At 45.6% G+C, this 51,044-nt stretch overlaps 2 protein-coding genes across 3 annotated transcripts in view; one reads left to right on the top strand and one right to left on the bottom strand.

Moving 5' to 3' along the window:
* Positions 1-8,391: 8,391 nt before the first annotated feature.
* Positions 8,392-32,442, top strand: cfap298 (cilia and flagella associated protein 298). The gene is made up of 8 exons (XM_042311461.1): positions 8,392-8,509; positions 8,905-9,046; positions 12,015-12,182; positions 17,873-17,940; positions 18,665-18,823; positions 25,231-25,362; positions 30,141-30,236; positions 32,229-32,442. Exons 2-8 carry the CDS (start codon positions 8,908-8,910, stop codon positions 32,337-32,339), a joined length of 873 nt encoding a protein of 290 aa, XP_042167395.1. The 5' UTR covers positions 8,392-8,509; positions 8,905-8,907; the 3' UTR covers positions 32,340-32,442.
* A 5,642-nt stretch (positions 32,443-38,084) lies between these two features.
* eva1c (eva-1 homolog C (C. elegans)) overlaps positions 38,085-51,044 on the bottom strand; it is a 19,241-nt gene continuing 6,281 nt past the window's right edge. Inside the window, exons 3-9 of one of the 2 annotated variants that reach the window (XM_042311375.1) lie at positions 48,982-49,105; positions 47,917-48,063; positions 46,960-47,103; positions 39,442-39,507; positions 38,814-38,963; positions 38,244-38,616; positions 38,085-38,195 (exon numbers count right to left, since the gene is read on the bottom strand). In XM_042311375.1, the coding sequence (XP_042167309.1) occupies positions 38,177-38,195; positions 38,244-38,616; positions 38,814-38,963; positions 39,442-39,507; positions 46,960-47,103; positions 47,917-48,063; positions 48,982-49,105 (1,023 nt within the window). In that variant the 3' untranslated portion in view covers positions 38,085-38,176. Of the gene's footprint in view, positions 38,617-38,813; positions 38,964-39,441; positions 39,508-46,959; positions 47,104-47,916; positions 48,064-48,981; positions 49,106-51,044 lie in introns of both variants that reach the window. The other variant, XM_042311374.1, reaches the window with a different exon arrangement.

Below are 51,044 nucleotides of genomic sequence, written 5' to 3'. Positions count from 1 at the left end.
CTGCTCTAGTGTTTTACACCAGTGTCTCCAACAATGGCTCTGACATGTAAATGGTTTGTTGGTGAGAGGAACATATTGTGATTAGCTAGAAGAGGAGAGGTTTTTCCCCTCTCAAGAAAACTGTTGGATGATGATGTTATTTTCCCCCAAAACTCTGTTTGAAATGGTTGTGCTCCACCACCAGTGTAAAGTGTCCAGTCTAGTGGAGAGGGTATGGGGGTTAGCGTTGCAAAGTCTGGTAGCTTTCCTGAAGTCTCCAGCTTTTCCAGAAATCCTGGTTGAAAGACTCAGGAGTGAGTTAACAGGAAATCCGGAATCCTCCGACCCGGGATTTCGGGAAAATCTTGGAATTTGGGAAAAGTTGCAGGAATTTTGCAACCCTACTTAGGGTGTGTACCCAGAGGTTCAGAGTCTAGGGTCTAAGGTCCAGTTTCCAAGACACAGACAAACCCTTGTTCTGGATTTAAATTTTTTTTTTTTTTTTTAAATCTACTCGATGGTGAAGTAGTTTCTAAATCCTAAAAGACTTAATCTTTTGTCCAGGAAACCAGCTAACTGATGCTTCTCTGTTGTTGCTTTTATCCACACCATGGAAACAAATAACTGTGTTCTTCATTCGCAATCCCAAAATCTCTGGATTTGAAACGTCACTCCTAAAAAAAACACACCGAGGCAGTAAAGTAGCATTATCAACACTTCTACCACGTCCCTGTCATTGGTCGCCGGAGGAAGGCGATAGAACCACCTTAAATGCATTTCTTGTTATGCTTTTATCAGTGGTGTGCAGTATAGCCAATGGCATTAATAATTCTAGGAGGCTAGCTAACGCTTAACGTCATGTTCTGTTCAAGATGATATTTTATAGGAAACAAAAGTGACTTTTTTTTTTTTGTGTGTGTGTGGGTTGGTGTCCCTTTTATAACCCATAGTCAGGAGTCATCTGTGTTGTTGATCATAATTCTATATAAAGAAAAATGAAAACTGCAATTCATATATTAGTAGCTAAGGTTCCATCATTTAAGTGCACAGCTAAAACTGCACATTTATGTATAAAGCAATGTGTGTTGTGTGTATAATAAATGTCTATTGTCCTGAATGCTGTTGACTGTACTGAACTCGTGTTGGCGACAACTTGTTTGTGTGTCATATTTACACGGCTATGTAACTACTCATCTTTGTCACAATACACATTCTTCTTCTGGTCTAGACTTGAACATGACTCTCAGTTCCATTACATTGGGGCTCCCGAGTGGCTCAGCCGGGTCTAAGGCACTGCATCTCAGTGCAAGAGGCGTCACTACAGTCCCTGGTTTGAATCCAGGCTGTATCACATCCGGCCGTGATTGGGAGTCCCATAGGGCGGCGCACAATTTTTTATTAATTTTTTATTTCACCTTTATTTAACCAGGTAGGCTAGTTGAGAACAAGTTCTCATTTGCAACTGCGACCTGGCCAAGATAAAGCATAGCAGTGTGAACAGACAACACAGAGTTACACATGGAGTAAACAATTAACAAGTCAATAACACAGTTGAAAAAAAGGGGAGTCTATAAACATTGTGTGCAAAAGGCATGAGGAGGTAGGCGAATAATTACAATTTTGCAGATTAACACTGGAGTGATAAATGATCAGATGGTCATGTACAGGTAGAGATATTGGTGTGCAAAAGAGCAGAAAAGTAAATAAATAAAAACCGTATGGGGATGAGGTAGTTAAAAATGGGTGGGCTATTTACCAATAGACTATGTACAGCTGCAGCGATCGGTTAGCTGCTCAGATAGCAGATGTTTGAAGTTGGTGAGGGAGATGAAAGTCTCCAACTTCAGCGATTTTTGCAATTCGTTCCAGTCACAGGCAGCAGAGAACTGGAACGAAAGGCGGCCAAATGAGGTGTTGGCTTTAGGGATGATCAGTGAGATACATTGGCCCAGCGTCGTCCGGGTTTGGGTTTGGCCGGGCTAGGCCGTGATTGGGAGACCCATGGGGCAGCACACAATTGGCCCAGCGTCGTCCGGGTTTGGGTTTGGCCGGGCTAGGCCGTGATTGGGAGACCCATGGGGCAGCACACAATTGGCCCAGCGTCGTCCGGGTTTGGGTTTGGCCGGGCTAGGCCGTGATTGGGAGACCCATGGGGCAGCACACGATTGACCCAGCGTCGTCCGGGTTTGGGTTTGGCCGGGCTAGGCCGTGATTGGGAGACCCATGGGGCAGCACACAATTGGCCCAGCGTCGTCCGGGTTTGGGTTTGGCCGGGCTAGGCCGTGATTGGGAGACCCATGGGGCAGCACACGATTGACCCAGCGTCGTCCGGGTTTGGGTTTGGCCGGGCTAGGCTGTGATTGGGAGACCCATGGGGCAGCACACGATTGACCCAGCGTCGTCCGGGTTTGGCCGTCCATTGTAAATAAGAATTTGTTTTTAACTGTCTTGTCTAGTTAAATAAAGGTCCAATACATCAAATACAAATTAATTAAGAGCCCAGACATTCGGTCTGAACATCAACATGCATCGCTTGCGGTACGGTTTGGGTGCGTATCATTCATATCTTTTTCAGAAAACAAAAAGGTGAAATTACTACACACCTTTTATAGGGTTAGTGTTCCCACACGGGCCACAACTCCATGTCACAGCGCATTGTTTATGGAAAACAGGCGGAAGACGGAGAGGACAATCTGTGCTAATTAGCTATCTGAGTCTCCGAACACCTGTCTATAAACGGAAGACAGAGTGGACAATCTGTGCTAATTAGCTATCTGAGTCTCCGAACACCTGTCTATAAACGGAAGACAGAGTGGACAATCTGTGCTAATTAGCTATCTGAGTCTCCGAACACCTGTCTATAAACGGAAGACAGAGTGGACAATCTGTGCTAATTAGCTATCTGAGTCTCCGAACACCTGTCTATAAACGGAAGACAGAGTGGACAATCTGTGCTAATTAGCTGAGTCTCCGAACACCTGTCTATAAACGGAAGACAGAGTGGACAATCTGTGCTAATTAGCTATCTGCGTCTCCGAACACCTGTCTATAAACGGAAGAAGGATGCAGCAAACATGTTTTTACTGAAAAATACTTTGTTACCTGTTAAAACACTGCACATAAGTGTGTATTTTGCATTTATGAAATTATTTTAATGTGATTATGAAAGTTGAGTGATTTATTTTTCGAGAACCGTACCACAATTGACAATCGATTGACGTTTAGGATGGAGCATTTGGCTTCTAGAGCCAATTCACCTTTAAAAACAGAACATGTTCAAGGACCTTTTGGACTAGAAGGAGTAACCAATGATGTATATAAACATTATCATACTCCTCCTTCTGTACACACAACAGATTGGCTAGTGAAACGCAACCTTAGACTAGAAGGAGTAACGTTAGGCTTCTTTATTCTGCTTCTGGACCAAATGCATTTCTGTCAATTGTTATAATTAAAAAAACAGCACCATCCTTGCCAACGTCTGGGTCAAAGGTTAATTGGAGGTTGGGCTGTTTTGAAGAGCGAATGGTGAGTCTGCACTCATGTGTTAGCAATTTTATGATTCATTTGGTAATGTAATGCGCAGTTTTAAAACCTGTCACTGGTGTTATACAGTTTATAGTATAGGGAAAGGAAATAATATTGATATAATTGATCAAATCACATTATTAAGCGAATTATTTACCATTTTAATTAAAGAAGTGTGGTTTGAGCTACTGTGGCCACCATTTATAGATGTGCCATTTATATGCCATCTTGTCATCAGATTTGTTACTGTTCCTGCTGTTAACACCATTGACGATCAGTAACACTGCTAACTTTTTTTATATCAACGTTAAGGTTTTATACTGTTTGAATATTGTAATTTGTAACATAATATGGCTTTCTTTTAGATATGGCGACAACAAAAATAAATGTAATTAAGTGCTGCTGAAGAGCAAAGACTCTCCGGACAGCGCAGGGATGCTGACCCGGTGAAGAGCAAAGACTCTCCGGACAGCGCAGGGATGCTGACCCGGTGAAGAGCAAAGACTCTCCCCGGACAGCGCAGGGATGCTGACTCGGTGAAGAGCAAAGACTCTCCAGACAGCGCAGGGATGCTGACCCGGTGAAGAGCAAAGACTCTCCGGACAGCGCAGGGATGCTGACCCGGTGAAGAGCAAAGACTCTCCGGACAGCGCAGGGATGCTGACCCGGTGAAGAGCAAAGACTCTCCGGACAGCGCAGGGATGCTGACCCGGTGAAGAGCAAAGACTCTCCATACAGCGCAGGGATGCTGACCCGGTGAAGAGCAAAGACTCTCCGGACAGCGCAGGGATGCTGACCCGGTGAAGAGCAAAGACTCTCCAGACAGCGCAGGGATGCTGACCCGGTAAAGAGCAAAGACTCTCCAGACAGCGCAGGGATGCTGACCCGGTAGAGCAAAGACTCTCCAGACAGCGCAGGGATGCTGACCCGGACTGCAGAGCGGCCCACCTTGAAAAAGAACACCAGACTTACTTAAAGGATTTTAGATTGTAAAAAAAAAAAAAAAAGACTGTATGATCTCAAAAAAGAGGAAACAGACAGGAGTGAAAGCAATGGAGGTCATACAGGACAAAAAAACAGAGAGTAAGAGAGAGTGTTGACCCCCCCCCATCACTACCCATCTTCTCCAGACAGTCGACCCAGAAGACATGGGTACTTATTTACAGAGTTACTTAAATGAATAGTTCAGAATACAAAAAATGGTTTATTGGTTTCTTTATCATGTACGCAGTCTATGGACAAGGTATAACAGTAGTACATGCTTTGGTTTAGTTTATCTGGCCACTGTTTTAAGTGCTAACTTTTTAGCATTCGTGACACAAGTCAATGAAGTTACATATCAATTTTTTTAAACTTTTGAATTTTTTTTTTACCACCTTTATTTAACTAGGTAAGTCAGTTAAGAACAAATTCTTATTTTCAATGATGGCCTAGGAACAGTGGGTTATAACTGCCTGTTCAGGGGCAGAATGACAGATTTGTACCTTGTCAGCTCGGGGGTTTGAACTTGAAACCTACCGGTTACTAGTCCAACGCTCTAACCACTAGGCTAAGCTACGCTAAGTTAAGCTTACAAAATGTGTGTCACAATCATTTATGTTTTAACAAACTAGATAGTTATGTTGTTAGGCATGACAGAAATAGAGTAGGATCTCCTGTTTGTAACATCTTTTGAAAGATACATCTTTTATGTTTTACGCAGTACAGAAAGCCTGAAGAAAACAGCAAAAGTTACAAGAAAACTTAAACGAGCACAAAAAGACTCCACTACAAATACAAGATACATTGTCAACGTTCGCAGGGTATAAATAAAGACCCTGAACGTCCGAAGAACGGAAGGCGGGAAGCACAGCTACATGACCCACCCTGCCTCTTCACTAATTAAAAAAACTATAAACTTCCACTCAGAGCAACGTACACAACCCTAATAAACATACCGAGGATAATTACACAACCCTAAAACATACTGAGAGGATAATTACACATCACTAAAACAGTCAGCTGACCTCTTGGTCCAACACTTCAAAGACACAACAGATGCAATGTCTTTCTATCAGGAGGTAAAGGACTCTGGCACTCAAATACAGTTGTATTATGTCAGTGAGGAAGAGGTGGAAAGTAAAGCACAGAAGGTTTCTGGGGAACCTCTGGTAACCAAGTAAAGCACAGAAGGTTTCTGGGGTACCTCTGGTAACCAAGTAAAGCACAGAAGGTTTCTGGGGTACCTCTGGTAACCAAGTAAAGCACAGAAGGTTTCTGGGGTACCTCTGGTAACCAAGTAAAGCACAGAAGGTTTCTGGGGAACCTCTGGTAACCAAGTAAAGCACAGAGGGTTTCTGGGGAACCTCTGGTAACCAAGTAAAGCACAGAGGGTTTCTGGGGTACCTCTGGTAACCAAGTAAAGCACAGAGGGTTTCTGGGGTACCTCTGGTAACCAAGTAAAGCACAGAATGTTTCTGGGATACCTCTGGTAACCATAAAAGGAACCATGCGAATGAACCAGGAATGCACCAGAAAAGAAATCACTCTCCCGACGGTGCCGGCTAAATGGCCACGGTCTCTCACCTCCACATCAAACAGATGTCAGCAACCCGGATACCTCAGCTCCACCTCGCCCAGATGTCACTGAGGCTCACCACGGTGGTGCATTGTGAACCATGATGAACCACTGTGCCGTTATACTGGAGGTTGAAGAAGAACATAACGTCACAGTAAAGTGCATCAACAGGAATGGAGTCGACGAGTTCTACTGGCCAAGCCCCAAGAGATGATATCAACTGGTATGGGGAGGACCAGATTGGCTGTCGGATGACAAAGCTGCTGACAGTGAACGAAATATCAGATCCGATTGACAACCGTATCTGGAAGTACTTGGAGGATATGCTCCGTTGCTTTCTAACCACTGACGGCTTCTTCTTCTCTGGCAGCCAGTTCACATCTTTCACACGTTCAGGTTTCGCAGAGAAGAAGAAGCCGTCAGTGGTTAGAAAGCATTGGAGGCTGGCTCGGTGATAACATATGACACAGTAACATTGGGGCGGCAGCGTAGCCTAGTGGTTAGAGCGTTGGACTATTAACCGAAAGGTTCAAACCCCCGAGCTGACAAGGTACAAATCTGTCGTTCTACCCCTGAACAAGGCAGTTAACCCACTGTTCCTAGGCCGTCTATAACACCAGGCTCAAAGTAGACAGGATATGCTCAGGTGAGTAACGTTAGTGGGTGTAAGAAGATGTAGCTATAAACCCTGCCTCTGTCTTGTGCCAATTAGTGGTCTTCACGGGCTTAACTGACTTGCCTAGTTAAATAAAGGTAAAATTAAAATAAATTTAAAAAACATGGCTAGGACATCTACTAACTTTTCAAACATCACAAGTAAAAGTTAATTTAGTACTCAAACTGTTAGTACTGGAAATAGGCCTATTCCATGAACATATTCCACTGCACACAATATGTTTATCAGTGCTTTTGGGAAAACGTAGTCTTAGTTTTACATTCAATGTACATTCAAGTTTTATGTTTGCACGACAACGTTAGGAAATGTTTATAGCTCTAGTGTTGTTGAATGAAGCAAAAGAAAAACAAATATTTCCTACTGATGAGTCAACAAGATTAATACGAATGTTCTGAGGGTCAGCTCTTGACACGTTCCTGAATAATCAAGCAAACGACACCTGCGGGAATGGCATCGAAAACAATTGCAACATCTTTAGGTGTTACTGGGATCTTGTAAAGTAATAAAGAATTCCTTCTAATTAAGTAAAAGACCCTCTGCATTTACAAGTTGGCTCACTAATAGGATATTATTTAGGAAGCAACACTCTAAAAACTAAGAAGCATGTTTATACAATATGTCTGGATTATTCCATATATAATATATGTGTGGAGAAAAATTATGCTTATTCATTAAAGGACAATGATAAGAAAACCACACAATCTTTGACAGCCATGAGACAGCCATGAGTTCACATGAGTTCACATGTTAAAACATAGACCAGACACTTTGGGAAAGGATTCTATCACATTTGGTCGATATGGGAATCTGACTAGCTTCTTTCAGAAAAAGTGTAGTATCGCCAGCCAGCTGGCTAATAATTATTTCTTTACCAGCTATGGAAATACTTTGTACAGGACTATTATTTAAAGAATTTGTAAGAAGTTGGGTGATTAATAAAAACAGACACAGTGAGATAGGACAACCTTGCCTAATTCCTCTCTTTAACTCACTTCTAGGTGAGGTGCCATGTTTCAGTTTGATAGAGCTGTTACCATTCATATAGAGAGTCTTAATAGCCTTACAGAAAAATGTGTCTGTTGTGCCTTCAGATTTCGAGAAAAATTAACAACTAATGAAGAATTTTTCACTTCTCAAACCCCAACCTCAGGCTGGTCAGAAATATTTTGGGAGAAAGGAGGAGATATGAATCCCTTTGACAAATGATTAGAAATAAACGTGCAACGCTCCATCACCAGGCTGTCGACCAATCGTGTTTACGGTGTCATGCTACGTCACGCCGTTGCTAAGCTAATCGTCACGCAATCCCTTCTCAAAGTCGGTGTGAGTCGAGAAATGTGCCTATTTTCCTCGAAAGTACGTAATGTCACGATTCCAAAGCTATACAATATCACAGATAGAAAGTTGATTGTCTTACATCTTGGAAAATATTTGTAATGTTGTACTTATTGTTGAAGAAGTTCATGCTTATATTGGATTTTTGAGTTAGCGTCCAATTAACTCACATTCACACCTTGAAGGAGAGCTTTCCTTGTCCCAGAATCGCCCAGAATGAACAGCGTGGCTCTTCAACGTAACAAGGGCAACGTACACAATGGGCGGTAATACTATTTCAATAGAGTTTCCCCATCTCTTCAAAATTATCTCTGTGGTGTTTCACCAGGGTTCCCGGATGTCTCGCGATACTGCGTTTACAAACGATTGAACACTGCGACACCTCTGGTACGCTGCTATTTTGTGTCCTTCCCGACGCTACCTTTTCCACAGCGGTAGGTTTTTTTTGTCTATTGTTATAAAGTTAACTCTTATCCATGTCACAATATTCATTTGCCTGTAAAATGTTAGTAATTTTGTATGTAGCTAAAAAATAAAAGTTGACGCTCGTGTTGTTTCACAGCTAACGCTAGTTAGTTATCAACAAAGGGAAGTTGGTGTTTAGTTGCTATGGTAACTTAATTTCTGATGGAGCTTTCTAGCTTAGTAGCTATAACTTTTAGACTAGTCCGCCAGCTGACATAGTTAACGTTACCTACCGGCTCTATAAAATCTGTCTAGTTAGCTAGCAACTTAAGGGAAGGGGGTATAGCTAACCTAATATAATAGTTTAGGATTCACAATTGGCTGGCTAGCTAGTTAGCTAGCTAATACTTTGACATCATTGCAGAGAATGGTGCAGCTGCACGTGAAACGTGGTGACGAAAGCCAGTTCCTGTTCAGCACGTCAGTCGACGTCCCGTTGGAAACCCTGACCCAGCAGGTCACAGCCATCTATAACACCAGGCTCAAAGTAGACAGGATATGCTCAGGTGAGTAACGTTAGTGGGTGTAAGAAGATGTAGCTATAAACTCTGCCTTGTGCCAATTAGTGGTCTTCACGGGCCCAGAATTCTAAATAACCTGTCTGGGTCGGATCTGATATGATTGTAACGGGTATGGGTTGTGTAATTTTAACTGGCTTGTCCGGAAGGGCCCCACACAGATCCAGAGAGAGAGACATTGTATCAATCAAATCAAATGTATTTATAAAGTCCTTCGTACATCAGCTGATGTCACAAAGTGCTGTACAGAAACCCAGCCTAAAACCCCAAATAGCAAGCAATGCAGGTGTAGAAGCACGGTGGCTAGGAAAAACTGGACTGGGGACAGCAAGGACTCATCAGGCCAGGTAGTCCTGAGGCATGGTCCTAGGGCTCAGGTCCTCAGAGAAAGAAGGAGAGAATTAGAGAGAGCATCCTTACATTCACACAGGACAACGGATAAGACGGGAGAAATACTCCAGATATAACAGACTGACCCTAGCCCCCCGACACAAACTACTGCAGCATAAATACTGGAGGCTGAGACAGGAGGGGTCGGGAGACACTGTGGCTCCATCCGACGATACCCTGCGGACAGGGCCGAACAGTATACTTTCCGCTGATGCTCTTGCTTTGCACAGGAGTGGCACATGTAGGTTGTTGTAGGCCAATCGTAAGTCATCAAAGCGGCAATTAAGATACAGTCACAAGATATCTAATCAATGGACGATGTAATTAAAGATCCGCTATGCAGAAATCTCTCCGCCATTTCCTGGTTGCTAAAATTCAAATAGTTTGCCTAATTTCAGTTTGTGACAAAACAACCAAGTGTAGTGTCGAGAATCACTGTACCATCTAAACCTCTGTTAAATATATTTTCCATAACCTAAAATATTGTATTTTCAGGTGTTTGAAGCTGGTGTACAGGTTAGCCTAGTGGTTAGAGCGGAAGGTTGCAAGTTCAAACCCCCGAGCTGACAAGGTACAAATCTGTCGTTCTGCCCCTGAACAGGGGCACTGTTCCTAGGCCGTCATTGAAAATAAGAATTTGTTCTTAACTGACTTGCCTAAAGGTAAAAAAAGTATTTAAAAAATGTTGAAATGAGAAGTATAGGCTTCAACGACCAAGAGCCAACAGGTAGGCTGCTACTTAATATTCTGAATGGAGCTGTTATTTGTAACTGTAGGATCAGAAATTGCTGCCTCAATTAGCCTTTCTATCTAACGTTAGCTAGCTTTACTATCTTCTCCCGGTTCGATTCAGTCAAGACAGGTACTACGTCATCATAGTTGATTATAAATGACCTAGGCAGCTATCAGTCTACTATGGGGCGGCAGGGTAGCCTAGTGGTTAGAGTGTTGGACTAGTAACTGAAAGGTTGCAGGTTCAAATCCCCAAGCTGACAGGGTACAAATCTGTCGTTCTGCCCCTGAACAGGCAGTTAACCCACTGTTCCTAGGCCGTCATTGAAAATAAGAATTTGTTCTTAACTGACTTGCCTAGTAAATAAAGGTTATAGTGAGAAGGGTTCAATAGCGGCCTGCAATTCAGGGCGTTCCTCCATGTTGGTATTCCTGCATCTGCAGGAACCCCTCTATTTTCTATTGGTCCATGCCAGCCGCCGATATACCCCACAGAAGGGGCAACGGTTGCTAGCTAACCGTACACCGGTATACAGTGTTCTTTGTCTCTGCCTATCGGTCACTGTTTTTCGGCAGTTGTTCGTCAGTTGTTCGTCAGGCGTGAGCGAAGGACACTGTGTGCTAGCTTGGTCAGCTAGTCCGATACACAGCAGGCGGGAGGCTGGGCCGACATGTGCCATCTAACTAGCAAGCTAGCACATGGTGTCGCTAAATAGCAAGCTAGCTAGCTAGCACACGGTGTCCCCCCCACCTGCTGTGCTAGCGGTAGGCGGGGGCATCACAGGTAGACAGTAGGCGGGGTGACACCGTGTGGTAGATAACTAGCAAGATGGCACACGGTGTCACTAACGATGTCGCCCCAGCCTCGCACCTGTTGTGCTAACGGGGGCGACCGGTAGTCGGTGTCCTTCGCCCCGGCCTGTCAGTTCTGTTCTGGAACGAGTCTCTATATTTCTTTTATGAACTTTAGCAGAAGCTTCCATACATAGCTGCATTAGTACACCATTGACCAGTATAGGCATTACATGGCTACATGTACAGTACCAGTTTGGACACCGTTTGTGCAAAGCTGTTATCAAGGCAAAGGGTGGATTCTTTGAAGAATCTCAAATATAAAATATATATGTTTAACACTTTTTTGGTTAATACATTATTTTATTTTTTTAAATTTTATTTCATAGTTTGTCTTCACTATTATTCTACAATGTAGAAAATAGTAAAAATAAAGAAAACCCTGGAATGAGTAGGTGTGTCAAACTTTTGACTGGTACTGTACATTGTATACAATACAGCTAATTAGCTAGCTCTACACTATGTTCTACACAACTCAGCTAATTAACTAGCTCTACACAACACAGCTAATTAGCTAGCTCTACACTATGTTGTATACAATAGTTAATTAGCTAGCTCTACACTGTTGTATACAATAGTTAATTAGCTAGCTCTACACTATGTTGTATACAATAGTTAATTAGCTAGCTCTACACTGTTGTATACAATAGTTAATTAGCTAGCTCTACACTGTTCTACACAACTCAGCTAATTAGCTAGCTCTACACTATGTTCTACACAACTCAGCTAATTAACTAGCTCTACACTATGTTGTATACAATAGTTAATTAGCTAGCTCTACACTATGTGGTACACAATAGAGCTAACTAGCTAGCTCTACACTATGTGTTATACACAATACAGCTAGCCCTACACTACATAATACACAATACAGCTAACTAACTAGCTCTACACTTTTCACAAGACACACAGCTTCCTTTGGCCAAAAAAATGGTATGGGTGTTAACGTGTCTGTGTTCCATTCTCCTGTCTCCTCCCTCAGAGTTCCCAGAGCTGGCGGACCACGGGGTGACGCTGCCCCCCAACATGCAGGGTCTGACGGATGAACAGATTGTTGACCTGAAGCTAAAAGACGAGTGGGAGGAGAGGTGTGTCCCCAGCGGAGGACCTGAATTCAACAAAGATGAGATCGGAAGGAGGAACGGACACGGTGAGTCCAGAGGTGTATTCTTAGTCGGAATAGGTTACCCCAGAACGTAAAAATGTATAAAAAATAAAATCACACTAAATTGTCCATTCCTCCCCGTTTTGTTCCATTTGCTTCTGTTTGGTTCCGTATGGTTCTGTTTGGTTCCGTATGGTTCTGTTTGGTCCTCTTTGGTTCTGTTTAGTTCTATTTGGTCCTGTTTGGTTCAGTTTGGTTCTATTTGGTCCTCCTTGGTTCTGTTTGGTTCTGTATGGTTCTATTTGGTTCCGTATGGTTCTGTTTGGTTTAGGGATGCAAATTCTGGTCAAGTTTGCTTCCGACTAACTAACACTCATTAATTCGTCAACAAACGGTAAAAATAAAATCCAAAACAGGAAAATGACGTGAACGACAGAACATACTATGCATGCATACAAGGAGCTAGTGTAAGAACACTCAACTCCATTGCCGAGTTGAGTGATAACTGGTCCCGCGATTTGATAGCAACAAAATTGAGTCCCCATCAGCCGATACTTGTTAAATATGTACATTCTGAAAACGCTGACTTGTACAACTGTGGTCCTTCCACGGGATGCTGAAATGTATGCTTTTTAATAAAAACCGTATTGAAAAAAAAACATATTGAATTCATCCACCGACTTTTTAACAAATTTGTGTAGCTCAACTGGAGACAGACTCCTTGACATACGACGTAAGCTGAAATTTAAATTGACCCAGGCGGTTTCGCCCTAAATTGAGCAACAAAAATGAGGGGGAAAAAGGTCTATGGTTTTATTCAATAAAAGTTTATTAAAAGTAGTAATGACAGGACCACGCGGAAGGACCGCAGTTGTACAGGACAAACATAGGTACAGGTAAGCATGTATTGATCGGTGACTCCATTTTGTTTTTTCATCGTGAATAGCGTAATCAGTTATCAATATTGAACTCCACCTCGTAATAAGAGAACGAACTTGAGCATTCCTCGGCTAAACAAGCGAACAGATATTTTTAATTAAGAGCTTAATGTAAACATGGCCACAACGACAAACGCCTATCGTCCTTACAGTCAAAAGGCTATAGTCTTATTATCGAACACGCAACTCCTTTTAACGAAGAAACGAATAAAACGTCATTTTCAAACATTTGCCAAAAAATCTAATTGGCTGGAAAACACTGTTCTAAACAGCACACGTGTATTGTGAGCGGTTCTACATGTGACAGAAAATAGAATTTCCATTCGAAAGAGGGGGAATCTAATTGCAACAACTAGGATGTGTTGCTAATATCACTAGAATTGTGACTTTTGTCTTCTGGGCAAATGAAAGAAAGTTGATATAGAAACCAATAGAACAGGAGAGAAATGCTGGTTAATGGCTTGAAGTCTTTATGAAAGAATTGCCTCCACGTTTCTATGTTCTGATTTTTCGCTAAGCTGCTTTGAGGCAAGGTAAGACATTTTTAATTGTGGTCATCAAAACTGTTTTGTTTTTTTGAAATAGGAGATGGCGTTTAGAATTGTTATTTGTTGCGCAATGAGTTTACGAAAGCATGTTTCATTCTCTTACCAGATTTTTGAGGAGTTGCTATCACGCTGTCTGACAGGTGGTAGATTTCCTCTCCTCAAACTAGGCTGTGGAGCTCCTCTGGTCCTGTCTGACAGGTGGTAGATTTCCTCTCCTCAAACTAGGCTGTGGAGCTCCTCTGGTCCTGTCTGACAGGTGGTAGACTATTCCTCTCCTCAAACTAGGCTGTGGAGCTCCTCTGGTCCTGTCTGACAGGTGGTAGATTTCCTCTCCTCAAACTAGGCTGTGGAGCTCCTCTGGTCCTGTCTGACAGGTGGTAGACTATTCCTCTCCTCAAACTAGGCTGTGGAGCTCCTCTGGTCCTGTCTGACAGGTGGTAGACTATTCCTCTCCTCAAACTAGGCTGTGGAGCTCCTCTGGTCCTGTCTGACAGGTGGTAGACTATTCCTCTCCTCAAACTAGGCTGTGGAGCTCCTCTGGTCCTGTCTGACAGGTGGTAGACTATTCCTCTCCTCAAACTAGGCTGTGGAGCTCCTCTGGTCCTGTCTGACAGGTGGTAGACTATTCATCTCCTCAAACTAGGCTGTGGAGCTCCTCTGGTCCTGTCTATCAGGTGGTAGACTATTCATCTCCTCAAACTAGGCTGTGGAGCTCCTCTGGTCCTGTCTGACAGGTGCTAGACTATTCCTCTCCTCAAACTAGGCTGTGGAGCTCCTCTGGTCCTGTCTGACAGGTGGTAGACTATTCCTCTCCTCAAACTAGGCTGTGGAGCTCCTCTGGTCCTGTCTGACAGGTGGTAGACTATTCCTCTCCTTAAACTAGGCTGTGGAGCTCCTCTGGTCCTGTCTGACAGGTGGTAGACTATTCATCTCCTCAAACTAGGCTGTGGAGCTCCTCTGGTCCTGTCTGACAGGTGGTAGACTATTCATCTCCTCAAACTAGGCTGTGGAGCTCCTCTGGTCCTGTCTGACAGGTGGTAGACTATTCATCTCCTCAAACTAGGCTGTGGAGCTCCTCTGGTCCTGTCTGACAGGTGGTAGACTATTCATCTCCTCAAACTAGGCTGTGGAGCTCCTCTGGTCCTGTCTGACAGGTGGTAGACTATTCATCTCCTCAAACTAGGCTGTGGAGCTCCTCTGGTCCTGTCTGACAGGTGCTAGACTATTCATCTCCTCAAACTAGGCTGTGGAGCTCCTCTGGTCCTGTCTGACAGGTGGTAGACTATTCATCTCCTCAAACTAGGCTGTGGAGCTCCTCTGGTCCTGTCTGACAGGTGGTAGACTATTCCTCTCCTCAAACTAGGCTGTGGAGCTCCTCTGGTCCTGTCTGACAGGTGGTAGATTTCCTCTCCTCAAACTAGGCTGTGGAGCTCCTCTGGTCCTGTCTGACAGGTGGTAGACTATTCCTCTCCTTAAACTAGGCTGTGGAGCTCCTCTGGTCCTGTCTGACAGGTGGTAGACTATTCATCTCCTCAAACTAGGCTGTGGAGCTCCTCTGGTCCTGTCTGACAGGTGGTAGATTTCCTCTCCTCAAACTAGGCTGTGGAGCTCCTCTGGTCCTGTCTGACAGGTGGTAGACTATTCCTCTCCTCAAACTAGGCTGTGGAGCTCCTCTGGTCCTGTCTGACAGGTGGTAGACTATTCCTCTCCTCAAACTAGGCTGTGGAGCTCCTCTGGTCCTGTCTGACAGGTGGTAGATTTCCTCTCCTCAAACTAGGCTGTGGAGCTCCTCTGGTCCTGTCTGACAGGTGGTAGACTATTCCTCTCCTCAAACTAGGCTGTGGAGCTCCTCTGGTCCTGTCTGACAGGTGGTAGACTATTCCTCTCCTCAAACTAGGCTGTGGAGCTCCTCTGGTCCTGTCTGACAGGTGGTAGACTATTCCTCTCCTCAAACTAGGCTGTGGAGCTCCTCTGGTCCTGTCTGACAGGTGGTAGACTATTCCTCTCCTCAAACTAGGCTGTGGAGCTCCTCTGGTCCTGTCTGACAGGTGGTAGACTATTCATCTCCTCAAACTAGGCTGTGGAGCTCCTCTGGTCCTGTCTATCAGGTGGTAGACTATTCATCTCCTCAAACTAGGCTGTGGAGCTCCTCTGGTCCTGTCTGACAGGTGCTAGACTATTCCTCTCCTCAAACTAGGCTGTGGAGCTCCTCTGGTCCTGTCTGACAGGTGGTAGACTATTCCTCTCCTCAAACTAGGCTGTGGAGTTCCTCTGGTCCTGTCTGACAGGTGGTAGACTATTCCTCTCCTTAAACTAGGCTGTGGAGCTCCTCTGGTCCTGTCTGACAGGTGGTAGACTATTCATCTCCTCAAACTAGGCTGTGGAGCTCCTCTGGTCCTGTCTGACAGGTGGTAGACTATTCATCTCCTCAAACTAGGCTGTGGAGCTCCTCTGGTCCTGTCTGACAGGTGGTAGACTATTCATCTCCTCAAACTAGGCTGTGGAGCTCCTCTGGTCCTGTCTGACAGGTGGTAGACTATTCATCTCCTCAAACTAGGCTGTGGAGCTCCTCTGGTCCTGTCTGACAGGTGGTAGACTATTCATCTCCTCAAACTAGGCTGTGGAGCTCCTCTGGTCCTGTCTGACAGGTGGTAGACTATTCCTCTCCTCAAACTAGGCTGTGGAGCTCCTCTGGTCCTGTCTGACAGGTGGTAGATTTCCTCTCCTCAAACTAGGCTGTGGAGCTCCTCTGGTCCTGTCTGACAGGTGGTAGACTATTCCTCTCCTTAAACTAGGCTGTGGAGCTCCTCTGGTCCTGTCGGACAGGTGGTAGACTATTCCTCTCCTCAAACTAGGCTGTGGAGCTCCTCTGGTCCTGTCTATCAGGTGGTAGACTATTCCTCTCCTCAAACTAGGCTGTGGAGCTCCTCTGGTCCTGTCTGACAGGTGGTAGACTATTCATCTCCTCAAACTAGGCTGTGGAGCTCCTCTGGTCCTGTCTGACAGGTGGTAGACTATTCCTCTCCTCAAACTAGGCTGTGGAGCTCCTCTGGTCCTGTCTGACAGGTGGTAGACTATTCCTCTCCTCAAACTAGTCTGTGTATGCTGTGGCATGTAATAAATTGGATACATGATGACTAACGCAAATACACACATTCGCCAATTGAATTCCACTAAATTATGCAAATGAACCTATAGACTGATAAGCATGACTGGTCAAATGTATTTTCGTCAGCTAACCAATTAAAGCAGCTAACCAATTAAAGCAGCTAACCAATTAAAGCAGCTAACCAATTAAAGCAGCTAACCAATTAAAGCAGCTAACCAATTAAAGCAGCTAACCAATTAAAGCAGCTAACCAATTAAAGCAGCTAACCAATTAAAGCAGCTAACCAATTAAAGCAGCTAACCAATTAAAGCAGCTAACCAATTAAAGCAGCTAACCAATTAAAGCAGCTAACCAATTAAAGCAGCTAACCAATTAAAGCAGCTAACCAATTAAAGGTTAACCGTTAACATCCCTAGTTTGGTTCCGTTTTCTTCCATACACACTGTATGTGACTGATTTGATTTGATGGCCACCATAATTTGGTCTGGGCCTGGATCCTGCTCTTTGTGGCCAGTGTCTTGGTCAATGTGGGCTCCCTTGTGGCCCAGCGGTCTAAGGCACTGCATCTCAGTGCTAGAGGCGTCACTACAGACCCTGGTTAGATTCCAGGCTGTATCACAACAGTCTAAGGCACTGCATCTCAGTGCTAGAGGCGTCACTACAGACGCCCTGGTTAGATTCCAGGCTGTATCACATTCGGCCGTGATTGGGAGTCCCATAGGGCGCCGCACAATTGGCCCAGCGTCGTTCGGGTTTGGCCGGTGTAGGCCATCGTAGTAAATAAGAATTTGTTCTTAACTGACTTGCCTAGTTAAATTAAAGGTTAAAAAAATCTTGGCTTTAGTAAAAAGGACAATTGACACTTGTTCTAGCTGACATACAGTAGTTCTGTGTGCTCCTACCTCCACCAGCCTGCTCTCTCTGCCCAGGGGCTTGGCTCTTGTATAGAGACTGGCAAGAGTCCTCCTGGCTATATTGTTGTGAACCTGAGAGAGTTGGGATCAATTCAGAAAGTACCACTGAAATTCCAATTTTCTCAATACTTTTCAATTTGGAAAATTTGTAATTTGGTTTACTTTCTGTAAATGGAATTAACCCCAACCCTGAACCTGAGTGTGCTCCTTCTTCCTCCTCTTCCAGCTCCTAACCAGAAGATGAAGGAGGTGCTGAGGAACACTATGGAGGAGGCCAAGGCAGTCATCTCTAAGGTAACTACGATATTGAAATATCCAAAACACAGACAGTCATCTATATCCAAAACACAGACAGTCATCTCTAAGGTAATATTTAAATATCCAACACAGACAGTCATCTCTAAGGTAACAATGGTATTTAAATACCTAACACACAGAGAGTCATCTCTAAGGTAATATTTAAATATCCAACACAGACAGTCATCTCTAAGGTAACTACGGTATTTAAATATCCAACACACAGACAGTCATCTATATCCAACACACAGTCATCTCTAAGGTAATATTTAAATATCCAACACAGACAGTCATCTATATCCAACACACAGACAGTCATCTCTAAGGTAACAATGGTATTTAAATACCTAACACACAGAGAGTCATCTCTAAGGTAATATTTAAATATCCAACACAGACAGTCATCTCTAAGGTAACTACGGTATTTAAATATCCAACACACAGACAGTCATCTCTAAGGTAACTACGGTATTTAAATATCCAACACACAGACAGTCACGTCATCTCACATTCTAGGCCTACACCAGATATGAAAAACTACATCTAATGGATCACACCACACACGTTATACTGAGTCCCAAACGGCACCCCTATTCCCTCTATGGTGCTTTACTTTGGACCTGGGCCCTATAGGGGAAGTAGTGCACTATGTAGGGTTTAGGGTGTCATTTGGTGACGCAGGCCCCTTTTTTCTTATTTCTCCTCCTTTTGTGCTCTTCAGAAACAGGCGGTTGCTGGTGTGTGTGTTACCATGGAGACGGTGAAGGAGGCGCTGGACCAGCTGAGGGGCGCGGTGATGATTGTCTACCCCATGGGCTTGCCGCCACACGACCCAATCAGGATGGAGCTGGAGGACCAGGAGGACCTGTCAGGGACACAGGTAGGTAAACAGCGGGCCCCTTCCTGGGTCGTCACATCACCACCGATTGGCTTCCCCATAGAGATCATCTGTCCTTCTATTTATTAATACATTTATTAAATATTTATCTCAGTTGTTGTTCATTCTGTGGACTGGGTCTGTACATGGCGTCACCTCCCTAACGTTATACATGGTATCACCTCCCTGACGTTACAGTGTATGGCAGGCATCACCTCCCTGACGTTATACATGGTATCACCTCCCTGACGTTACAGTGTATGGCAGGCATCACCTCCCTGACGTTATACATGGTATCACCTCCCTGACGTTACAGTGTTTGGCAGGCATCGCCTCCCTGACGTTACAGTGTTTGAAAGGCATCGCCGACCTGACGTTAGTGTTTGGCAGGCATCGCCTCCCTGACGTTACAGTGTATGGCAGGCATCACCTCCCTGACGTTACAGTGTATGGCAGGCATCATCGCCTCCCTGACGTTACAGTGTTTGGCAGGCATCATCGCCTCCCTGACGTTACAGTGTGTGGCAGGCATCATCGCCTCCCTGACGTTACAGTGTATGGCAGGCATCATCGCCTCCCTGACGTTACAGTGTATGGCAGGCATCATCGCCTCCCTGACGTTACAGTGTATGGCAGGCATCATCGCCTCCCTGACGTTACAGTGTATGGCAGGCATCATCGCCTCCCTGACGTTACAGTGTATGGCAGGCATCATCGCCTCCCTGACGTTACAGTGTATGGCAGGCATCATCGCCTCCCTGACGTTACAGTGTATGGCAGGCATCATCGCCTCCCTGACGTTACAGTGTATGGCAGGCATCATCGCCTCCCTGACGTTACAGTGTATGGCAGGCATCATCGCCTCCCTGACGTTACAGTGTATGGCAGGCATCATCGCCTCCCTGACGTTAGTGTATGGCAAGCATCATCGCCTCCCTGACGTTACAGTGTATGGCAGGCATCATCGCCTCCCTGACGTTAGTGTATGGCAAGCATCACCTCCCTGACGTTACAGTGTATGGCAGGCATCATCGCCTCCCTGACGTTAGTGTATGGCAAGCATCACCCCCTGACGTTACAGTGTATGGCAGGCATCACCTCCCTGACGTTACAGTGTATGGCAGGCATCACCTCCCTGACGTTACAGTGTATGGCAGGCATCACCGCCTCCCTGACGTTACAGTGTGTGGCAGGCATCACCGCCTCCCTGACGTTAGTGTATGGCAAGCATCACCTCCCTGACGTTACAGTGTATGGCAGGCATCACCTCCCTGACGTTACAGTGTATGGCAGGCATCACCTCCCTGACGTTACAGTGTATGGCAGGCATCACCTCCCTGACGTTAGTGTATGGCAGGCATCACCTCCCTGACGTTAGTGTATGGCAGGCATCACCTCCCTGACGTTAGTGTATGGCAGGCATCACCTCCCTGACGTTACAGTGTATGGCAGGCATCGCCTCCCTGACGTTACAGTGTATGGCAGGCATCGCCTCCCTGACGTTACAGTGTATGGCAGGCATCGCCTCCCTGACGTTACAGTGTATGGCAGGCATCGCCTCCCTGACGTTACAGTGTATGGCAGGCATCGCCTCCCTGACGTTACAGTGTATGGCAGGCATCGCCTCCCTGACGTTACAGTGTATGGCAGGCATCGCCTCCCTGACGTTACAGTGTATGGCAGGCATCGCCTCCCTGACGTTACAGTGTATGGCAGGCATCGCCTCCCTGACGTTACAGTGTATGGCAGGCATCGCCTCCCTGACGTTACAGTGTATGGCAGGCATCGCCTCCCTGACGTTACAGTGTATGGCAGGCATCGCCTCCCTGACGTTACAGTGTATGGCAGGCATCGCCTCCCTGACGTTACAGTGTATGGCAGGCATCGCCTCCCTGACGTTACAGTGTATGGCAGGCATCGCCTCCCTGACGTTACAGTGTATGGCAGGCATCGCCTCCCTGACGTTACAGTGTATGGCAGGCATCGCCTCCCTGACGTTACAGTGTATGGCAGGCATCGCCTCCCTGACGTTACAGTGTATGGCAGGCATCATCGCCTCCCTGACGTTACAGTGTATGGCAGGCATCATCGCCTCCCTGACGTTACAGTGTATGGCAGGCATCATCGCCTCCCTGACGTTACAGTGTATGGCAGGCATCATCGCCTCCCTGACGTTACAGTGTATGGCAGGCATCATCGCCTCCCTGACGTTACAGTGTATGGCAGGCATCATCGCCTCCCTGACGTTACAGTGTATGGCAGGCATCATCGCCTCCCTGACGTTACAGTGTATGGCAGGCATCATCGCCTCCCTGACGTTACAGTGTATGGCAGGCATCATCGCCTCCCTGACGTTACAGTGTATGGCAGGCATCATCGCCTCCCTGACGTTACAGTGTATGGCAGGCATCATCGCCTCCCTGACGTTACAGTGTATGGCAGGCATCATCGCCTCCCTGACGTTACAGTGTATGGCAGGCATCATCGCCTCCCTGACGTTACAGTGTATGGCAGGCATCATCGCCTCCCTGACGTTACAGTGTATGGCAGGCATCATCGCCTCCCTGACGTTACAGTGTATGGCAGGCATCATCGCCTCCCTGACGTTACAGTGTATGGCAGGCATCATCGCCTCCCTGACGTTACAGTGTATGGCAGGCATCATCGCCTCCTGACGTTAGTGTATGGCAAGCATCACCTCCCTGACGTTACAGTGTATGGCAGGCATCATCGCCTCCCTGACGTTACAGTGTATGGCAGGCATCATCGCCTCCCTGACGTTACAGTGTATGGCAGGCATCATCGCCTCCCTGACGTTACAGTGTATGGCAGGCATCATCGCCTCCCTGACGTTACAGTGTATGGCAGGCATCATCGCCTCCCTGACGTTACAGTGTATGGCAGGCATCACCTCCCTGACGTTACAGTGTATGGCAGGCATCACCTCCCTGACGTTACAGTGTATGGCAGGCATCACCTCCCTGACGTTACAGTGTATGGCAGGCATCACCTCCCTGACGTTACAGTGTATGGCAGGCATCACCTCCCTGACGTTACAGTGAATGGCAGGCATCACCTCCCTGACGTTACAGTGTATGGCAGGCATCATCGCCTCCCTGACGTTACAGTGTATGGCAGGCATCATCGCCTCCCTGACGTTACAGTGTATGGCAGGCATCATCGCCTCCCTGACGTTACAGTGTATGGCAGGCATCATCGCCTCCCTGACGTTACAGTGTATGGCGGGCATCATCGCCTCCCTGACGTTACAGTGTGCGGCAGGCATCGCCTCCCTGACATAACAGGGTGCGGCAGGCATCGCCTCCCTGACGTTACAGTGTGCGGCAGGCATCGCCTCCCTGACGTTACAGTGTGCGGCAGGCATCATCAACTACATTTAACCGCGGGAAGATGGTCGGGGGCCTGGAACATAATTACTAATAATTTGTTGACTTCAAATTGACCTCAATAAGCCCTAACGTATACTGTACAGTGCATTCGGAAAGTATTCAGACCGCTAGAAATGTTCCACATTTTGTTACATTACAGCCTTTCAGCCTTCAGACTCTTTACTCAGTACTTTGATGAAGCACGTTTTGCAGCGATTACAGCCTCCAGTCTTCTTGGGTATGACGCTACAATCTTGGCACAACTGTATTTGGGGAGTTTCTCCCATTCTTCTCTGTAGATCCTCTCAAGCTCTGTCAAGTTGGATGGGGAGTGTTGCTGCACAGCTATTTTCAGGTCTCTCCAGAGATGTTTGATCGGGGTCAAGTCCGGACTCTGGCTGGGCCACTCAAGGACACTGAGGCTTGTCCCGAAGCCACTCCTGCATTGTCTTGGCTGTCTGTTTAGGGTCATTGTCCTGTTGGAAAGTGAACCTTCACCCCAGTCTGAGGTCCTGAGTGCCTTGGAGCAGGTTTTCATCAAGGATCTCTCTGTACTTTGCTCCGTTCATCTTTCCCTCGATCCTGCCTAATCTCCCAGTCCCTGCCGCTGAAAAACATCCCCACAGCATGATGCTGCCACCACCATGCTTCACCATAGGGATGGTGCCAGGTTTCCTCCAGACGTGACGCTTGGCATTCAGGGCAAAGAGTTCAATCTTGGTTTCATTAGACCAGAGATTCTTGTTTCTCATGGTCTGAGTCCTTTAGGTGCCTTTTGGCAAACTCCAAGTGGGCTGTCATGTGTATTTTACTGAGGAGTGGCTTCTGTCTGGCCACTCTAAAATAAAGGCCTGAATGGTAGAGTGCTGCAGAGATGGTTGTCCTTCTGGAAGGTTCTCCCATCTCCACAGAGGAACTCTGGAGCTCTGTCAGAGTGACCATCAGGTTCTTGGTCACCTCCCTGACCAAGGCCCTTCTCCCGATTGCTCAGTTTGACCAGGCGGCCAGATCTAGGAGAGTCTTGGTGGTTCCAAACATCTTCCATTTAAGAATGATGGAGGTCACTGTGTTCTTGGGGACCTTCAATGCTGCAGAATATTTTTGGTACCCTTCCCCAGATCTGTGCCTCGACACAATCCTGTCTCAGAGCTTTACAGACAGTTCCTTCGACCTCATGGCTTGCTTTTTGCTCTGACATGCACTGTCAACTGTGGGATCTTATATAGACCGGTGTGTGCCTTTCCAAATCATGTCCAATCAATTGAATTTACCACAGGTGGACTCCCATCAAGTTGCAGAAACATCTCAAGGATGATCAATGGAAACAGGATGCACCTGAGCTTAATTTTGAGTCTCATTGCAAAGGGTCTGAATACTTATGTAAATAAGGTATTTCTGTTTTTTATTTTTAATACATTTGCAAAAATGTCTAAAAACCTGTGTTCACTTTGTAGATAATGACAAATAATTTAATCCATTTTAGAATAAGGTTGTAACGTAACAAAATGTGGAAAAAGAGAAGGAGTCTGAATACTTTCTGAATGCACCGTATAATGTTGGACTAAAACATAATAATTTCCAACCTTGCTTACATTTGTATAAGATCACATGTCTCTCTACTATGTGTGAGAATACTTGGGAACAGATTTCTGAAATTAAAATCATTTGGAGCTGATTTACTTCTGTTTTTTACAGTCTTATGTCCAACAATTAATTTAACAAAAATATATTTGTATTGTTCAGAATCCTGGTGTGTGTGTTGTCCAGATGTACAAAACCCCTGATTATCAGTTGAGATATCAGTGATCACCGAACCCTCTCCCTCTCTCTGTCTAATTGTCTCTCTGTCTATCTCCCCCTCTATTTGTCTCTCTCTCCCCCTGCCTCTCTCCCTCCCTCCCTCCCTCTCCCCCCTCCCTCTCTCCCCCTCCGTCTCTCCCCCTCCCTCCCTCCTCTCTCTCTCCCCTCCCCCTCTCTTCCTCCTCCCTCCTCTCTCTCTCCTCCTCTCTGCCTCCTCCCTCCTCTCTCCTCCTCCCCCTCTCCCTCCCTCCCCTCCCTCCTCTCTCTCTGCCTCCTCCTGTATCTCTCTCTCCCTCCTCCCCTCCCTCGTCTCTCCTCTCTCTCTCCCCCTCCCTCCTCTCTGCCTCCTCCCCTCCTCTCTCTCTCCCTCCTCCCCTCCCTCGTCTCTCCTCTCTCTCCTCCTCCCTCCTCTCTCTCTGCCTCCTCCCGTATCTCTCTCTCCCTCCTCCCCTCCCTCCTCTCTCCTCTCTCTCTCCCCCTCCCTCCTCTCTGCCTCCTCCCTCCTCTCTCTCTCTCTCTCTCCCTCCTCCCCTCCCTCGTCTCTCCTCTCTCTCTCCCCTCCTCCCCTCCCTCGTCTCTCCTCTCTCTCTCTCCCTCCTCCCCTCCCTCGTCTCTCCTCTCTCTCTCCCCTCCTCCCCTCCCTCGTCTCTCCTCTCTCTCTCCCCTCCTCCCCTCCCTCGTCTCTCCTCCTCTCTCCCTCCTCCCCTCCCTCCTCTCCTCTCTCTCTCCCTCCTCCCCTCCCTCGTCTCTCCTCTCTCTCTCTCCCTCCTCCCCTCCCTCGTCTCTCCTCTCTCTCTCTCCCTCCTCCCCTCCCTCGTCTCTCCTCTCTCTCTCTCCCTCCTCCCTCCCTCGTCTCTCCTCTCTCTCTCTCCCTCCTCCCCTCCCTCCTCTCCTCTCTCTCTCTCCCTCCTCCCCTCCCTCGTCTCTCCTCTCTCTCTCTCCCTCCTCCCCTCCCTCGTCTCTCCTCTCTCTCTCTCCCTCCCTCCCCTCCCTCGTCTCTCCTCTCTCTCTCTCCCTCCTCCCCTCCCTCGTCTCTCTCTCTCTCTCCCTCCTCCCCTCCCTCCTCTCTCTCCCCCCTCCCTCCTCTCTGCCTCCTCCCGTATCTCTCTTCTCTCATCTCTCCTCTCTCTCTCTCTCCCCTCCCGTATCTCTCTCTCGTCTCCCCTCCCCTCCCTCCTCTCTGCCTCCTCCCGTATCTCTCTCTCCCTCCTCCCCTCCCAGGCATCTCTCCAGGTGATTCCAGTGGAGGAGGCTCAGCTGTGGTGGGCTGCTAAGGAGTTGCATAGAGGGAAGAAACTGCAGGATTACATCGGCAAGAACGACAAAACCAAGATCGTAGTCAAAATACAGAAGGTGGGTGGAGCTACACAACTTGTCAGTAGGGACAGGTGGGTGGAGCTATACTACAACTAGTCAGTAGGGACAGGTGGGTGGAGCTATACTACAACTAGTTAGTAGGGACAGGTGCGTGGAGCTATACTACAACTAGCCAGTAGGGACAGGTGGGTGGAGCTATACTACAACTAGCCAGTAGGGACAGGCGGGTGGAGCTACACTACAACTAGCCGGTAGGGTCAGGTGGGTGGAGCTATACTACAACTAGCCGGTAGGGACAGGTGGGTGGAGCTACACTACAACTAGCCGGTAGGGACAGGTGGGTGGAGCTACACTACAACTAGGGGACAGGTGGGTGGAGCTACACTACAACTAGCCGGTAGGGACAGGTGGGTGGAGCTACACTACAACTAGCCGGTAGGGACAGGTGGGTGGAGCTACACTACAACTAGCCGGTAGGGACAGGTGGGTGGAGCTACACTACAACTAGTCAGTAGGGACAGTTTTTTTGTCTTCTAGTTTTCAGGCAAAATAACCCAATCAAATGGAAAGCTCCTTGAAAGAGGGAATATACCAGACATATTGGCCAAAATCAATGGTGTTCTTTTGTACAGATAATAGAACAAAAATGAAGGAACCTTTTAAGAGTTCAGAGTTTTAATTATTTATAAAACTTTCTACAATGACATACTAACCTAGCTACCCTGCTCGTTCCTTTCTGTTAGCATGTACTGTAGTAAGTACATCATACTGCTTTCAGGATACGTGTCTGTTCAGATTCCACAATGATTCTTTAGTTGTGGACATTACGCGCTCCCTCTCTTCCTCTTGGTCCTCCTCTTTTCTAAGTCACCTTGATTTACCACCTATGTGTTTTATCAGCGTCTTTATGAAAATATTTAGTCAACTCCACGACAGTAGATAAAACAAGGGGATAAAGCAGCACACAAGTAGACTGCAAATGCATGCTGGGTAGGCACGCTCTGAGCTCGTGAAGTGAGCGATATTGGAGCGGGCGAGAAGGCCGACACTCCAGCCTTTGGGGAAACTCGCTTTTCTTGCTTCGCTCTGCTCACATACTCTGGTGTTATTTAGAGTACTTGCCTGTAATTTAGAGTACTTGCCTGTAATTTAGAGTACTTGCCTGTAATTTAGAGTACTTGCCTGTAATTTAGAGTACTTGCCTGTAATTTAGAGTACTTGCCTGTAATTTAGACTACTTGCCTGTTATTTAGAGTACTTGCCTGTAATTTAGAGTACTTGCCTGTAATTTAGAGTACTTGCATGTTATTTAGAGTACTTGCCTGTAATTTAGAGTACTTGCATGTTAGTGTTGTTAGTGTGAAACAGTGCTAAATGCCATCTGTTGTTGCTATGCCATCGGTTGTCCCAAACATGGGTTGTTTTGGTACAAAAGCTATTACTGACTGGAGGAGATGTACACTGGTGCGTTACTGACTGGAGGAGATGCACACTGGTGCGTTACTGACTGGAGGAGATGCACACTGGCGCGTTACTGACTGGAGGAGATGCACACTGGCGCGTACTGACTGGAGGAGATGCACACTGGTGTGTTACTGACTGGAGGAGATGTACACTGGTGTGTTACTGACTGGAGGAGATGCACACTGGTGCGTTACTGACTGGAGGAGATGCACACTGGTGCGTTACTGACTGGAGGAGATGTACACTGGTGTGTTACTGACTGGAGGAGATGTACACTGGTGTGTTACTGACTGGAGGAGATGTACACTGGCGCGTTACTGACTGGAGGAGATGCACACTGGTGTGTTACTGACTGGAGGAGATGCACACTGGTGTGTTACTGACTGGAGGAGATGCACACTGGTGTGTTACTGACTGGAGGAGATGCACACTGGTGCTTACTGACTGGAGGAGATGCACACTGGTGCGTTACTGACTGGAGGAGATGTACACTGGTGTGTGTACTGACTGGAGGAGATGCACACTGGCGCGTTACTGACTGGAGGAGATGCACACTGGCGCGTTACTGACTGGAGGAGATGTACACTGGCGCGTTACTGACTGGAGGAGATGCACACTGGTGCGTTACTGACTGGAGGAGATGCACACTGGTGCGTTACTGACTGGAGGAGATGCACACTGGTGTGTTACTGACTGGAGGAGATGCACACTGGTGTGTTACTGACTGGAGGAGATGCACACTGGTGTGTTACTGACTGGAGGAGATGCACACTGGCGTGTTACTGACTGGAGGAGATGCACACTGGGCGTTACTGACTGGAGGAGATGCACACTGGCGCGTTACTGACTGGAGGAGATGCACACTGGCGCGTTACTGACTGGAGGAGATGCACACTGGCGTTACTGACTGGAGGAGATGCACACTGGCGCGTTACTGACTGGAGGAGATGCACACTGGCGCGTTACTGACTGGAGGAGATGCACACTGGCGCGTTACTGACTGGAGGAGATGCACACTGGCGCGTTACTGACTGGAGGAGATGCACACTGGCGCGTTACTGACTGGAGGAGATGCACACTGGTGCGTTACTGACTGGAGGAGATGCACACTGGTGCGTTACTGACTGGAGGAGATGCACACTGGTGCGTTACTGACTGGAGGAGATGCACACTGGTGCGTTACTGACTGGAGGAGATGCACACTGGCGTGTTACTGACTGGAGGAGATGCACACTGGCGCGTTACTGACTGGAGGAGATGCACACTGGTGCGTTACTGACTGGAGGAGATGCACACTGGTGCGTTACTGACTGGAGGAGATGCACACTGGTGCGTTACTGACTGGAGGAGATGCACACTGGTGCGTTACTGACTGGAGGAGATGCACACTGGTGCGTTACTGACTGGAGGAGATGCACACTGGTGCGTTACTGACTGGAGGAGATGCACACTGGTGTGTTACTGACTGGAGGAGATGTACACTGGCGCGTTACTGACTGGAGGAGATGCACACTGGCGCGTTACTGACTGGAGGAGATGCACACTGGCGCGTTACTGACTGGAGGAGATGCACACTGGCGCGTTACTGACTGGAGGAGATGCACACTGGCGCGTTACTGACTGGAGGAGATGCACACTGGCGCGTTACTGACTGGAGGAGATGCACACTGGCGCGTTACTGACTGGAGGAGATGCACACTGGCGCGTTACTGACTGGAGGAGATGCACACTGGTGCGTTACTGACTGGAGGAGATGTACACTGGTGCGTTACTGACTGGAGGAGATGCACACTGGTGCGTTACTGACTGGAGGAGATGCACACTGGTGTGTTACTGACTGGAGGAGATGCACACTGGTGCGTTACTGACTGGAGGAGATGCACACTGGTGCGTTACTGACTGGAGGAGATGTACACTGGTGCGTTACTGACTGGAGGAGATGCACACTGGCGCGTTACTGACTGGAGGAGATGCACACTGGCGCGTTACTGACTGGAGGAGATGCACACTGGCGCGTTACTGACTGGAGGAGATGCACACTGGCGCGTTACTGACTGGAGGAGATGCACACTGGCGCGTTACTGACTGGAGGAGATGCACACTGGCGCGTTACTGACTGGAGGAGATGCACACTGGCGCGTTACTGACTGGAGGAGATGTACACTGGCGCGTTACTGACTGGAGGAGATTCACACTGGCGCGTTACTGACACTGGCGCGTTACTGACTGGAGGAGATGCACACTGGCACGTTACTGACTGGAGGAGATGCACACTGGCGCGTTACTGACTGGAGGAGATGCACACTGGCGGTTAATGACTGGAGGAGATGCACACTGGCGCGTTACTGATGGAGGAGATGCACACTGGCGCGTTACTGACTTACTGACTGGAGGAGATGCACACTGGCGCGTTACTGACTGGAGGAGATGTACACTGGCGGGTTACTGACTGGAGGAGATGTACACTGGCGGTTACTGACTGGAGGAGATGCACACTGGCGCGTTATTGACTGGCGAATCTGGAAAACAGTAGGTTTTTACCTGTTACACTGAACGTTTATCTTTTTGCCAGCGTGAGCAGAGCGCAAGCCACTTTATCAGCTGTTCTCGGGTATGACTGAGCTACGCATCGTCGACATCTTGACCGAGTACATTTTTACAGAGGGTACATGTCAATAATCCAAAATGGTTTCTTCTCTCATCTCCATATAAAAACACAGGATAGTGTAAGATCACATCAGAGCCAGTAAGATGAGGTAAGGAGAGGAAACCAAGGAAGCAATAGTCCATGCTTTTCAGTTCGTAGTAGGCCTAGCCCTTGGTCGTAGCCTGGAGAGATAGATCTAGATGTTCTAGAGAGAGCGAGATCTAGGATTGTTCTAGAGCGAGAGATCTGGATGTTCTAGAGCGAGAGAGATAGATCTAAATGTTCTAGAGAGAGATAGATCTAAATGTTCTAGAGAGATAGATCTAGATGTTCTAGAGAGAGATAGATCTAGATGTTCTAGAGAGAGATAGATCTAGATGTTCGAGAGAGCGCGAGATCTAGGATTGTTCTAGAGAGATTTAGACGTTCTAGAGCGAGAGGGATAGATCTAGATGTTCTAGAGAGATTTAGACGTTCTAGAGCGAGAGAGATGGATCTAGACGTTCTTGGGAGACAGATCTAGATGGGGATAGATCTAGATGTTCTAGAGGGGGATAGATCTAGACACTGACAGATCTAGACGGGGGATAGATCTAGACGTAGATTTTGATGTTCTAGGTCCCACAAATGGATATAATAGATTGATCACCCATGACCCACTGGTGTAGCTTGTCCTGATGTTTTGACCATGTGTTCCTGTCAGAGGGGCCAGGGGGCGCCAGCCAGAGAACCTGTGGTCACAGAGGAACAACAGAAACAGATGATGATGCACCACTACAAGAGACAACAGGAACTCAAGGTGGGACTCACACACACATATACATATACACACACATATACACACACACACATACATTCAGTTGAAGTCAGAAGTTTACATACACTTAGGTTGAAGTCATTAAAACTCGTTTTCAACCACTCCACAAATGTCTTGTTAACACACTATAGTTTTGGCAGGTCGATAAAGATATCTACTTTGTGCATGACACGAGTAATTTTTCCAACAATTGTTTACAGACAGATTATTTCACTTATAATTCACTGTATCACAATTCCAGTGGGTCAAAAGTGCCTTTAGACAGCTTGAAAAATTCCAGAAAATTATGTCATTGCTTTAGAAGCTTCTGATAGGCTAATAGACATCATTAGAGTCAATTGGAGGTGTACCTGTCGAGGTATTTCAAGGCCTACCTTCAAACTAAATGCCTCTTTGCTTGACATCATGGGAAAATCAAAAGAAATCAGCCAAGACCTCAGAAAAAAATTGTAGTCTGGTTCATCCTTGGGAGCAATTTCCAAACGCCTGAAGGGACCACGTTAATCTGTTTAAACAATAGTACGCAAGTATAAACATCATGGGACCACGCAGCCGTCATACCGCTCAGGAAGGAGACGCCTTCTGTCTCCTAGAGATGAACGTACTTTGGTGCGAAAAGTGCAAATCAATCCCAGAACAACAGCAAAGGACCATTTGAAGATGCTGGAGAAAACAGGTACAAAAGTATCTATATCCACAGTAAAACAAGTCCTATATCGACATAACCTGAAAGGCCGCTCAGCAAGGAAGAAGCCACTGCTCCAAAACCACCATAAAAAGCCAGACTACGGTTTGCAACTGCACATGGGGACAAAGATCCTACTTTTTGGAGAAATGTCCTCTGTTCTGATGAAACAAAAATAGAACTGTTTGGCCATAATGACCATCGTTGGGTTTGGAGGGAAAAGGGGAGGCATGCAAGCCGAAGAACACCATTCCAACCGTGAAGCACGGGGGTGGCAGCATCATGTTGTGGGGGTGCTTTGCTGCAGGAGGGACTGGTGCACGTCACAGAACAGATGGCTTCATGAGGAAGAAAAGTATGTGGGTATATTGAAGCAACATCTCAAGACATCAGTCAGGAAGTTAAAGCTTGGTCGCAAATGGGTCTTTCAAATGGACAATGACCTCAAGCATTCTTCCAAAGTTGTGGCAAAATGGCTTAAGGACAACAAAGTCAAGGTATTGGAGTGGCCATCACAAAGCCCTGAACTCAATCCTATAGAAAATGTGTGGGCAGAACTGAAAAAGCGTGTGCGAGCAAGGAGGCCTACAAACCTGACTCAGTTACACCAGCTCTGTCAGGAGGAATGGGCCAAAATTCACCCAACTTATTGTGGGAAGCTTGTGGAAGGCTACCCGAAACGTTTGACCCAAGTTAAACAATTTAAAGGCAATGCTACCAAATACTAATTGAGTGTATGTAAACTTCTGACCCACTTGGAATGTGATGAAAGAAATAAAAGCTGAAATAAATCATTCTCTCTACTATTATTCAGACATTTCACATTCTTCAAATAAAGTGCTGATCCTAACTGACGTAAAACAGGGATTTTCCACTGGGATTAAATGTCAGGAATTGTGTATTTGGCTAAGGTGTATGTAAACTTCTGACTTCATCTGTACATATACAGTCTATATAGTCTATACAGACTCCCTGTCCTACAGTGAATATACATTATATAGTCTATACAGTCTCCCTGTCCTACAGTGAATATACACGATACAGTCTATATAGTCTATACAGTCTATACAGTCTCCCTGTCCTACAGTGAATATACATGATACAGTCTATACAGTCTATATAGTCTATACAGTCTATATAGTCTCCCTGTAATTTCCACCTCCCTACCAATCTGGTTGTGGGGAAAGTTACTGGAATTTTGCAACCCTATTCCCACCTCACCTTAATAATCTACTTTATCTGAGTACATTACCGTAAACCATAGTGTATTATGTCTGTGGTTTTGACAGATGCTGGACGAGGTGGAAGACGACAGTCACCTCCACTCAGACTGGTCAGACAGACAGGCCTTAAAGAGACAGTTCCAGGGCCTCAGCAACATCAAGTGGGGTCCCAGATAGACACACGTCTTTATTTTTTTATTACAAATTTTAAGTTTACAAAAAAAATTAAGTTGGTTCTGCAATGTTGAAAATAAAGTGTGTTGACAAAAAAAAAAAAAGAGTGTTTTAAATATATATTTATCCGGAACTATATACACACGCCAACACACAGAGGGAGACAGAACCCACACACTCACTATTGATGCCGTAACCCAATGGACTGTTGTTCTACAGAAACATTGTTCTCTCCAACCTCTGTTGCTCCACCTGAAATCTGTTCCCTGTTGTCTGTGTGCCTGTTTTTAAAATGTTTTGTCCATCATCTTTATTTAAACTTAGGCCATGTGACAATGTCATAGAAATGTCACATTGGAAATGGTCAATAATACGTATTGTAATGAACTGATCAATCTTGCGTGTATGGATCCCAATGTCCTCTCTCTCTTTTGGCCGGGATTCAAGCCAAGCCGGGGCTCAACCTTTTTCTTCTTTGAGTCTCTGATGGCACAGCTGGCGCTGCAGTACAGCGCCCTTAACCACTGCGCCACCCGGGAGGCCCCGTGTTTCAACCTTTTTAAAGGTGCTACATATCTCATGCGGAAGCAAGGTGAATCGATGCAACAACACATCCCATTTCCCTGTAACATGGTGTAGAGGTTACTATTTTACTTTCAGTTTCGTCCACCAACTAATCATTTTTGATATTGAAAATATTTCAGAGATTTAGATTTAATACAGGGATTCCCTACATTATTCAGTGCTTGTTTTCTCACATAAACTGAAATTGAGCGAAGAGTGTAGAATTTTAGCAACCAGGAAATTGCAGAACGATTTTTCCATTCTGTCATTGTTTGGTTGTGATTGAGGAGGAGAGGACACGCCTCCTAGTGACACCGATGGAAGAGTGAGGGTGCAGTTTCCTATCGTGACAACAAAGGCAGTTGTGGCTTTTGTTGTCTAATAGAAAGTTAACAATTTTGAATGTAGTTTAAAATATATATATATATATATATATATATATTGTGAAACACTATCATTCCACTATTACAGCAGATATATTATGTAAATGTCCTAAAATTACAATGCAAAAGTCCTTTTGTAATGATCTTTAAAAGTCTGATGTAGTGTGCAAGCGTTATAACGAGTCTTGCATTGAATCCCGGCCTCTCTCTCTCTCTGTGTGTGTTCACTGACTGCCTGTTGAGTCATGGGTAGTTGACGTCCGGTATTCTGGGTGTATCAATCACAACTTTCACTGAGGAGGATGCACCTCGCTTCCTCTCTTTGTCCCAGCCTGGGCCAACCAGGCCTCTGTAACCCAGTGCCTCATACAGCCAGGATGCACCACACTCCCTCTCTTTGTCCCAGCCTGGGCCAACCAGGCCTCTGTAACCCAATGCCTCATACAGCCAGGATGCACCACACTCCCTCTCTTTGTCCCAGCCTGGGCCAACCAGGCCTCTGTAACCCAGTGCCTCATACAGCCAGGATGTTACCACACCACAATTACACCCTATTCACTATGGAGTGCATTACTTTTGACAAGGGCCTTAATGAACTAATGGGGCCTGGTCAAAAGTAGTGCACTATATAATCTATTTGGGATACACCCACAGCCTCGCTCCACAGGGGGGAAGTTCTAGAGTTCACACTGAAGGTTCCAGAACAACAGAGGAGGGGTGAAGGTTCCAGAACAACAGAGGAGGGGTGAAGGTTCCAGAACAGAGGGGTGAAGGTTCCAGAACAACAGAGGAGGGGTGAAGGTTCCAGAACAGCGAAGGGAACTGTCCCTTGGGGACAGAAAGACTAGGATTCCAAACAGGTGTGAACTACAGAGCTGTTTACAAGCAGGACAGGGTAGGAAGTGGAAACCTGGACACATGGAGTGGAACATTTCTCAACCTTCTGAAGCAACATACTATACCAAAGGAACACCTTCCTAATATTGAGTTGCACCCACCCCCCTTTTGCCCTAGGCATGGACTCTACAAGGTGTCGAAAGCATTCCACAGACATGCTGGCCCATGTAGACTCCAATGCTTCCCACAGTTGTGTCAAGTTGGCTGGATGTCCTTTACGTGGTGGACCATTCTTGATACACATGGGAAACTGTTGAGTGTGAAAAACCCAACAAAGTTGCAGTTCTTGACACAAACCGATGCGCCTGACACCTTCTACCATACCCCTTTAAAGGCACTCAAGTCTTTTGTCTTGCCCAGACACAATCAATGTCTCAAGGCTTCAAAATCCTTCTTTAACCTGTCTCCTCCCCTTCATCTACACTGATTTGAAGTGGATTTAACAATAAGGGATTATAGCTTTCCTCCTGGTCAGTCTGTTATGGAAAGAGCCGGTGTTCTTAATGTTTTGTCCACTCAATGTATATTGCTAACCGATACAGTCTCAGACTGTGTAATATTTAACGTCTTGAAAAGCGTCCCAAAATACACCTTATCCCCTATATAGTGTGCCAGTTCAGACCAGCACTCAGCCATCTGGGACTCAGACGCAAGTGTTTTTCATCGTCTCTGTATGAAAAAAAAAGAAACAATGTGCTCGGATCCACTTTATACAAAGTTAAATCAGCTGCCGGCTCCTCCTGTATAAAATCCAAAGAACAGAAATAGAACAACGCTCCGGTAAATAGACACACAATACAATATGCCAACCTGTCATTGTGATGTCATTCCCTGTCATTGTGATGTCATTCCCTGTCATTATGATGTCATTCCCTGTCATTATGATGTCATTACCTGTCATTATGATGTCATTCCCTGTCATTATGATGTCATTACCTGTCATTATGATGTCATTACCTGTCATTATGATGTCATTACCTGTCATTATGTCATTACCTGTCATTATGATGTCATTGTGATGTCATTACCTGTCATTATGATGTCATTACCTGTCATTATGATGTCATTCCCTGTCATTATGATGTCATTCCCTGTCATTGTGATGTCATTAACCTAAATGTAATTTCTCATGAAGGCCTGCTGGGTGCAAGAGTCCATGTAAGTTTATTTACCGGAGGTGTGTCCTACTTCTCTTCTAAAGTATGTCATGGAACATCTTGACTGACCTGAGTCTTGGAGGGCTGAGTGTTTTGTCATTTGATTTGTCAAGCGGGGGGGGACCAACTCCATATTAACGCCCATGATTTTGGAATGAGATGATCGACAAGCAGGTGTCCACGTATCTTTGGTCATGTTGTGTACTTCAATTCTTTATTTCACCACTTCTTCCCCTTCTGGAAACCTTGGTTACAACCGCTCTCAAAAATCATCAGTAAAAAAAATATATATATATTTTTTGACACCAAACTCCACAAAGCAAGTTCTGCAGGTTCTAGTTTGTTCTTATCTTGATTACTGTCCAGTCATGTGGTCCAGTGCTGCTAAGAAAGACCTCGTTAAGCTGCTGCTGGTCCAGAACAGAGCGGCACATCTTGTTCTTCATGATAATCAGAGGACTGATATAAATACTATGCTGCCAGTCTCTCTTGGTTCAGAGTTGAGGAGAGACTGACTGCTTCACTTATTTTAATAACATTGTGTTGAAAATCCCAAATTGTTTGCATAGTCAACTTACACACAGCTCTGACACACACACACTTATGCCACCAGGGGTCTTTTCATAGTCCCCAAAACCAGAACAAATTCAAGAAAGCATACAGTATTATATAGAGCCCTTATTCCATGTAACTCCGTTCCATCTCATATTGCTCAAATAAACAGCAAACCTGGTTTCAAAAAACAGATAAAGCAACACCTCACGGCACAACGCCCCTCCCCTATTTGACCTAGATAGTTTGTGTGTATGTACTGATATCTAGGCTACGCGTGCCTTTTGTAAATTGATGTAGTTCTGTTCTTTTCTATTGATGTTCTGTATTATGTCGTGTTCTGTGTTCTGTGTTTCATGTTCTGTGTTCTGTGTTCTGTGTTCTGTGTGGAACCCCAGGAAGAGTAGCTGCTGCTTTTGCAACAGCTAATAGAGATCCTAATAAAATACCCTGAACAACAATTAATACGCTCTTGTCGTCTTTCTAGATTGATCTAGAATGTTTGACACGGTTGATCATGAAATAATACTTGCTAAATTGCATTATTATGGTGGTCATGATTATACATATAAATGGCTATATAATTATGTTTAGGATTAGAAAACAATTTCTGTATGCAAAATGGTTGTTCATCTACCAAGTGCGAAGATTTCCTGTGGCGTTCCACAGGGTTCAATCCTTGGACCTTTGTTATTCCTAATCTGTATATCAATGACCTACCGTACTTCACATTCTTTTTTGCCGATGATACCAACTTGATTTGATCACACACAACAAAAACATGTCAATTCACAAATCAATGAAGCCAAGTCAGGCGTGGCCACATTTTCCCGAATGGTTCCAGAATAACAAATGATCTATAAATATTGATAAATCCCACTACATTGTATTCACAGGTAAGAATCTGAACTATATAATATATGTAAATGTGTATATATATACAAAAAGAGCCAGAATATCAAAATGGAATGAAATCTACTAGATTCCTCGGTGTACTAGTTGATGAAAAGTTGTCCTGGAAAGATATTCGTTTCCTACCTACACAAATTACTCATCGCACAAAAGACATTGGCCAGACTAACCACCTCCTCTAACTACTGCGCTCCATTCCCCCCCGTTTAAGAAACTCAATATATTATCTTCCAAATACAACATTAATATACTCCAATTATTCACCTTCATCTACAAATATACATACTTCCCCGACAACCTACCTAAACCCTTCAATGTATTCTTCCAGGTTCATTCCCAAATCCATAAAACCAGAGTGAATTCTCTTATCAGATAGAGGTTCCAAACTCTGGAATTCCTATAATCACATTACCAAAACATCCCTCAATCACTTAGTGTAGACTAGGGGTCAGTCTTATGGACCAGACAACCCAGTAATCCCCTCCCTGTAGCATAACTGGGGCGGCAGGGTAACCTAGTGGTTAGAGCGTTGGACTAGCAACCGGAAGGTTGCAAGTTCAAATCCCCAAGCTGACAAGGTACAAATCTGTTGTTCTGCCCCTGAACAGGCAGTTAACCCACTGTTCCTAGGCCGTCATTGAACATAAGAATGTGTTCTTAACTGACTTGCCTAGTTAAATAAAGGGTTAAAAAATAACTCTCTCACACACACAGTTCTGTTACTCCAGCTGTGTAACTGAGTGGTAGATAAGGAGTCTGGTTCTGTTACTCCAGCTGTGTAACTGAGTGGTAGATAAGGAGTCTGGTTCTGTTACTCCAGCTGTGTAACTGAGTGGTAGATAAGGAGTCTGGTTCTGTTACTCCAGCTGTGTAACTGAGTAGTAGATAAGGAGTCTGGTTCTGTTACTCCAGCTGTGTAACTGAGTAGTAGATAAGGAGTCTGGTTCTGTTACTCCAGCTGTGTAACTGAGTAGTAGATAAGGAGTATGGTTCTGTTACTCCAGCTGTGTGTAACTGAGTGGTAGATAAGGAGTCTGGTTCTGTTACTCCAGCTGTGTGTAACTGAGTAGTAGATAAGGAGTCTGGTTCTGTTACTCCAGCTGTGTAACTGAGTAGTAGATAAGGAGTATGGTTCTGTTACTCCAGCTGTGTGTAACTGAGTGGTAGATAAGGAGTCTGGTTCTGTTACTCCAGCTGTGTGTAACTGAGTAGTAGATAAGGAGTCTGGTTCAGTTACTCCAGCTGTGTAACTGAGTAGTAGATAAGGAGTCTGGTTCTGTTACTCCAGCTGTGTGTAACTGAGTAGTAGATAAGGAGTATGGTTCTGTTACTCCAGCTGTGTGTAACTGAGTAGTAGATAAGGAGTCTGGTTCTGTTACTCCAGCTGTGTGTAACTGAGTAGTAGATAAGGAGTCTGGTTCTGTTACTCCAGCTGTGTGTAACTGAGTAGTAGATAAGGAGTCTGGTCCTGATCACAGGACGTCCCGTAGAGATCAGAGTTCATCCAGATCTCCTGGATCACCATGTCCCTCCTCTCCATGCGTTCTAGCCTCTCCGCGTCCGCTGTCCTGTAGCTCACTTCCTCCCAGCAGTAAGCCAGCTGCCTGTCTGAGTCCGACAGCAGCGAGCAGTCAGTCATCTCCTCCTCTTCTTCATCATCATCATCATCCTCCTCTTCCTGGCTCCTGCGTGTTTGTGTTTTGTGTGTGTGGCGGAGCCCCCTACAGGTCAGTCTGATAGACACAGCCAGCAGGGTGAGTAGCAGACCAACACACACACTGGAGGTGAACAGCAACGCCGCAGTCTCTGGATGCTCTGGGGAGAGGAGAGGAGAGGAGGAGAGGAGAGGAGAGGAGAGGAGGGAGAGGGAGGAGGAGAGGAGAGGAGAGGAGAGGAGAGGAGAGGAGAGGAGAGGAGAGGAGAGGAGAGGAGAGGAGAGGAGAGGAGAGGAGTTAATACAGAGATGGATGATTTGTGTGTGTGTGTGTTAGCGTGTGTGTGTGTGCCTGTACCTTTAATATAGGAGTAAGTCATAACAGAGTTACTCATCATGACTCCTGTGTTTCCTGGTGTTCTGGAGTCCTTAGGATAGACAGCCACATCTGCAGGACCAGGGTGGGCTGGGGGAGGACCGGGGTGGGCTGGGGGAGGACCGGGGTGGGCTGGGGGAAATGAAAGAAAATAAATGAGTATTTATCTTATTCTAATGGAGGTGTAGATTAGATCTCACATTCCAGTGTTGGAACTAGGAAACAAGGCTGCATGGAATTTCTGTTAATAGGGGACTCTGTGTAGCCAATGGCAACGTCTGCTTTAGGTATAATGCCGGGAGCCACTGTTGGATTTGATCACTCTAATACAGTCCCACCTCTTCCAACAACACCACCAAAACAACTGCTATGCGAATGTTGACTAAAGCGGATCTGACTGTATAGAGCCCTAATCCTAGATCTGGATTCAACACGTTTGATGGAGATTCTCCATACAGCTTTTTAGTCCAGAACTCGGCTTAATGTACATCCGGGAAACCAGACCGTAACCACCTGAATAAAGCCATTTCCAGTTGTTTGGGTCCTCGCGTAGTTGTCATGTCACAGTTGAGGAATCACCTGGGTATTATTTATATATCGATGACCGTACCTTTTGGGTGTGAGGTGGGTCTGTGTAGTACATCTGGGTCTGCTTCCTGCAGTAATGTCTGTGGTACTGTAATGGGGAAAGCACAAAGAGTGTTACCTGTGAGGAAAGTACTCCTATACTTCTCTTTCATACACACACACACTTCTCGCTCGTAACTACTCTTTACAGTCCATCCAAAAGAGGACTCTCGAAAGAGTCAAACACACAGAGATGAGCAGTGTTTTCTGTTAGACTTGTTACGTTGGTAAGTAACCAAGGGAAACTGGTATTGTTTTGTGTATCAATGGAGATGATATGATCTGTCCAAAGGGATCTTTCAACACTGGTCGAAAGTTTAAATCCCCCAAATGATTATATTCACAACAATGTCTATCAGCTGATGGTCTCACAAAGAGCCTGGCATTTGAACCAATCACAGGAAGCGCCACAGGAAGGGGCCGTAGTCACAAAGCATCTCAGAGTAGGAGTGCCTGATTTAGGACCAAGTCCCCCCCGTCCATATGATTCTAATTCATTATGATCTGTCCATATGATTCTAATTCATTATGACCTATCTAGGATCTGTCCATATGAATCTAATTCATTATGATCTATCTAGGATCTGTCCATATGAATCTAATTCATTATGACCTATCTAGGATCTGTCCATATGAATCTAATTCATTATGATCTATCTAGGATCTGTCCATATGAATCTAATTCATTATGACCTATCTAGGATCTGTCCATATGAATCTAATTCATTATGATCTATCTAGGATCTGTCCATATGAATCTAATTCATTATGATCTATCTAGGATCTGTCCATATGAATCTAATTCATTATGATCTATCTAGGATCTGTCCATATGAATCTAATTCATTATGATCTATCTAGGATCTGTCCATATGAATCTAATTCATTATGACCTATCTAGGATCTGTCCATATGAATCTAATTCATTATGATCTATCTAGGATCTGTCCATATGAATCTAATTCATTATGATCTGTCCATATGATTCTAATTCATTATGATCTATCTAGGATCTGTCCATATGATTCTAATTCATTATGACCTATCTAGGATCTGTCCATATGAATCTAATTCATTATGATCTATCTAGGATCTGTCCATATGAATCTAATTCATTATGACCTATCTAGGATCTGTCCATATGAATCTAATTCATTATGATCTGTCCATATGAATCTAATTCATTATGACCTATCTAGGATCTGTCCATATGAATCTAATTCATTATGATCTATCTAGGATCTGTCCATATGAATCTAATTCATTATGACCTATCTAGGATCTGTCCATATGAATCTAATTCAGAATTTTCTAATTTACTCCTATTCAACTCGTGAATTGAAATGTGAATTGAATTGGCCACACCGCACAGGAAATAGAATTTAATTCAGTGCAATTCAAAGAAATTCCACTCAGTCATAAAACATGATCGTTTCATTGAATCACACACAGCGCTCCAATTCAGACACCATGAATACGGCCCTGGTCCTAGATTAGTGCTCCAATTCAGACGCCATGAATACGGCCCTGGTCCTAGATTAGTGCTCCAATTCAGACACCATGAATACGGCCCTGGTCCTAGATTAGCGCTCCAATTCAGACGCCATGAATACGGCCCTGGTCCTAGATTAGTGCTCCAACTCTGACACCATGAATACGGCCCTGGTCCTAGATTAGTGCTCCAACTCTGACACCATGAATACAGCCCTGGTCCTAGATTAGTGCTCCAACTCTGACACCATGAATACGGCCCTGGTCCTAGATTAGTGCTCCAACTCTGACACCATGAATACGGCCCTGGTCCTAGATTAGTGCTCCAACTCAGACACCATGAATACGGCCCTGGTCCTGGATTAGTGCTCCAATTCAGACGCCATGAATACAGCCCTGGTCCTGGATTAGTGCTCCAACTCAGACTTCATGAATACAGCCCTGGTCCTGGATTAGTGCTCCAACTCAGACACCATGAATACGGCCCTGGTCCTGGATTAGTGCTCCAACTCTGACACCATGAATACAGCCCTGGTCCTGGATTAGTGCTCCAACTCAGACACCATGAATACGGCCCTGGTCCTGGATTAGTGCTCCAACTCAGACACCATGAATACGGCCCTGGTCCTAGATTAGTGCTCCAACTCAGACACCATGAATACGGCCCTGGTCCTAGATTAGTGCTCCAACTCAGACACCATGAATACGGCCCTGGTCCTAGATTAGTGCTCCAACTCAGACACCATGAATACGGCCCTGGTCCTAGATTAGTGCTCCAACTCAGACACCATGAATACAGCCCTGGTCCTAGATTAGTGCTCCAACTCAGACACCATGAATACGGCCCTGGTCCTAGATTAGTGCTCCAACTCAGACACCATGAATACAGCCCTGGTCCTAGATTAGTGCTCCAACTCTGACACCATGAATACGGCCCTGGTCCTAGATTAGTGCTCCAACTCTGACACCATGAATATGGCCCTGGTCCTAGATTAGTGCTCCAACTCTGACACCATGAATACAGCCCTGGTCCTAGATTAGTGCTCCAACTCTGACACCATGAATACGGCCCTGGTCCTAGATTAGTGCTCCAACTCAGACACCATGAATACGGCCCTGGTCCTAGATTAGTGCTCCAACTCTGACACCATGAATACGGCCCTGGTCCTAGATTAGTGCTCCAACTCTGACACCATGAATACAGCCCTGGTCCTAGATTAGTGCTCCAACTCTGACACCATGAATACGGCCCTGGTCCTGGATTAGCGCTCCAACTCAGACACCATGAATACGGCCCTGGTCCTAGATTAGTGCTCCAACTCAGACACCATGAATACGGCCCTGGTCCTAGATTAGTGCTCCAACTCAGACACCATGAATACAGCCCTGGTCCTAGATTAGTGCTCCAACTCAGACACCTCATGAATACGGCCCTGGTCCTAGATTAGTGCTCCAACTCAGACACCTCATGAATACGGCCCTGGTCCTAGATTAGTGCTCCAACTCAGACACCATGAATACGGCCCTGGTCCTAGATTAGTGCTCCAACTCAGACACCTCATGAATACGGCCCTGGTCCTAGATTAGTGCTCCAACTCAGACACCATGAATACGGCCCTGGTCCTAGATTAGCGCTCCAACTCTGAGACGCTTCATGAGTGCAAGCCATAATCCAATTACCATTCGCACGACAACGTCTGTTAGCCGATGACCTCACAAAGGGCCTGGCATTTGGTCCAATCACAGGAAGCTCCACAGGAAGTGTGTCTGTCGGCGGAGCACTGTAGACGCCATTCTCCAAGTCTATTTCTAGCCTGGTGTTTTCTCTGTTTTTATTTGTGCTGTGTGAGGTCTCGGGCCTGGGGCCTGGGTCTGATGTCTGGGGTCTGATGCCTGGGGCCTGGGGGTGGGGTCTGATGTCTGGGGTCTGATGCCTGGGGCCTGGGGTCTGATGTCTGGGGTCTGATGTCTGGGGTCTGATGCCTGTGGTCTGATATGCCTGGGGTCTGATGCCTGTGGTTTGATATGCCTGGGGTCTGATGCCTGGGGTCTGATGCCTGGGGTCTGATGTCTGGGGCCTGGGGTCTGATGCCTGGGGCCTGATGCCTGGGGCCTGGGGTCTGAACTCTGGAGTCTGATGTCTGGGGTCTGATATGCCTGGGGTCTGATGCCTGTGGTTTGATATGCCTGGGGTCTGATGCCTGGGGTCTGATGCCTGGGGTCTGATGCCTGGTGCCTGGGGTCTGATGTCTGGGGCCTGGGATCTGATGCCTGGGGTCTGATGCCTGGGGTCTGGGATCTGATGTCTGGGGTCTGATGTCTGGGGTCTGATGATGCCTGATGTCTGATGTCTGGGGTCTGATGCCTGGGGTCTGATATGTCTGGGGTCTGATGCCTGATGCCTGGGGCTGATGCCTGGGGCCTGGGGTCTGATGCCTGGGGCCTGGGGTCTGATGCCTGTTGTCTGGGGTCTGATGTCTGATGCCTGGGGTCTGATGCTTGGGGTCTGGGGCCTGATGCCTGGGGTCTGATGCCTGGGGCCTGGGGTCTGATGCCTGGGGTCTGATGCCTGGGGTCTGATGCCTGGGGCCTGTGGTCTGATGCCTGGGGTCTGATGCCTGGGGTCTGATGCCTGGGGCTTGGGGTCTGGGGCCTGGGGTCTGATGCCTGTTGTCTGGGGTCTGATGTCTGATGCCTGGGGTCTGATGCTTGGGGTCTGGGGCCTGATGCCTGGGGTCTGATGCCTGGGGCTTGGGGTCTGATGCCTGGGGCCTGTGGTCTGATGCCTGGGGTCTGATGCCTGGGGTCTGATGCCTGGGGCCTGTGGTCTGATGCCTGGGGTCTGATGCCTGGGGTCTGATGCCTGGGGTCTGATGCCTGGGGCCTGTGGTCTGATGCCTGGGGTCTGATGCCTGGGGCCTGTGGTCTGATGCCTGGGGTCTGATGCCTGGGGCCTGGGGTCTGATGCCTGGGGTCTGATGCCTGGGGTCTGATGCCTGGGGCCTGTGGTCTGATGCCTGGGGCCTGTGGTCTGATGCCTGGGGTCTGATGCCTGGGGCCTGTGGTCTGATGCCTGGGGCCTGTGGTCTGATGCCTGGGGCCTGTGGTCTGATGCCTGGGGTCTGATGCCTGGGGCCTGTGGTCTGATGCCTGGGGCCTGTGGTCTGATGCCTGGGGCCTGTGGTCTGATGCTTGGGGTCTGGGGCCTGTGGTCTGATGCCTGGGGCCTGTGGCCTGGGGTCTGATGCCTGGGGTCTGATGCCTGGGGTCTGGGGCCTGGGGTCAACAAAGTATCTGAATACTTATGTGAAATGTGATATTTCCATTTTTTGTATTTAATACACATTTGCAAAAATGTCTAAAAACCTGTTTTTGCTTTGTCTTTATGGGGTATCGTGTGTCGATTGATGAGGGAAAAAACGATTTAATCAATTTTAGAATGGGTGTAACGTAACAGAATGTGGAAAAAGTGAAGGGGTCTGAATACTTTCTGAATGCCCTGTATTCCTTCTCAGGAGACACAGGTCCCCGAAACCTCAAAAAGTTCTACAGCTGCACCATCAAGAGCATCCTGACCGGTTGCATCACCGCCTGGTATGGCAACTGCTCGGCCTCCGACCACAACGCGCTATGGAGGGTAGTGCGTATGGCCCAAGTACATCACTGGGCCAAAGCTGCCTGCCATCCAGGACCTCTATACCAGGTGGTGTCAGATGAAGGCCCGACAGAGGGTAGTGGGTACGGCCCAGTTCATCACTGGGGCCGAGCTTCCTGCCATCCAGGACCTCTACACCAAGCGGTGTCAGAGGAAGGGCTGAGGAGGGTAGTGGGTACGGCCCAGTACATCACTGGGGCCGAGCTTCCTGCCATCCAGGACCTCTACACCAAGCGGTGTCAGAAGAAGGGCTGAGGAGGGCCCGGCAAGCGGTACCGGAGCACCAAGTCTAGGTCCAAAAGGCTTCTTAACAGCAGCGATAAGACTGCTGAACAGCTAATCAAATGGCGACCCGGACTATTTACATCGACACCCCCTTTTTTACACTGCTGCTACTTGTGGTTTATTATCTATTACTCGTCACTTTACCCCTACCTACATGTACATATTACCTCAATTACCTCGACTAACCTGTTTATTATCTATGCATAGTCACTTTACCCCTACCTACATGTACATATTACCTCAGTTACCTCGACTAACCTGTACCCCCGCACATCGACTCGGTACAGGTACCTCCTGTATGTAGCCTCGTTATTGTTATTTTATTGTTGCTCTTTTCTTTTTTACTTTATTTAGTAAATATTTTTCTTCACTCTTATTTTTCTTAAAACTACATTGTTGGTTATGGGCTTGTTAGTAAGTATTTCACATTAAGATCAACACCTGTTGTATTCAGCGCATGTGACAACGCTGGTCTGACCAATCGGAATCCATGCTTCAAGATTGTTTTGATCACGCAGACTGGGACATGTTTCGGGTAGCCTCAGAGAATAATATTGACGTATACTCTGATTCGGTGAGTGAGTTTATAAGGAAGTGTATAGGAGATGTTGTACCCACTGTGACTATTAAAACCTACCCTAACCAGAAACCGTGGATAGATGGCGGCATTCTCACAAAACTGAAAGCGCGAACCACAGCATTGAACCATGGAAAAGTGACAGGGAATATGGCCGAATACAAACAGTGTACTTATTCCCTCCACAAGACAATCAAACAAGTGAAATGTCAGTATCGAGATAAAGTGGAGTCGCAAATCAACGGCTCAGACACGAGACGTATGTGGCAGGATCTATTGGTTATATTCTATTAGTCCATTTCTATTAATTCTATTAGTCCATTTCTATTAGTTCTATTAGTCATATTCTATTCTATTAGTTCTATTAGTCACATTCTATTAGTTCTATTCGTCATATTCTATTCTATTAGTTCTATTCGTCATATTCTATTCTATTAGTTCTATTAGTCATATTCTATTAGTTCTATTCTATTAGTCATATTCTATTCTATTATTTCTATTAGTCATATTCTTTTCTATTAGTTCTATTAGTCATATTCTATTAGTTCTATTCTATTAGTCATATTCTATTAGTTCTATTCTATTAGTCATATTCTATTCTATTAGTTCTATTCGTCATATTCTATTCTATTAGTTCTATTAGTCATATTCTATTAGTTCTATTCTATTAGTCATATTCTATTCTATTATTTCTATTAGTCATATTCTATTATTTCTATTAGTGATATTCTATTAGTTCTATTAGTCATATTCTGTTAGTTCTATTAGTCATATTCTATTAGTTCTATTAGTCATATTCTGTTAGTTCTATTAGTCATATTCTATTAGTTATATTAGTCATATTCTATTAGTTCTATTAGTCATATTCTATTAGTTCTATTAGGCATATTCTGTTAGTTCTATTAGTCATATTCTGTTAGTTCTATTAGTCATATTCTATTAGTTCTATTAGTCATATTCTGTTAGTTCTATTAGTCATATTCTATTAGTTCTATTAGTCATATTCTGTTAGTTCTATTAGTCATATTCTATTAGTTATATTAGTCATATTCTATTAGTTCTATTAGTCATATTCTATTAGTTCTATTAGTCATATTCTGTTAGTTCTATTAGTCATATTCTATTAGTTCTATTAGTCATATTCTGTTAGTTCTATTAGTCCTATTCTGTTAGTTCTATTAGTCATATTCTATTAGTTCTATTAGTCATATTATATTAGTTATATTAGTCATATTCTATTAGTTATATTAGTCATATTCTGTTAGTTCTATTAGTCATATTCTATTAGTCATATTCTATTAGTTCTATTAGTCATATTCTGTTAGTTCTATTAGTCATATTCTGTTAGTTCTATTCTATTAGTCATATTCTGTTAGTTATATTAGTCATATTCTATTAGTTCTATTAGTCATATTCTGTTAGTTCTATTCTATTAGTCATATTATATTAGTCGTATTCTATTAGTTCTATTAGTCATAAAGGTATTTTCCTACCACAGGAGTAGAGTACAGTCAGGTACTTCCTGGTTCCAGGGTAGCAGGGGTCTCTGAAGGTCTGGTTGTCTACGGCGACAACACACCTCTGTTTGCTGTAGCAGCTCTGTGACAGAGTGTGAACCGCATTGTGGTTCAAACACTCTACACACAGAGAGAGAGAAAGATATCAACATCAACTAAAGACAAGCACGGAGGCATGTTAAGGGTCCAACTCCATCAAGCATTTAATTATTGTATCAGTTTTTGTATCTTTGCGTGTGATACATAGTACCTGAAAGTGTGCCACGTGCATTCCCATAACTTTCAGAGTAAATGTTTTGACAGTGTTGAAAGTGAATTGATGCTGATGCTGCGTTCATCACCAAGTGAGAAAGTGGAAATTACCAGTTATATCATAAATACCAGTTGGATGCATTCAAGTGCTTTGAACTGGTGGAGAAAAGCTGATTGGCTAATGAACAACAAGCTGTGTCTGATTGGCTACCATAAACTAAAAGTACAGATATCATGCTTGTAAACAAATGTACAGTTTTCAAAAAACATATTAAGTCGCAAAAATAAATAAATCTGCCTTTTTCTTTTTTTTTATTGAGTACTTCAACTTTACCTCAAAGTCCTTTTGGAAGCTTTTCTTGTCAAGCCAATCTCATGTTTAAAAAACATATTTATAGACCCCAGACCCCATATTTATAGCTTTTTATAAATTATGTTATGTTGTAGCATTTAACGGCCCAAAAAAAGCTGTTATCGAGGTGACGTCAGAGCTCAGCATGTAGGAGAAGTCAGAGCTCAGGGATGATAGACGAGTTAACCACTAGTTAACCACTAGTTAACCACTAGTAATTACCAGTTGGAAGGGCGTTCAAGTAGATTTCTACCAGTTTTATGTGGTAAATACCACCATCCCACTTGGTTATGAACACAGCGTGAGTCCCTCCTCTGCTGTCCACTCACCAAACGGGGGTGTTCCTCTGTCCTGTGAGGGACAGGTGTGGCCCAGACCCCTACCGTAAGCAGCTGTATAGATGATCAGCACTCTGGGAGGCTTACAGTGTAACGTCAGCTTCTCTCCCTCACACACCACACTGCTCTTATGCTCAGCTGACAAAGAGGAAGTGTGGGGTGGGGGGGGGGGCAACAGGAAAGACAAGAACAAACACAAACTTGCTTTGTGATGTATATTTTTCTGACAGAAATACTGCTTACTGCAGATATGTGGGCGAGGGAGAGAGAGAGAAAGAGAGCGAGGGAGAGAGAGAAAGACATGGACAGTGAGAGAGAGGTGACCATAGAGAAAGAGGGACAGAGAGAGACAGCGATAGAGAGAGACAGGGAGGGGATAGAGAGAGACAGGGAGGGAGGGGATAGAGAGAGACAGGGAGGGGGTAGAGAGAGACAGGGAGGGAGGGGATAGAGAGAGACAGGGAGGGGGGTAGAGAGAGACAGGGAGGGAGGGGATAGAGAGAGACAGGGAGGGAGGGGATAGAGAGAGACAGGGAGGGAGGGGATAGAGAGAGACAGGGAGGGGGATAGAGAGACAGGGAGGGGAATAGAGAGAGACAGGGAGGGAGGGGGATAGAGAGAGACAGGGAGGGAGGGGGATAGAGAGAGACAGGGAGGGAGGGGGATAGAGAGAGACAGGGAGGGGGGAGAGAGAGAGAGAGACAGGGATGGGGATAGAGAGAGACAGGGAGGGGGAGAGAGAGAGAGAGGGAGGGGATAGAGAGAGACGGGGAGGGGGATAGAGAGAGACGGGGAGGGGGATAGAGAGAGACGGGGAGGGGGATAGAGAGAGAGAGACAGGGATGGGGATAGAGAGAGACAGGGAGGGGGAGAGAGAGAGAGAGGGAGGGGATAGAGAGAGAGAGACAGGGAGGGGGAGAGAGAGAGACAGGGGAGGGGATAGAGAGAGAGAGACAGGGAGGGGGAGAGAGAGAGACAGGGAGGGGGAGAGAGAGAGACAGGGAGGGGGATAGCGAGAGAGAGAGAGAGAGATGAGTGGTAGTGTACAGTACTCACTAGGTTTACACTTGTAGGTGACGTGGAGGTACTTGATGGTCCCAGGACAGGGGTCAGGCCCAAACACCAGGTGATTGACAGGTAGCTGACAGTCTCTGTGGCTCTGACACTCTGACAGTAACTTCTACAGAAAACACCAGGTCATGTCAGGTAGCTGACAGTCTCTGTGGCTCTGACACATTGACAGTAACTTATATGGCAAACAACAACAGGGTGACCCTAACAGACATGTTTTGGCCGGGATTCAATCCGATCGCCCCATTCAGGCTATGCACCTCTTAAAGGTAATGTTCCTGGCTTCGAAGAGACTGCATTCATGGTAAACGCTGCAAATTACCTTTAAATGTCAAGCGTGCTATAACCCATCTCTACTGATCTATAACATCTCTACTGATCTATAACATCTCTACTGATCTATAACATCTCTACTGATCTATAACATCTCTACTGATCTATAACATCTCTACTACTGATCTATAACCCATCTCTACTACTGATCTATAACATCTCTACTGATCTATAACCCATCTCTACTACTGATCTATAACATCTCTACTGATCTATAACATCTCTACTGATCTATAACCCATCTCTACTACTGATCTATAACATCTCTACTGATCTATAACATCTCTACTGATCTATAACATCTCTACTACTGATCTATAACCCATCTCTACTACTGATCTATAACCCATCTCTACTACTGATCTATAACCCATCTCTACTACTGATCTATAACCCATCTCTACTACTGATCTATAACCCATCTCTACTACTGATCTATAACCCATCTCTACTACTGATCTATAACCCATCTCTACTATCTGATCTCTACCACATCTCTACTACTGATCTATAACCCATCTCTACTACTGATCTATAACCCATCTCTACTACTGATCTATAACCCATCTCTACTACTGATCTATAACCCATCTCTACTACTGATCTATAACATCTCTATCTCTACTGCTGATCTATAACCCTGATCTATAACTACTACTGATCTATAACCCATCTCTACTACTGATCTATAACATTTCTACATCTCTACTGATCTATAACCCATCTCTACTACTGATCTATAACCCATCTCTACTACTGATCTATAACCCATCTCTACTACTGATCTATAACCCATCTCTACTACTGATCTATAACTACTGATCTATAACTGACTCTATAACCACATCTCTACTACTGATCTATAACCCATCTCTACTACTGATCTATAACCCATCTCTACTACTGATCTATAACCCATCTCTACTACTGATCTATAACACATCTCTACTACTGATCTATAACCCATCTCTACTACTGATCTATAACCCATCTCTACTACTATAACACATCTCTACTGATCTATAACCATCATCTGATCTATAACCCATCTCTACTACTGATCTATACCACATCTCTACTACTGCTGATCTATAACCCATCTCTACTACTGATCTATAACCCATCTCTACTACTGATCTATAACCTACTGATCTCTATTTCTACTGATCTATAACCCATCTCTACTACTGATCTATAACCCATCTCTACTGATCTATAACCCATCTCTACTACTGATCTATAACCCATCTCTACTACTGATCTATAACCCATCTCTACTACTGATCTATAACCCATCTCTACTACTGATCTATAACCCATCTCTACTACTGATCTATAACCCATCTCTACTACTGATCTATAACCCATCTCTACTACCCATCTCTACCTATAACACTACTACTGATCTACTCTCTACTATCTATAACCCATCTCTACTACTGATCTATAACCCATCTCTACTACTGATCTATAACCCATCTCTACTACTGATCTATAACCCATCTCTACTACTGATCTATATCTCTACTATCTATACCCATCTCTACTACTGATCTATAACCCATCTCTACTACTGATCTATAACCCATCTCTACTACTGATCTATAACCCATCTCTACTACTGATCTATAACATCTCTACTACTGATCTATACCCATCTCTACTGCTGATCTATAACCCATCTCTACTACTGATCTATAACCCATCTCTACTAC

The sequence above is a fragment of the Oncorhynchus tshawytscha genome, linkage group LG33, assembly GCF_018296145.1.
Source record: "Oncorhynchus tshawytscha isolate Ot180627B linkage group LG33, Otsh_v2.0, whole genome shotgun sequence".
Taxonomy (NCBI): Eukaryota; Metazoa; Chordata; class Actinopteri; order Salmoniformes; family Salmonidae; genus Oncorhynchus; species Oncorhynchus tshawytscha.
This window is presented reverse-complemented; position numbering and strand designations above follow the sequence as displayed.

Coding starts and splice junctions, on each gene's coding strand:
- cfap298 (XM_042311461.1), top strand. CDS start 8,908: ATGGTGCAGCTGCACGTGAAACGTGGTGACGAAAGCCAGTTCCTGTTC. Junction 12,183..17,872: donor CGGAAGGAGGAACGGACACG/GTGAGTCCAGAG, acceptor CTCCTCTTCCAG/CTCCTAACCAGAAGATGAAG. Junction 30,237..32,228: donor AGAGACAACAGGAACTCAAG/GTGGGACTCACA, acceptor TGGTTTTGACAG/ATGCTGGACGAGGTGGAAGA.